Here is a 55,643-nt window from a genome sequence, read left to right on the forward strand (position 1 = left end):
GATTGACATATATACACTAATATGTATAAAATAGATAACTAATAAGAACCTGCTGTATAAAAAATAAATAAAATAAAACTCAAAAATTAAAAAAAAAAAGAATATCTGTATCTGGCATTTAGAAGATCTAAGCAGAGTCAGTCAAAAGACCCTTTCGCATTGCCCTATTGGTGATGGGCAGTTCAATGACTGGCTATATATTTATTGAGACCGTGTGTGTGCCAGGCACGGTTCCAGGTTCAGGGAAAACAGCAGTGAACAGGCTAGGTTCCTGTTCCTATAAAGCTACCTTCTATTGGATAGAAACAGATCAAACCAGATAAATAGATCATTTCAGATAGTGATAAATACCATGAATCAATATATCTGGGTAAAGAGACAATGAGCACTTTGGAGGAAAACTACTTGAGATACAGTGGTGAAAGAAGTCCTCTCTGAATATGTTACCTTTGAGTTGAGACCTGAATGAGAAAGTGGAGACAGCCATGGATATTGCTAGAGGAAGAAGGGCCCAAACAGAAGGAACATGAGTGCAAAGGCCTGGCAGTAATGTCAGTCTTGTTATGCTCAAGGAACAGAAAATATAAGGCACTGCAGGTAAAGCATAAGGAGAAAAATGGGGAGGGGAAGGTCCACCTGTAACCTCAACATGTAAGACAGGGGGTCCCCCCTTGGTTAAACATTGGAATCACCTGGAGAGCTTTTAAAACTCCTGATTCCTGGGACCCATCCCCAGAGATTCTGTTTAAATGATATGAGGTGTCTCCTGGGCATCAGGAGTTTAAAAGTTCCCCCAATGACTTTAATGTGCAACTAAGGATGTGAACCATCGACTAGGACTTGAAGGTCATAGAAAGGCTCTTGGATTGGTGACGATACAAGGTTCCTGATGAGACTCAGAGGCATTTCTCTGATATTCCAGGCCCAGATCCAGAAAGAACCCAATGTCCAAGAGGCCTTGGGGTGGGGATAGAGCCAAGAAAATGAAGCAGTCCAAAAAAAAAAAAAGGGAGAGAGAGACAGAGACAGAGAGACAGAAGAGGACAGACCAGAAGGCCCAGAGAGGCAGAGAAATCCAAAAAACGTGACAAACTGGAAGGGGCAAAAACAAGTGCATACAGTCCCAAAGGGCCAGAGACTGAGGGAGAAAGGGAAATCATGTGTATTAGTTTCCTATTTGCTGCTATAACAAATTATCACAAACTTTTGTTTGAAATCTGAGAAACAACACACATTTATTATCTTATAGTTCTGTAGTTCAGAAGTCTAAAATAGGATTTACAGGGCTAAAATCAAGCCCTGTTGGTGGGGCTGGATTCCATCTGTAATCCATCTCCTAGCTTTCTCCAGCTTCTAGTGGCCACCCACTTCCTTTACTCATGATCCCCCATCCTCAGTCTTCAAAGCCAGCAATGTCAGGCTGAGAGATAAACTTCTATCTCTCTGGTTGTCTTCTTCTGCTTCTGTCCTCCACTTTTTTCTTTTTTTTCTTTGGCTCACCGCGCGGCATGTAGGATCTTAGTTCCCCGACCAGGGATCCAACTAGCGACCCCTGCAGCGGAAGTGTGGAGTCTTAACTGCTGGACCGCCAGGAAAGTCCCTGTCCTCCACTTTTAAGGACGCTTGGATAATATAGAATAATCTCCCTACTTTAAACTCAACTGATTAGCAACCTTAATTCCATCTGCAAGCTTAATTCCCCTTTGTCATGTAAGGTAACATGTTCACAGGTTCCAGGAATTAGGACATAGACATCTCTGGGGGACCATTATTCTACCTATCATTACATGGACGTCCATTTTATAAAACAGACTTTGGTCATATCTGAAGTCTTTTTCTTGGATAGCTGTGCGTTTTATGAACATGGAGCTGGGAGGTTTGTTCCAAGATGAGTGTGTTTGTGTACTTTGTTTATCAGGGTGTCATGTTTGAGTGTCTCCCTGATAAGTAGGGGAGAGAAGGATGCCTGGAGGAGTTGCCTAATAACATGCTGCTGCTTCATAAGGACTTACTGTTGTATTGCTGTTCTTATTGACAATAAAACTAATGACAGGGTGTCTCTTTGCATGTGTTCTTTGAATACGTCTATCTGTCCCTAAATAATCCTGGATGTCCATCCCAGCGATATTCAGTGGGTATGAGACTATTTGGGCATATCTGTGATTTTGCATTATATGAAAGTATCTGCCTATTTGTGCATTTTGGGGCATTTAGACATTGCTGGATGCACACACATGTTTGTACAACAGTGTGTGTGATCATAGTTGTAGACATCTGAATGTTTACTTATTCACAGCCCCACAGGCGTACCAGACAGAAAGGCCTAGCATGAGAGAGGTGGAGGAACTAGGAAGAAGAGGGAGCAAGGAGGAAGGAAGGAAAGGAGGGAAGAGGAGAGGAAAGGAGGGAAGAGGAGAGGGAAGGAGGAAAGAGAGAGAGAGATGGAGGTGAGGGAAGAGGGCATGAGGAAAACTCTGGAAAAAAAAAAAATCAGAAAGTAGAAGGGAGTTCTAGGGATCTGAAATTAAAAAGCGGCAGGGTGGAGTCACAGCAAGGCCATGAATCAGAAGATCTGGGTATGGCTCCACTTCAGGTCATTCCCTTACTGTGTGACCTTGACAGTGCCAGGTCTCTGGGCCTCAGTTGACCAAAAGAGTGAATATAGACAACCTTTGGGTACATGCCAAAGAAGGAGAGAAAGAGAAAAGTGGAAATAAAAACATACACAGGGAAAAGAGAGAGAGACAACTAGAAAGAGAGACATAGGAAGAAACAAGAGAGGCCATGGGAGCCAGCCTGAGGTACAGCTGAGAGAGCCCTACACTGACTCCTTGAGGTGGGAGTGTGGGCGCCTGCTCCCCACCCCTTACCCCACAGCTTCAGTGTCCTTAAGCCCTTAACAGGTAAGGCAGAAGGATGGAGAGGAGAGAGGCCTCTGGAATGACAGCCACACACCAACACTCAGAGGCCTGCCAAAGCTGCACAAATCAGGATCCGTGCTTCCGGGCCCCAGGCCCCCAGATGTAGGTGTGCCAGCCACCTGGAATGACTCATACTCTGGCGATGTGGGCACACATGCCAAAAGCGAGCCGGGGCGCCCTGCCCACCTGTACACCGCAGGCCAAGGGAGAGGCGAGATTCGGGCAATTCGGGGGGGTGACGGGGGCTACCCACCCCACACCTTGCTACCTTGCCCCCAGAGCGCCCCCTAGCGACCACCTCCTCGGCTCGAGACCTAGATTTCCCTTCCACCCTCCTCCAAACCTCACGGGGAAGCGGGAGAACCAGATGGGGTGTTACGCAAGGCCTGATGTTTACCTCCCGCAGGGGCCTCCTCCCTCCCTATAAAGCCTGACGTGGTGGGGAGATTGGCGGAGACAGACTGGTTGAAGAGAGAGGCGATCCCAGGAGAGCGCCAGAAAGCGTCAGAAAGTTAATGAGGGAGGCGGAGAGAGGAGCAGCGACGCAACCAGCAGCAGAGGCGCTCAGCCATCTGCGTAGCCCGAAGGTGGTCGCGATGGTCGCGGAAGGGACGGCGCCCGGACGCTGGCTCCCCATGGAGGCATCCGAGCTGCTGGGCCGGGGGCTGGTGCAGCGCCTGGAGCAGCTAGCGACGTGCCCGCTGTGCGGGGGCCCCTTCGAGGACCCGGTGCTCCTGGCGTGTGAGCACAGCTTCTGCCGCGCATGCCTGGACCGCCGCTGGGGGACCCCGCCGGCCACCGGCCCCGAGGTGCCCCCCACCGCCTGCCCGTGCTGCGGCCGGCCGTGCCCCCGCCGCAGCCTGAGGTCTAACGTGCGGCTGGCGGTGGAAGCGCGGATCAGCCGCGGGCTGCGGGAGAAGCTGGCCGAGCCCGGGGCCCGAGCGGGGAAACGGCGAGGGGGCCGCATCCCCACCACGGGCTGCCTGGACCCGCACGGAGAGGTGAGGCAGGGGTGCGCTTCGCGAGTCCGCAACTGTCGGCCGAAGGGGCCATCCGCGGGCTCCCCGGGGAAGCGGGGAATGGCACCTCCCGAGCTGGGGCCCTTCTCGAAGTTTAGGCAAAAGATGGAGCTGGGGAGAGAAAAGCAGAGGACGAGGGGGCGGCAGCTGTCAAGTGAGAGATGCCGGGAAGGAGTTGACGCTTTGCCCAGAGCGAAGCTGGACGGATGCCTGAGTCTTGTGAGAGGGGCTGGAGGGAAGGGGTTGGGGCACTAGACAGAACACGAGGAGACCCCTAAGGCCCGGCGAAGAGCGCGGGAACTGGGAGGCTGGAGAAAGATGCCGCTAGGCGCCCCGGAGGCGGAGGCCTGGCGGAGGGGAGGGTGCTGGGTGCCTGGGAGGTTGGTGAGGGAGATCAGAACTAGCCCAGCGGAGGAGAAGCAGGAGGGAGGATGGACAAAAAGCTGGAGTGGAGGGGCGGGGAAGGAGGCGGCTGTCAAAAGTTGGGAAGAAGGGAGGGAGGCAGATCCAAACTCCCCTGTAGTGTCGTGGGTTGGTCCCCGGGCTCCGGCCTGGGCCTTGCTCTGTTGTTATTGTCGTCCTCCGCTGCTCCCAGGGCCCCAGGCAGAGGCGGCCACGGGTGGAGGCAAGGTCCGGGAAAACAGACGTTGGGACCTCTGGCTCCTCTCCACATCCCACCCCGATCACCCACCCACCTAGCCTCCCGCGTCCCTCCTGGGCCCTGACTCTTTGGCCGTCAACCAACCCCATTCCCTTGCCGACCCACAGGCGCCCCGCATTCCCGACTGGCTTCTCACCAGCAGCCGAGCCGGTCTCGAGTCTTGCTTCCACCCTTTGAAGTCTACATATACCTAATTAGTCTAGGTGTAATTGGCATAATTAGGCAAATTGCCTTTCCTCTCTCCTTCACCACCCTACTGGTCTGCCCCAGTCTTTCCCACTAGACTGCGAAGCGGGAAGAGGGAATCCTAGTATTTGGAGGGGGAGCGTCCAGCGCCCTCTCCTGGCTCTCATGGTACCCTGCAGATCTGCTGGGCCTTCTGGGACACATCCAAGTCCAGCTGCTTCCTTGGTCAGGGTAGAGAGACACAGAACAAAGGGCCCAATAAACGACACTGGGCTTTTATGGCAAAAGGGGAAGCAGCTTTATTATAAGGCTTTTATAAATGAACTCTTAGCTTAAGGACTCTAAGTATGTGTTTGGTCCGTGTGATGGAGGAGGCGGGGGATACACCCTCAGGAAGGTGGATAAGGATGGGGGCCACTGAGAAAGAGAAGGGGGGCGGGCTGGGAGGAAACAGGGAACGGTGAGGACTCTGGGGGCAAGAAAAAGGCCTGGATGAGGCGGGGGAAGGGGAACTGAGAGGCTTTGCGGCATGGCAAAGGGAGGAGGATGGTGGGGGTGGAGTTAGGAGGATGAGAAAGTGGTGACTGAGAGGAAGGAAAGGTCATGAAAGGGGAAGGGGGAGAATGAGAGGAAAAGGGAGCACAGGGGATAAAGAGGTGAGATCAGTCTGAGATGTGCGGAGGGACCTCACCAAATCATACCCAGCTACCTGAGGAGGCGGGGGGAGAGCTCCCCACAGTATGAAGCCCAGAGCTCACATCCGTTTTTTTTCTGCCCACCCCAGGATACGAAGAAGACATGGAGAAGGTGAGTTCCATTTTTACTGTTTCTTCTTTTCCACTATCAGCTGCCACATCCATCACCTTCTTACAGGAGCCACATCTTTGTCCCCACTCACAGACAGGTTTTCTGGGTGTGGCCTCACCCTTTTCTCCTCCAGAGATGTGAGTGGGTTGGGGGTGGGAACATCAGAGGGCAGAGGGTGTCTACTAATTTCCTGACCCTTCTCCCTCATCTATCCAGGTTTGATGCCCCAACTCCCAAGTCATCTAACTCAGAGGACGATCTCCCTGAAGAATACCCAGTGGTCAAAAAGATGCTTCACAGACTGACGGGTAAGGAGGGCAGAAGGGAGGGAACTAAATGAGAGGCTGTTTTCAGTTTGTTCCCTTTTCTCTCTCAAATATGATCAAGTCCTTTTTGATGTCTGTATTAGTTTCCTAGGGCTGCCATAGGAAAGCACTGCACACCGAGTGGCTTAAACAATAGAAATTTATTGTCTCATGGTTCTAGAGGCAGAAGTTAAATGATTCTAGAGGTAGAAGTCAAGGTGTCGACAGTTCCTTCTGGGGGCTGAGAGGGAGACTCTGTTCCAGGGCTCTGTCCTAGCTTCTCATAGCCTCAGGTGTTCCTTGGCCTGTGGATGGCATTCTCCCTGTCTTCACAGCATCTTCTCTCTATACACACTTGTCTTTGGGTCCAAGTTTCCCCTTTTTATAAGGACACCAGATATATTGGATTGGGGTCCACCCTAATGACCTCATTTTAACTTGATTACCTGTGTAAAGATTCTATTTCCAAATACAGTCAAATTCTGAGGTATTGGGGGGACTTCACAACTTTCTGGGGGGGGGAACACAATTCAACCTATAACAAGGTCTACCCTTCATTCCTCATATTCCAGCTATTCTCTCCTCTTACCTGTTCATACACTCACACAACAGACCCCTGGGGGTCAGCTGCTTCTGGGGAATCCCTGCTGCCACCACTTCTCATCACTCCCTTCCAGAAGTGTCCCAGGATTCCCGCGTCTCCTTGCCCCTGAGGCTCTGGGCCTTCTCTGCAGCTTCTGGGGAGTTCCTTCCATCACTTCCAAGGCTGCCCTCTGCCCTTCTTTAAACTGCCTAGAGAAGGTGCTCCTCCCTCTTGGTCACCCACCATCCCACCCAACCCAGATTGCTTCTAGCACCCCTAATCCAGAAATCTTTCCTCAAAGCACCCCATACACACAAGGCCAATGATTAGTTCTTTCTGGTCCCTTTGGCTATCACCACCTTCTCTCTCCTCTGCCCTGCCCTCCCTATAGAAATAGGCCTGTCTACTCCCACCTGTTCCTGCGGGTGGTGGGCTGGTTTCTCAGGATACTTTGGATTTCTCCCTCTGGCCCTCCCCTCTATCACGTGGGGTGCTGGTATCTGGTATCAGTCTTCCTCTTTAGCTCCATCTTCTCCACCCTGTTGACCCAGCTCCCCCCCCCCCCCCCCGCCCCAGATACTACAGATTGAGGTATCAGTCCACACCCTCCCTAGAAGTCAGACGAGCCTCACTCTTCCGCCAAGCCCACAAACCCGGGCAACCCCTCCTTCAGTCTCTGCGCTGTGCCCCCTGGCCTGGGCCAGCAGGGTCCTTCTCCAAGTCCAATTCTCCAGAAGGAAGTGGCCCATCAGCGCAAGTTGGGTCTTGCCCAAGCCTGCTCTTCATATGCCTTCACCCTCTTTGGTCCTACAGCCGCCTTTTGAGCTGCTGTGGGCCTCTTGTGTACTCTCCGCGCATCCTCTCCATCCTATCCCTCCTCTGACTCGGAAAGCCCGCTCACGCGGTCCTACCCCTGCTTTCTCCTCTCCAGCCGACCTGACCCTGGATCCTGGCACCGCTCACCGCCGCTTGCTGGTCTCCGCGGACCGCCGCAGCGTCCGACTGGCCCCACCGGGGACACCCGCACCCCGCGACGGCCCGGCGCGCTTCGATCAGCTCCCGGCGGTGCTGGGCGCGCAGGGCTTCGGGGCTGGCCGCCACTGCTGGGAGGTGGAGACCGCGGACACCGCCTCGCGCGGAGACTCTTCCGGGGAGGATGAGGACGACGGGGAGAGCCGCTATGCCCTGGGCGCGGCCGGGGAGTCGGTGCGACGCAAGGGCAAAGTAGGCCTATGTCCCGCGGGGGCTGTGTGGGCCGTGGAGGGTCGCGGCAGCCGCCTATGGGCGCTCACAGCCCCGGAGCCCACCCCGCTGGGCCGGGCCGGGCCCCAGCCGCGGCGCATCCGCGTGGACTTGGACTGCGAGCGGGGCCGCGTGGCCTTCTACGACGGCCGTTCCCTGGACTTGCTCTTCGCCTTCCAGGCGCCCGGTCCCATGGGTGAGCGCGTCTTCCCGCTGCTGTGCACCCGCGACCCCCGCGTCCCCCTCTGCCTCCTGCCAGCGGAAGGCTGAGAAGCTCACCCACAACTCCTATTCTGGCTTGGTCCGAAATAAGGCTGCTTCCTCTTGGGCACGGAAATCCTTACTCATTCCAGGCATCATGTCCACGCCCATTGCCGGTGTATTGATAAGCACCCCCCCAACTACATTGTCTGTTTTCTCCCAGATAGTTAGGACCTCAACCGGCCTCCAGTTTCCACATCCATGCCCGAGGCTTAATTCATTCCTGCCCCCCGCGCCGCCCCCCCCCCAAATCTTGGGATGCTTTTCTCCCTTGGTTACCCCAGTACTTCCCAAGGGATCTCTCCCCTTCTATCTTTCCCAGGCCTGAATTGGGGAACAGGTCCTGCCCCATCAGTACTGGTAATTGGCCCACGTTTAATACACAGAGGCCCTGCCGGTCAAACATTTACCTCCCACCGCTGCCTCTCCTCCTGGCAAAGAAGGGCCCAGTGCCCTCTCCACAGGTCTGAGGCTTGGGCTTCCCTGCCTCGTCCATTCTGAGGTTTCTCCTCAAGAGAAACAAAAGCCTCCTCCCCCAGAACAAGAGGCTTGACTCTGGCCTGGGCCTTAGGGCCCTCTTTCTGGGGGAGATGGGGGCAGGCCCGTTCTACTCCACCATGGCGGCTTGCTATGCTTACAGCCTTTTCCCATTAAGAATGTTCTTAAAACCTCCCCCCTGCACATACTCACAACAAGCAACCAATGGTGCTACCTCTCCTTTCCTCAACCTGGGAATGGCCCAGACACCCCAAATTCACCCTTGTATATAGCCTCACTTCTTTCCCCATTTGTATAAATGGGCCCGTATTTAACACATGTTGTGATGTTGGGTTATTTATTTTGTGCATCTGTGGCAATAAATGAGATCTCAGTGGTGGTATGGATTTGACTGATCTCTGCAACTGTGCATGGCAAGAGGCCTGGAAAATGATATCCAGATCCCAGTAAGGGGTGGGGAAGGCCAGGACATCTGGGCTGGCAGAGACATCAAAGCCTAGGAAGGAAGGGTTGAGAGTGCATCTCTTTGCTCCCTCCCTGTTCCTTCCTCTCCCAGGGACCCAGGCCCCTGGGACCGTGTTGGATCTGTCTCCTAAGCTGGAAGACCAAAGTCTGAGTAGATAGTTAGCTCTAAGTGACCAGTCTTGAAGCCAGCTTTGTCAGAAACCCTAGGTCACACGAGAAGAGAGAGGGGAGAGGACATGATTATTTCTTTTTCCATTTCCCATTCTCCCAAGGTGAGAATGACAAAGACCTCTCTCTCTCCTAACTCCTCTTAAGGGCATGATGGGAGTGGGCAGGAGAGGAGGGAAAGGGCTAGGAGCCCTGAGGTCTCACATAAGACCTCACATCCCACAGGCAAGGACTAAGAGTTAGGATGACATAAATACATTAGTGGAAAAGCTCTAAGCCAGGATTAACAAGCATAGCGGGGGCAAGATTGCCTGGAATCTGACTAGGACCCTGGCAGTGAAAGCTGGGGCTGTTGGAAACCCAATTTAACTGTTTGGAACTCAAGTAGAGAGTGCAAGGGGCCAAGATAATTAGATCACAGGACAGGTAGTTTGGCAGTGAGAACAAAGGGAAAAGACTGGGACCAAGATGCCTGGATCCCTGAAGAGAGGAGGCAGAAATGAGGGCTGGGGGAACCCAGATGCCTGGGTTCTGGAATAGCAGCAAGTCAGAATTCCAGGATCTCTGTCCACCCTCCTCCCCCTCTTCCCTCTATCAGGCAGAGGAGAGGGGAGGAGGGGGCTGGAGAAGGGATCAAACCATGGGTTTAGTCCCCGAGGAGCCACATGAATACATTCAGGGCCAGACAGACACAGGAATGGTGGGGGAGAGAGGAATTTAGTGCTGCATTGGCCCTGGAGGGGGCTGGGAGGGGTCAGGAGGCTGGGGAGGGGTGGTGGGGCTTGGTCCCGGGGTTGCATGACGCCGTCCTTTGCGGTGGCCCCGTACACAGTGTGTATGACCACAGCCCTCCTCTTCCTCCTCATCACTCTCCGTGGAGCTCTCGCCAAAGGCCCGAGGTTTCTCATAAATACAGCAGCCTGGATTTGGAGGGAGGAGCCCAGTTAAAAAGGAGGAAGAGATAAGATTGAGCATCAGTTCCATTCCCATTGGATCTCAGTAAAAATCCCTACTTTCACCATTTTCTCCTTCTACCTTCCAGGAACCAACTTCCCCAGGCCCACACTCTGGGACTCAGACACCCAACTCCCTCGTCCTTTCCAGCCAGGAATCCAAAGCTCCACTTCTCCCACCTCAGATACCTCTTGACTTCAGGCCTTGGCACATCCCAATTCAAGCCTCTCCTTACCTCTTTTCCTCTAACTTTAACCTTCTCTCCCTGATACTGGACCACCAGGACAGCCACAGGATTGTGAGTATCTGGGGGCTTCGGGAAGGTCAGCGAATGTGAGAAGGCAGCAGACATGCTGAGGGGAGCCAGGACTCCAGGGTTACCGTGGGCCGACAATTACTCACATTTTGATGAGCGGCGGCCCATGTGTTCGTTGTCCACAGTGTCACTCGTCCATTCCACCTTTTTCTCTGGCTTCCGTTTCCGAAGTTTGATGGTTAGGCTCCGGTTCTCCTGGAACGTTAAGAAGGATGGGCATACCTAGCTAGTCCCCTCCTATTAACCTTTCCCACTTCCTCCCGGGGGCCTCCTCTCTTCCCTTCCCCAACTCAATCAGGATCAGACATAGTGCCAGAGGAGCTGAGTGCTGGGAGAAGATAAAATAGAACAGATTTTTGGCCTCAGGGAGTCCCTTGAGGAATCATGAAGTATTATTTCCTGTTCTTGGTAACCACTAGTATACAGAGAAGATACAATTCCTAACCTAGGAAAGGTCCCAGCAAATCTTCAAAGGAAAATATAAACCTCGCTGTTTCTCCGTCTTCCTCCCCAAATCATCCTTGGTGGTATTAATACATGGAAATTATTTTCTCAGTCACCAATGCCTAATCTTTGATCTCCCTTTCTTTTTTCCAGACCCACTATTCTTTTTCCCATTAAAGAAAGGACTCTGTTCTCACCTCTCTCATCCTCAAGCCCAGCCCTCCCCACTTGTTATCCACCTATCCCCCAGCATTCTGGCATCTCTAGTAACTATTACTCTAAACTCCCTTAGTCCAAGGGTTATTAAACCCAACACAACCTTCTCCCTTTGAAGGAAACTTAAGTTGTTTTTGCAAAAATGCTACATTTTTCTCTATTTATATCTCCTCTGATTTTTCAGAATACTATCTTAATCTTCCTTTTCTTGTTCCCCCATTCCCTCTGCTTCCTTTTACAATCATCCCTTCAACAAATATTTACTGATAAGTATGCTTCCAGTCAAATTCCCCTGCAGCTGGCCTCCAACCATGCTTCCTCACACAGCCCTTCATTTCCCCCCAGCACATCCCTTGCTCCTTAATCTCCAAATTCCCGTTCTTTCATTACTTATACACACCACCACTCCAAGCAGCATCACCTATATCCTAACTCTATTGCATGTCTCTTGACCAGCCACCTGCACCAACTCTGACACACCCAAAATCTCCCAATACCTTGAGATTCTCCCAACCCCACTTCCTCCCATATCCCCAGGCCCAGCCCCTCCAGCAACTCTCCAAAGCCCTATCCCTTCCCTCCCGGTATCTCCCCAACCCGTAAACAGCACCGCCCCCCGCCTTTCTCACGGGCTCGGTTGTCACGGTAACCGTTGTCTCAGTGACGGTCTCACTCAGCCCGGCCCCTGCCTCCGCCATGGCTAAGGCTGAAGAGAGGGAGGAGGGGAGGAAGGGGGATGAGGCACCCTTCTGTCTTTTCTGTGTCTCTGAGGTCTAAGAGAATCGGTATCGGATTCAGATTAGTAGCCAGGATCCTCCACCTTCTTTTTTCCCCCTCCTCCTGGGCCTCCGCTGCCCCACCCCTGGGGATAACCTGTCCAACCCCACTTCCGGATCTCCGCTTCCGGGTGTGACGCATTCTGTGGTCCCCCTTTTCTCTTCCTGGCACTAAATGCGTCAAAGCTCAAGGTCGCCGGATTAGTTCCGCCGTAATGTGACAGTGCGCAGGCGCCGCAAGGAGGCTACGCAACTTTGGCGGAAGGGGCGTCACTGCGATATGGGAGCAGGGGCGGGGCGATCAAGGGCAGCACGCTCATGCACCACAGAGATTGAGCAGGAACCTGCGGTCAAGGAGGGTAGAGTCGGGCTTCGCGCTGCAGACTGGTTACCGCACGTGGTTCAGATGTCCAGTAGCTGAGTCCATCCCACCCCCATCCCTGGCTGTGTGGGAGCGCGGAGAAAACTAAGGGGCAATAGTAATGATCCTACCACGGCCTAGCTTCGTCTTCTTATTGTTTCGTCTGGGAATTAGAGAATCGAGACCTGGGAGCAGTTACAAACAAACTTGATTAAGAATCTGGGTTGAGCTTCCCTCGTGGCACAGTGGTTAAGAATCCGCCTGTCAATGCAGGAGACACGGGTTCGAGCCCTGGTCCGGGAAGATTCCACATGCCGCGGAGCAACGAAGCCCGTGCACCACAACTACTAAGCCTGCACGCCACAACTACTGAGCCTGCATGCCGAGAGCCCGTGCTGCGCAATGAGAAGCCCATGCACTGCAACGAAGAGTAGCCCCAGCTCGCTGCAACTAAAGAAAGCCCAAACGCAGCCAAAAAGAGAAAAACAAATACCGTATGCAGCCAAAAATAAAATTTAAAAAATAAACAAATTTATTAAAAAAAAAAAAAAAAGAATCTGGGTTTTAATCCTCGCCCTGTGCTTGTAGGTGTTCGAGCAGGGCACATGCGCCTTCAACTTGGATTTTTTCCTTTCACTGTGCTGTAACTTGAAGATGGAGGCGTATAAAACACTCAGACCCTGCGTTTTAGCTCCCAGTCTAATGGGAAAGACTGGCATAAATACTAACAGAAATATAAGACATTGGAATATTAACATAGATGTAAGTCTCATCTGTGAAACTGAATTTAGTTACATACTGCCTACCCTTGCTCTGGGGTGGAGATGAGTAAGATTAAGCACAGAAGTTGTCATAAATTACAATATAGGCCAGTTTATAAGATAAAAATATGTGTATGTTTCTCAGGGAGCACAAGAGTGGCAAAAAGAGAACAGGAAGGCAGGCAAATGGGCTTTTTAGGTAAAGAAAGCAGCTTACAAAGTCGTAGTTGTCCGCACTGAAGGAAATGCAGTTTCGTACTGAAGGGATGTAAGGGGAGTGCCAAATGGTGATTGACAGGTGGGCGTGGTTATATAAGACGCCCTGTATGCTTTGCTAAGAAACTTGCACTTTATCCAGTTGGTGAAAGGCTTAAAGCAGGGTAGAAACATGAACAGATTTGTTTTAGATTTCAGGAGTGAGGCAGGAAAGTCAATTACCAGAACTGTTCAAACATACAGTGGAGAAAACTGCCCTGCCCATCCCTCCAAGTTGCTGTGGGATCAAACAAGATAGTGTATGTTAGAGAGCTCACAATATATAAAGGGCCGCACAATTACAAGATAATCGTTACCATCACCTCTTGGTCGCCATTTAAACCAAGGAATGCAGGAATCAGCATTCCCAGACTGAAATTTGAATGTTTATTGTGCCTGGACTAAGCATTTGCTTCCCTTTTAAGTTTTTGTTTTGAACTGAAAAAAGCAAGATACAACTCAGCATGTATAGTAAATCCCATTTAAAAAAAAAAACAAATATCTCTGTGGAATGGGATTCCTTTTGATTTTTACTTTTTTCTTTCTACCTTTCTATATATGAATCTATTACAATGTAAAAAATATATATATATTACATTTATCTCAAGAGCAATAAAAAAATTTCCAAAATGTCCACCTGTATCTCAGAGTGTCAGACTTTTTATTGTCCAGACTTACATATCAACTGAATCTGGTTAAGTTTTCTGTTGAATCTCCCACTATCCAAACTCCCACTCTTTGTTTCCCTAAACTCAGGAACCAAATAGATTTAGATAATGAGGGAGTACTTATAATTGCCTTTTTTTTTTTTTTAATTTATTTATTTTATTTTTGGCTGTGTTGGGTCTTTGTTGCTGAGCGCAGGCTTTCTCTAGTTGCGGCGAGCGGGGGCTACTCTTCCTTGCGGTGCACGGGCTTCTCATTGTGGTGGCCTCTCCTGTTGCGGAGCATGGGCTCTAGGTGCGCGGGCTCAGTAGTTGTGGCTCGCGGGCTCTAGAGCACAGGCTCAGTAGTTGTGGCACACGGGCTTAGTTGCTCCGCAGCAGGTGGGATCTTCCCAGACCAGGGCTCGAACCCGTGTCCCCTGCATTGGCAGGCGGATTCTTAACCACTGCACCACCAGGGAAGCCCTAGAATTGCCTTTTTATATTAACCTCATTCCTGGCTCCATTTTTTTGTCCTTGTTTTTTGTTTTATTTATTTTTTCCCCTTTTTCTTTTTGTTGTACTAATTTATATTCTTTTTTTGTAGCTGATATATTTGTTGAAAGGACAAATATATCTCTCTAAGCTAATATAAATTTCTTTTGGAAGAAGACAGATTATAAATAACATACATACGTCTGGCTCTTATAGAAAACTATAACTTTAATAAAGGAAACTCAACTAGAGTAGGAGTACTCTGGGGACAATGGTAATCCCCACATGATGATCTGCTTTTCCTCTGGGAGCAAAACACTGCAATCAGGAGACGGACAAAGGATCTAAGAACCCAATATCTTTCACCTTCCAAGGAAGAGAAGGAGAGATTGTTGAGTCGCTCAGAAAAAAAATCAAGAGTCTTCCTTCTCCTGGAACCTATAGAGAAAGAAAGGACTTGTTATATTGACCAAAGGAAGAGGTTCTAGCAGTGTAAGATAAGACAATCAATTAAATAATCAAGAAAGACTTTCATTTATGACCGTGGAGGACTAGCTCCCCTAAACAACCCTCCACAAATTCAAGACAACTAAAAATGCTGGGATTAAAAATATATCTTGCAAATTATGAAGTATGCCAAGATTTCTTAGGAAAACAAAAAGCACTAGCCATAAAAGAAAAAAGGATAAAGTAGACCTCATAAAAATTAAAAACTTCTGGTCATTAAAAAAAATAAAAAGTTAAAAAAACAAATAGGTCAGACTGGGAAAAAAATATGTGCAAAAGGCACATCTAACTATAAATATTTTTAATCCATTGGTGAGAAGGCAAGAAAGTAAAGGCAACCTTCACACTGGCTCAAATGATATAAAACCAGGAATCTAGACAGGTAAGTTAAAGCTGAAGCCCCTGCTACCATGGTTCCCTTGCTGTTTTGATAGCCACATGGGTGAACTAGAGACAAACCTACAATGTCTGATAGGAGATACTCTGAATAAGTTTGAGACCCCCAAAGGGCTACCCCTTTGTATAAAAGTGAACAAGAAAAAAAAAAAAATCCAACTCTTCAGAAGAGGAATTTGACTGTCTCACTAGGTAGAGGGAGAAAAAAAAAATCTCCCCTGAGAATTTCTAACCAAAAGCTGGCCTTTACATTGGATTTGCAGTCCAAATTCATACTACCTATGTGCTCCAAAAAACATGAAGCTGAGAATTTATTTAAAGTGATTCTAGCTTGGTAGCACCTCAAGGCACCTGAACAGGAAACACAAATGCTAAGAGTACAGCTTTCACCCCAGGCCTCAAAGAATTCCGTAGTCCAAATTCTAAAAAATCTGAGCTTATCATCAAAAATCACAAAACAAAAAAAGCACCATGAGAGAGTTAGTAGAAATAAAAGATGGCAGCATCAGACCCAAAAAAACTGTGGGTATGAGAATTAGCAGATAGAATATAAATATCATGTTTAGTATATTTAAATGTAATATATATTTTAAGAATAAAAGGAACAATTTAAAATATGATTAAAGAAGTGTGAATTATTAAAAATGAGGAGGGGATTTGAAAAATAATCAAGTAGAACTCAAAAAAAATTTTTTTAAGTAACAATAATTGAAATAAACTGAAGACAGAATTAGTGAACCAGAAGAAAGACCAGAAGAATTTACCCAGAGGCAGAATAAAAAGAGATGGAAAATATAAAAGACAGGGTGAGAGAAATGGAGGATAGAAGATAAGGTCTAATAAACAACTAATTAATTAGAGCTCCAGAATGTGAGAATTGAGAACATAGGGGAATGGCAGTACTCAATGAGATACGGCTGATAATTTTCCAAGGTTGCTGGAAAAAAAAATCAATTCTTACTTTCAGAAAGCCCAACAAATCCCAAACACATAAATAAAAGAAAGCCACATCTTGATATATTGTAGTGAAACTGCAGAACACCAAAGAGAAAGAGGAGTTCTTAAAACTATTCCGTGTTCTTTAAATCACTCAAGAGTAATTCTCACCAAAGTAAAACTACCTTGAGTGCAGTGGAAGATTCCAACATAACACACTGATCACCAAGCAATACTTGCCTTCTGTATTTTTTTCTTTCCTTTTAAATATCTTAAAAGCTTTAATTCACTGGGTATAAAAAGGATAAGAAAAGTGTAATTAAAAAAAAAAGACCACAAATCTCCCTATTACTTAAACTGTACAGAAATGAGGGATGGAACCAAAGGAAACAACTGTTTATTCAGTACAAAAAGTAAATCGCTGGATTTGTTTAGGTAGCAAACAGACTGAGAAAGGGCAGAGGGGAGGGAAAGGATACGCACTTGCAGTTGGTACAGGTGTAGAAGACGGTCTGCCCTTCATCAGCGGAGCGCATCTGTCTGGTGTGGTATGCCATTCCCTCGTGCCCACATCGAGAGCAGCGCCTGTCAACCTGGGAAGCAACTGGTGGGTTAATAATTCCCCCTACTGATCACAGACATCAGGCTATCACACTCCTCAGACACTGCTGTTTTAAAGACCCCTCTTCCCTCTTAGAATTGGGTACAAAACACTCCAGATCTGTGCAATCCCCCCTCCATTTCTTTTCCACCCTCCTAACGGGGCCAGTCCTCCATGTCACTCACTTACCACGGGTCCCTGGAACTCAGGTCCTTCCTCCATCGACATGGGCATGGCTGTTCCCAGTTTGTGGAACACAACTGAGGTCTTCACAACCTTCGCCTCAAAGTCTGCGCAGGCAGTAAGAGTTGGTTGTGGAGAGGGCTGACACCCACAACTCCCTCTCGGTTAGGCCAGGAGGCCTTATATTCTTCCCTTCAGGTTTCGACCCAAGACCAAAAGTGCCTGATACCCTGCTTTAGGGTCCCCCTCTTCAATCCAACCGATCTTGAGGTCCTAAAGCCTCTGACCCTTCCACGCTGGGCCCTCTGCCGGGGCCGCTGCGTACGAGCCCCTCACCTCGCACGTTGATGGAGAAGCCACAGCGAGTACACGCGACCGTATCCTGAGCTCCGGGAAGAGGCAGGACCGAGCCGCAATCCGGACAGAAATCCAGGTCAGACTGAAAGCTGGAGCAGGTGCTGGCGAGGTCCATGATGGACAGGTGGTCGAGGGCTGGGAAGGGGACGAGAGTATTAATAAAAGAAAGAGAGTAACTCCCTCCCCACTGAAGCGTCCTTCATACTCTGTCCCTGGACCTAAGCATACAGAACCCGAGCCCTTCTCCCACGCACACCTTGGGCCTCTGCGACCAAGGAGCCCAAATATCCGGAATTCCAAGCCCGGGTCCGGTACTTCGACTTAGGGGCTTATCTGGGGCTGGCGTGAGGGACCAGCCAGCTCCGCGGGCTAGAGGGCCAGCTCTACGCTGCAGCGGAGCAGTGACAGCACGGCGGGCTAGAGCGTCGATGCGTCCCGCCTCACGATTGGCTGTGACGTCATAATTAATCGCAAACGTGGTCCCGAGAGCCTGGAGAGGGGGAGGAACCTCTCTGAAGGAAAGTTTTAGCGCCGCCTTCAGCCTGGTTCTGTGATGTCGGCTAAGGAAACAGGTGATTGAAGATGCGCCTCCGGTTATTTTTCCCCTCAGGACCCAGTACTGGGGTGTTTATTTTACTGGTCTCGAATTTTAAAGGGACGCAGTTGCGGGGAGCGTTTCTCCTGAAAAATCGTACTAACCTTACTGAATACTAATTTCTTTGGACTAGAGAACTACTACTTCCTCCGTTCCCGAGTTGATATTTTTCTTTAGCTGCCGGGCAGTGGTTAAAAACAAAGCGAAACATTCTGGGAGTTACAGTTCTAGCGCTCCTTGGACCTCGCGGTCTAAGCAAGGGCTCTCTGCAGAGCCCCTCCTGGCTCGCGTGCTTTCGGGACTGTTCTGGGCCGTTGGAAGGGGTGAGTCGACTTCTTACGGGGCAGGAAGTGGAGAGGGTGAAGGCGGAGGAGGAACATCTAGTCCTTAGGCACGATAGGAAACAGGGATGAAGTAGGACACTTGGGAAGGGGCTCAGGACTTTGGAGGTGGCGGAGCAGAAGAGGTTGGGACTCCTTCCTCTTTAGATGCCTGCCAGATGAGGGAAGTTAGCATTAGTCAAGGGAGCAACCTTGGGTAGGATTTCAGTAAGACTTGGTCGAGTTTGGCTTTCAGTTGCGGACCCCCTTCCACCTTGCCCCCGCCTCCCATGGACCAACTCTACTTCATCATCGTCATCCCTTAGGTGGACAGCTGACATTTCTCTGATCTTTTATAAAACATGAGGACAAGTATTTTTTAAATCTTGCTATTTTAATTCATCTGTAAGCTACCATCTAAAGTATAGAATCTGGGCTTCCCTGATGGCACAGTGGTTAAGAATCCGCCTGCCAATGCAGGGGACACGGGTTCGAGCCCTTGTGGGGGAAGATTCCCACATGCCGTGGAGCGACTAAGCCCGTGTGCCACAACTGCTGAGCCTGCGCTCTGGAGCCTGCGAACCACAACTACCGAGCCCGCGTGCCGCAACTACTGAAGTCTGCATGCATTAGAGCCCGTGCTCCGCAACAAGAGAAGCCACCGCAATGAGAAGCCCACGCACCACAACAGAGAGTAGCCCCCCGCTCGCCGCAACTAGAGAAAGCTCGCGTGCAGCAATGAAGACCCAATGCAGCCAAAAATCAATAAATAAAAAATAAAGTATAGAGTCTTTTTTTTAAAATAAATTTATTTATTTATTTATGGTTGAGTTGGGTCTTCGTTGCTGTGTGCGGGCTTTCTCTAGTTGCAGCAAGCAGGGGCTACTCTTCGTTGTGGTGCCTTCTCTTGTTGCAGAGCACGGGCTCTAGGTGCGCCGGCTTCAGTAGTTGTGGCGCTCGGGCATAGCTGCTCCGCGGCATGTGGGATCTTCCCAGACCAGGGATCCAATCCGTGTACCCTGCATTGTCAGGTGGATTCTTAACCACTGCGCCACCAGGGAAGTCCCTGAAGTATAGAATCTTGTTGTCCTGAAGGGACAGCTTCTAGATGAGTTTTCTAGTTCGCTTCCCGTCCCTCCAGCCCCGCTCAACCTGATAGTTGTGCTAAGCTCCTTACATATAAAAGTTGTGGAGCCATCACTGTTTTCTCCTTTGAAAGAGACAAGCTGTGATCTCTCCTAGAGAGAGGCTTTGATCTACTTCTCTCTGCAATAATGGAAACACTCACAGTAGTGAGGGGATTAAAACTCTGAGCAAGCTACTGGAGAGTGACAAGCCTCATAATAATTTGTCCTACAAGGAGAGGTCTGTTGCTGAGCCCGTGATGGTAGGCAAGTTTTTATTCTCTCTTCTCTGTGTGTCTTTCGCCTTTGAAAGTGGAAATTGAAATTAGCCGTCTTTTCTCCCCAACTTTCCTTTTAAAGTTTGACAAAATTCAGTGAAGATCCACCATGAGTTGAATACTGTCCTAATGCAGTAAAGGAACTAAGCATTATAAGGCATGGCCCTTTCCCAACAAAAGCTCACAATCTGTTCAGTTCGTATTTATTAAGCACTTATGTCAGTCTTCGAGCTGAAGTTGGGGCTGCAAAGCTGAAAACTACGGTCTCTGACCTTAAGGAGTACAAATGAGTAATTAGAATGCAATGAAAGTACACTTATAGGACAAAATGTGAGAGCCCAGGATAGGCATATAAAACAAATAGGCCTGTATACTACAAAGAGGACTGGTAAATGTTTTAATAAAAAGATACAGTGTTATGGGGAATGTAAGAGAGAAAGATACTCAGATATTATGTGATGAGGATAATCACCAATCAACAAATCATTAATTTTGAGAATTTGGGATTACAGACTCTAATGTTAAGTACTGTGCTAGATACTATGTACAGAGAAATAAAAGTAAGGTGGTCATATTTTTAAAATCTCAAAATAGGTATATGTAGTCAGGCAAATAAGAATATGCCCAAAAGGTCAGTGAGGTCCAGTATTTGTTATCAGATCCTTTCTGATATGATAGATAGATCATTGTATTTGTAGATTGAAAAATTATAGTTCCAACTCTTTATGAGTCTGAATTTCATTATCAAAATGTTAAAAGTGATATATGGATACAGATAGCACAGTGGAAACCATGATTTTCAAATGAGTTGTAGAAATAAAACATGTGTGTTCATATTCATAGTGTGGCAAAAATCACTGTTACATAGAGTAGACTGGAAAGACTTTATAGTCAGGGCTTGACCTGTGGAGGATGGATACCATTTACTTTTTAATTTTTTTAATTTTTATTTTATTTTATTTTTTTGGCTGCATTAGGTCTTTGTTGCTGCACGTGGGCTTTCTCTAGTTGTGGCGAGCGGGGGCTACTCTTTGTTGCAGTGCGCGGGCTTCTCATTGTGGTGGCCTCTCGTTGCGGAGCACAGGCTCTAGGCACATGGGCTTCAGTAGTTGTGGCAGTGGGCTCAGTATTTGTGGCTCATGGGCTCTAGAGCGCAGGCTCAGTAGTTGTGGCGCACGGGCTTAGTTGCTCTGTGGCATGTGGGATCTTCCCGGACCAGGGCTCAAACCCGTGTCGCCTGCATTGGCAGGCGGATTCTTAACCACCGTGCCGCCAGGGAAGCCCCAACTGCCGTTTATTGAGAACTTACCGTATATCAAGCATTTTGCCAGGCTCTTTAATCTAATTCTCATTTGTTCTTTGTAACTCCAAGAGGCAAATTTTGGTCTTATATCTCCATTTTGTAGATGAGGAAACTGATTTAGAGAGAGATTAAGTTACTTGCCCTGAGTCACACACTGGGAAGTGGTGGAATTAGGATTCAAGCATAGCCCTGTAAGGCTTCAAAGCCCATGCTCTAAACCATAAATGGTATAAATAAAGGCATAGAGATGAGATGCCAGGCATCCTCAGTGGCTTAAATACGACCTCACAGTGAGCTCAGATTAGACCAGGGATGACACACAAAAAGTTGGTAGTCTTCACTTGTGTTGCCATCAGCCTGTCCTATAAATAAACCCAGAGTAACCACAGAGTCTCATTCCAAGTGGATCAACAGGGAATGGTCTCATAATGGACTTAAGGTGAAGGATGATTGGCAGAATAAGGCAGGCAAGCAGAGGGGTGGGCAGTCAAATAAGAACAGAATTTCAGAACGAAAGATTATAGGGCAGAGATGCTGTATGTGGTGACAGAGGCAGAGAGGGCCCGGATCAAGAAACTGCACAAAGAGAATGAATTGATAACACTGAAGTCTAGAATTATCTCAGAAGACAAAGGAGGCAGCGGGACTGAGCAATCTGTCATAGATGTGCTTGGGCAAAGCTTCACCAAGGAGCCTGTCTCTTCCGTTGCCCAATCCCTGGTACAGGATTCAGAATGGTTCATGTTGAGTCCACAGGAGAAGTATGCTTTAAGTTTATATGAAAGGATTATGGTTGGTCCTTTATATCTGAGGGTTCCCCATCCGCAGATTCAACTAACTGTGGGTGGAAAATATTTGAAAAAAAAAAAACTCCCGAAAGTTCCCAAAAGCAAAACTTGAATTTGCCACTTACTGGCAACTATTTACATAGTGTTTACATTGTACTTACGACTATTTACATTGTATTTACAACTATTTACATAATATTTACATTGTAGTAGGTATTACAAGTAATCGAGAGATAATTTAAGGTGTACAGGAGAATGTGCTCAGGTTGTATGCAAATACTGTGCCATTTTATATAAGGGACTAGGTCATGGATTTTGGTATCTGGGGTGGGGGTGGTGAGTCCTGGAACCAAGGGACCTTGGTGGGGGTGTCCGTGGATACCGAGGGATGACTGTATGTACTCTTATTTATATGTTCTTATTAAAAGAGCATTCATTATTCGTTACCATAGGAATGTAGTGGTTTCCCATTGGGAAATGGCCCTGCTGTAGTCCTACCTATTACCAGGTTTTTTCTTTCTGAGGGAAATACCCTTGGCCATGACCAAAACAATTGGGTTTTTTGGTTCAGTCAGTATGAGAGCAGATTTGTTCTGACATCTCTCACATTCTAATCTACCTTTGCTTTTTTGTCTTACAGATTGGCCTGGGCTAAAGTATCTAAAGACCCTAGGATTGCTGCAGGTCAACAGTCCCCACTGGAGAAAAAAATCTTGGTAAATAAATTATCTTAACATCATACAGTTTGAAATGACTAGGAGAAGGAAAGTTAGGTTTAAAACCCTTCCGTCCAAGTGACACTTTCCAGTAGTGTGTCCACAGTGGCAAATGTTTTCCAGTTAAATCTTTACTTGCAAAACAAAGTATTATTTTTAAAACTCCCAACCCTATGTTTTTAAAAAACTAGTTACTGATTTTGGTGGTGAGAACTCCAACTTTCAGAGCTCACAGGCTCACCTAGGAATGATAGAAGTAAAATCACTATTACTCCGAAATTAATGAAAGACCATGGTCCTTTCTTGGTGTCAATAGTGAGCGTAAGCTCCTGTTTAAATATGTTCAAAGTAAAAAGATGGTCATATTTTAAAATTCTGTACCTCACTTTGACAGAATCTAGGTGGCGTGCATACAACAGCAGCAAGACAACTGATAATTCAAAAATATCAAGAGGAGTATGAAACACTCTGTAGGGAGCAAGGTCTTTCTCTTGACTACTGGCTTGCCAAAGCAGAGTCTTATTATAATAAAAGAATAATGGAAATGATGAAAGAACAAGAGACAGGCAATGAAATCAAGAAGAGATTGGAGGGGAAAACAACCCAAAGCATAGAAGGACAAAAACGATATTATTTGGTACCTGAGAGAGAAGTGAAACATGTAGAAATGCACATATATCGAGCAGGACAGGTCGGAGAGTTTAAGAATAAAACATTTAGACAATTACCACCACGCCCTACTGAAATAAAATTGCCCAAAATTGTGCCAGAAGTACACGGCATCCAGAACGCACAGAGAAGAAAGCAGGTAAATGAGAGGGAACAGATGCAAATTAAAGCTCACCAGGAACGCATGATTCGAGGGAGAGAACTTGTACAGCAAAAACTCAAGGAAGGAATCTTGAGAAAAGACCAGAGCCTGCCTCCTGTACGTGAGAAGCATGAGAGTGTAAAGAAAGAGATAAAAGAGTATGAAAGTGTTATTGCATATCCACTTTTCCAGCCATGCAGTAGCAGTCGGATTAAAGTGAATATTCTTATGGAAAAGTCTCAGAATAGAGAAAACAATACAATTATCAAGCCATATCAAAGAAGATTCTTAACTATCCCACCCTTTTTGAGAAGTCAAATAGGAAAAATAAAAGATTCAGTGATTTCATGACAAAGTCATGTCTCTTAAATGAACCTTTTTTTTTTTTTTTTTTTTTTAATGCTAGTTCTCTTCTACAGGGTTCAGTGACTATTTTCCCATTTATATCTGATACAGAAGTGTCAGATAGTTCTGGACTTTAAAACTAGCTTGGCTAGTTTTAGTTGCCTTGTGTTTGTTCAAGTTGCTTATCCTTTTTGATGTTCATTCCTAATCTGTAAAGTGGGAAAATAATAGTTCATAGCATTTATAGGAGAATTTCATTTTTGTGAAGCATTAGCATGTATTAGATGTTTCATAAATGCTGGGTTTCCCAGTTGGAAAGACCTGGGTTGGACAAAGATGGTGAATAAGGAATTGTTCTAATCTGCCTCTTCCAGTCCCCCTGCCCGCAACCTCAAAGGTTATCTTGATGAGATTGCTATAGGTCACTATGTGGTCTTTTATTTTCCATTCATACCTGTATCGGGGAACTGCTAACCAGGCCGTAAAAGTCTAACTTGTACCATACAATTTCTCTGTATGAGAAACTTAAGTTTGAGAACCTCCTATGTACCAGGCATTGTTAGTCACTGAGATGAATAAAGAGATATCCCTGCCCTTGGCTAGTTTACAACTAGTGGCATAGATCACTCTAAAAACAGATAATAAAATAGGGTTATGATAGAGGTATGCACAGGTATGTACAGAGGAGGGACATGTGTGTACAGAGGAGGGACATCTAACCTGGCCTAGGTGAGCAGGGTGAGGAGGAAGGAGGTCAGAGAATGGAGTGTAGTAATCTCTCATGTTTCTTCCAGCTCCATATTTTGTCACTTTCAGTCACCCACTTAAGCAAGACCTTCCCAATGTTTGGATTCGCTCATAGGTAACCAAACTCACCTTCTCTCAAATAGGTGTCCTCCAAAAGTTGGGAAATTTGGGGTTCAGAATTGGTGAGTAGAGAATCAGAGAAATGGAAACTGGATGGCCTAAGGAATATTATACTTAAGTTGTGATAATCCTATGCCCACCCTTTTGTATTAGCAGGACACCCTTTACCCAGGATATTGCTAGATCAGCACTGTCCCATAGACCTTTATGCGATAATATAACTGTTCTATAGGTTTGCTCTTCAATACAGTAGCCAGCCATTTCCCACATGTGGCTACTGAGCATTTGAAATGTGGCTGGTGCACCTGAGGAACTGAATTTTTAATTTTACTTAATTTGCATTAATTTAAAATTGCTACATGTGGCAAGTGACTGCTGTATGGTACAGCATGGCACTAGATAAATATAACTCCTGTGTTCTAGACTTCAATCCCACAATCCATTTTCTGTCTTTGACAATATTTGCAGGTATAATAGATCACTGCTTACTTACATTAGTATAAGTTTAGTTTCCTTTATATTTGAGATGCTCCTTAATCCCATGAAGAGATTCAAAAAGCACTGTAGGCAAATTCTGTGTGGAAATGAGGTGGCTGAAGTTGCTTAAATTGGGTTCAGAAACTAGCCCTCCCTTTGCTCCTTCTGGAATTTGACCAGGACACATACGAAAATCTCATTCCTACCCACCTGATTTGCCTCATGCAGACTTTTTTGTCCTATCTGTTCTCTGGTCTTCCATCATCATGTTGCAGCTTTAGATTTTATACCTTGCAAAGATGTGGTTCCTCAGGATGCAGAGGCAAAAGACTTAGAAATTCAAATCAATAGGGTAATGATACAGCCTTTGAGTTGAGGGGGATTGAAAAGTAACCTAATACATAACTGTTGGTAATTGTTTACCATGAAGATATTCACTGCTGGACCATCCTTTTGACCTTTAAATGTACTCAAATCTCTCCCATCTAAATAAGCTACTACTACGTGGGAATTCCCTGGTGGTCCAGTGGTTAAGACTCTGTGCTCTCACTGCCGAGGGCCCAGGTTCAATCCCTGGTCAGGGAAAAATCCCACAAACTGAGTGGTGCAGCCAAAAAAATTTTTAAAAAGAATAAATAAGCTACTATGCTATTTCTTTGCACTCCTTTAAAGCCAAGTCCCTTAGAAAGTCTATACCAGCTCCCTGCATTCTAGTTTCAGTGCCCATCAATCCACCAAATCCCTTTTTGGGGAGTCATCAGCAAAGAGCTCCGTGTGGCTAAATCCAATGGACAGTTAAGGGTGGAACGAGAAGGAGAAGGTGCCAACAACAGGCAGAAGACCTGATAGGCATTTGGCAACAAGAGGGATCAACAATTCAAGTGTAAGAATGCATGACACAGAAAACAAGAGGCCAAGGAAGAGCAACAGTCCTTAGAAGTTGGAGATCAGGCAGGAAACCAATGGAACCCATTTAAGGAACAGGAGTAGGGTACCAAAGGAATAAGATAAACAGTTATAAGACTCAGGATAAAACACACGAATAGGAATAGAAGCACTGACAAATCCAGGACATAGAACTATTGAATTGGGTTCCACTAGGGATGGGACAAGTCTGAGTCTTAGGCTGAGCTGAGCCAATAGTTGAGGGTTAAGAAAGTCCAAAATAGAAACAAAACTTATCAGGTCACAGGGGCAGGAGACAAAGCAGATAATTACTATAACCCTCATACTGACTCAGTTACATGAGATAAGAATTTGAACTCATTAAAGCATGCTTGATATTATCTTTAACCATGGAAGTCATAGTGGCTTGAAAATTGAGCCTCAGGATATAAGGTGTACAAGGTTGGCATGTTGTTTTAAATAGAACTAATTATAAAGTCTTTCATTGGAGTAGCACTACAAATTACAGTAAGGTTGAACAGGAGTACATTTTATCCTTCAAGGGGGATGGTAAGCAGATCAGCAAGGCCATTTAGCATAGGCAAATAAAAGGCAAACCATTGCTGCGTTTCCTGGGAGGCCAAAAACATGGCACAGATTAGTTTCAAGGGGCACAATGGTATGGATGGAGAAGGCTGGGCTAGAATAACAGCACTGTACCCTACAGTGTCAACAGTGGTGAGGCGCCGCTGATAGCCCTTGAGGGGGTCAAAGAGCCAATGAAGTCCATCTGCCAGGAGCAGATGAGGACAATGCCCCTTGCTATGTGGCCTCCCTCATCGTTAAGACAAGTCAACTTTTGGCAGTAATTGCAAGTCCAAATCAGAAACTGAGTCCTTCACTGTGTGCCCAGTCTATGATGGTGAATGTCTTGCCATGTCTGGTATGATGATGGACTCAGGCAGCAGTGGGGACTGTCTTCACAAAACATGTTTCCATCAGCAGCTTGATTCCAGTCAATTCCATCAGCAACGAGGCTCTTCTTGTGGGCATTCACCTGAGTCACCCAGATGGTTAGATAAGCAGTTATGGTTTATTTCCACAGTTTGCAGCTCCAAAGACAGATGTCTCACCAGTCTAGTTTTTCAAGTGGCATACCACATAGGTAGGCAACAGCACAAGAGTCAGTAAAATTATAGGAAGGTTGATCAAAGAGGTTATTGGCGAGAGCTATGAAATGGCCTTGTGTTCTACCCACCAAGAGGAGCGACAACATCCATTTTTGGCTCTGCATCAGTGGCAATGAGATTGAATGGCTGCATCAGCCAGGGACAGCATTGGGTTTCAGCCTAGCCGAACCGCAGTGAACCAGGGCCAGGCATTTAGGGGAATCTCTGTGAACTGAGAGCCCCATGGGACCAGCAGCTTTGCTTCAGTTGGCAGAGTAGGGGATAAAGTTTTTCCCAGAGGGATATCTGCCACTTTTCCATGTAAAGTAGAGATGTTGAAGCCAGGCCAGCCACATCCTTAAATATACCATTTCCAAATGAGGATTATTGGATCCTTCCCACTTTGTTAGAAGTTGAGTCCAAGTTGGCCTACCAACTTAATGTGAGCATTAAGCTAGAGTGTCAGAAGGCCTCCATGGGTCAGGGGTTTAGTTTTGATAGGAGCCCAGTAGCAAGCTGATGCTGCTTTTCAAGATGAGTGTACCCAGTAACCATGTTAGGAAGGTGGCAGGTCCAAAACCCTAAGGGGTGCCACTGAGCACAGGCTGCCTCCATCACCATCTCCACCAGCCTACTGTCTCCATTTGACTCTGTGGGAGCCTCCTCAGCCCACCCACATGAATGGTCTGTCCACAAGGGCAGATCACAGGGTCAGGTACCTTGGGAACACTAAGAGATTTAAAACCTGCATCTGCCAGCCATCCAGTACTAACCATGGATCCAAGACTCCAGTGTACAGACTTGAAAGCAGGGGGTCTGGTTTCCTGTCCCAGTACAACCAGATGTGCACTTTGACAAGGCTCAACATCTCTGAGCCTGTTTCCTCATCTGTGAAGACAGAATAACAAATTCCTACCTCACAAGATGTTTGTGAGGATTTAATGGAGGCTATGTTTACAAGTTTTTTTTTGTAAATTGCAAAACCCCACGCCAATGTGAAATATAAAATATGATCATGATACAAAATGGTATATGGTAAATGCTAATTAAGTGGAAAGGAAATAAATGTGATTTCCATTGAGCTGATTTAAAAAAAAAAAAAAAGGCATTACTGAGAAAGGTCAAACTGGGTTTGGGTAAGTGGCCAAGGTAAGTAGAACTTTACCTGAACATGTCCTCTCTGCTCCCCTACCTCTGTCTGCTGTCATCATTTAAGTCACAGCGGTTTGCCTTCACTTTTCTTTCTTTCTCTCTTTTTAAAATGAATTTATTTTATTTTATTTATTTATGGCTGCATTGGGTCTTCCTTGCTGCTTGCAGGCTTTCTCTAGTTGCAGCAAGCAGGGACTTCTCTTCCTTGAGGTGCCTTCTCTTGTTGCAGAGCACGGGCTCTAGGCGTGCGGGCTTCAGTAGTTGTGGCGCGCAGGCTCAGTAGCTGTGGCTCACGGGCTCAGTAGTTGTGGCTTGTGGGCTCTAGAGCGCAGGCTCAGTAGTTGTGGCGCCCGGGCTTAGTTGTTCCGTGGCATGTGGGATCTTCCTGGACCACAGCTCGAACCCCTGTGCCCTGCATTGGCAGGCGGATTCTTAACCACTGCGCCACCAGGGCAGTGCTGCCTTTGCTTTTTTAAGGTGCTGTGTGCCTCCAGGTCTCTTTCTGGGAGCGCGTAAAGGTCTCATTTTTCTCCTTTGGGCTCCAGGTGATGGTGGTTGGTGATTATGTGTTTTGATCAGAGGTGATTTAATCCTTTTTTCCCCCAAGACTAAATTAAGACTGGGAATGAGATCCGAGCGCTAGGTGGGACCAGCGGCTGCAATTGGTAGGAGGAATGGGCTAGTGGGGCGGGGCGGGTCCTCGTCCTTTTAAGCTTCCTAGACTGTGAACTCTTGACCTTGGCGGGCCCACAAGCTTAACCCGGCAGGGTGCATGGTGGCCTTTCGGAAACAGGCGAGGAGAGCGGGGCCGGTGCTGGGCCCTGGTGGGGCCGGGACGGGGTCGTGGGCAGCCGGTAAATGTGCGCTGGGGTGGAGCGGGCTCGCCGCTGGCCCCTCGGAAACCCTACGTCCCAAAGTCCCGGTCCTCGGCAGCGGCGGGTGAGTAGGACAGCGGGGAGTTGAGCTCGCGGTGGTGGAAGTTAGTGAAGGGTCTTTGTCCCGCAACCTTCCGCCCCTGACCTCGGCAGGCGAGGGGAGCTTCCAACCCCTGGGGCCCATGGGGAAACCTGGGTTAGGGTATGGCCCAGGGCGCCGACCACTCCGGCCGCGTGGGGGACTCGGCGAAGAGGACGGGCTCCTGGCACGTGCTGAAAAAGTCGGGATCGCAGCAACGAAGTTTCGGGGCAGACAGGCATCGGGCAGTGCCGTCCCAGTCAACGGGACCAGTTCAGGGCACAGAAACCCCAACCAGTGGGTATTAACGAGCGTGCCACGCAGTGGTGAGCGAAACTCTCCGTCCCTGCCCGCGGGAGGCCCCGAGACCGGAGTGTGGGGCTGCGCGCGCAGTGACGGGAGGTACGCCCTGTGGGCTCGCGATCTGGTCCGGCAGAGCTGGGCAGGAGCTGCAAAGGGTCCTTGAGGGACAGAGCAGAGACCCGAAGACCGGGTGAGAAGGGCAAATGCCCGAGGGTCGTTTTGCTTGGCTGAAGGGCAGAAAACAATAGTGGCTGGAACACCGGGGTGGGGGGCGGCGAGGGCGGACCCCACGAAGCCTGGCAGGTGTGGTGGGGATTTCAGTCGTCCTCAGAATTGCTATGGGAAACCATGGACGGGTTTGGGGTTAGAGAGAGATTGGGTGGACTCAGAGAACTGGAAAATGGCGACACATTTCCTCGAGGAATTTACATTCTGGAAGGGCAGGGACGGGCCGGCAACAGATAAACCGATCTGCGCGGAAAGTCTGTTGAGTTATATCCAGCCTCTTTCCATCGCGGCCCAGCCGGCTTGAGCTCTGGGGCGTGTGGATGTAGAAAGTACTATCGAGGTAAAAGTGCCAGAGGCAGGCAGCAGCTGCCAGAAATTTCAGTCTCCATAGTCATGCTCCCTTCCCAAACCGGAGAACCAGCTTAGAATCTGGACCGAGGGCCTCAGGCTACAACCCGCAGCAAATGCTTTTTGAGAACGACTGACAGGGGTGGGTCTTTCCTGCGGGAGAACAGGAAAGCCAGGACCTTGAGGATACTATTACTGAGACTGTTTTGAAGTGTTACTTTCATTGTGTTTGGCTGGAGAGTAGGAGAATAATCCAGACCTGCCCCTCTCATGCAATGATCGTGGATGGTCTTGAAAGGAAGGAAGGGAGGGAGGGAAGGAGGGACTCAACTTCACCTCCCAGGAATGCACCTTTCCTGTCAGCTTTCTTTTTAGCGATCCCACTAACTCCACTGTTGAATGCCCTTTTCCTTGCTGGCATTTTCAATTCTACCACCTTTCAGAAAAAGTGAAAGGAAGAAAGTCAACAGGTTTTTATGTCTTCATTCTTTTCATTCCATCTGGAGGGAGGAGAAGCCGGGTGAGTGGCTGTCAGTAGGAGGAGGTGGGAGTTCAGCCACGTGTGGGCAGAGCAGGAACTTCCTGGGCTAGGCAGGCAGCCCAGCGCTGGGCTCCTTGGGAGCCCTGCAGAAGCATTTGCTGTTGGGTTGTTACCATTATCATTCTTTTTTTTTTTTTTGGCCATGCCTCGAGGCATGTGGGATCTTAGTTCCTGGACCAGAGATCAAACCCATGCCCCCTGCAGTGAGAGCTAGGACTCTTAATCACTGGACCACCAGGGAAGTCCCTCTATTATCATTCTTTACAAGGATCTGTATGTATTAAAAATCCACAGAATCGTATATTTTTGGGTCCTGGATGGGATCTTAGAGAGTCTCCTTTAATCTCATTTTCCAGTGAAACCAGATCAGAATGAAGAAACTTGTACCAGGTGGTTTGTGACAGATCCAGGGCTGGTTACCTCAGGCACGTGCTTTCTTTCCAGAATACCGTACTGTTGCTCTAGAGAGGGCTTTGGGACAGCGGAAATCACGTCCTCAGTGGTAGAGTGAAGGCTTTGAACACAAACTCTGCTGTGGACCGGGAGTATCCTTGAGCACATTACTTAGCATCTCTGTACTTTAGGTTCCTTAAAATGGGGTCATTAATCATTACCTCATGGGGCAGTGCTGAGGGGTTTTAGGTACAAAGCAGGGGTTCAGTAACTCTTGGTGTTCCCTGACCAAATTAGGAAACTGCTGTTCCTCACTCCCCCTCTTGCTGATATGATTTCTCTCTGACCTCAGGTTCCTAGAGGTGGGCACCAGCCAACGGCTAGAAACAGGGTGAAGCAGAAGGCAGACGACGCCTTCAGAGCCCCAACCTGGTGTTACTGAACAGTGGGTGCTGAGCCAAGGGTGACCAGCTTCCTGAACTCTGCGGCCTAGGCTTGGAGGGAATCAGAGATGTTCTCAGCTGTGGAAGAGGAGAATTTGGACAGCAGGACAAAGAAGGAAGACAGCCCCCTGGAGCAGATACCTTTGCCACCAGAGGCCACATCAAACCCTGGGGCCTTTTCAAAGTCTCTCCATCTGCTCAGTCACTGGAAGGTAGACAGCCCCAGGAAGGAGCCCAGTCAGCCTTGGGGGCCAGGCCAGGAGTGGATAAAGCTAGAAAGAGACATCAGGGAAGAGAAGGTGTTTGACCTGCTGAAGCCAGTTGAACCTGTACAGAAGCTGCTCCCTCAGGTGGATGAGGAGGCCCTGCAGGAAGCCGTGAAGGGAGAATGCTGGTGGAAGGCGTGGGTGAAGGTGAGGAGACCAAGCGAGAGAGAGAGGGAGGGACGGGGTCCTGGACTCCAGGAGCTCTTTCATCCATTATCCTGTCTACAGAACAAATGGAATCTCAAGAGTGTTCCAAGCTGAACAGCACCCAGGAGAAGGGGTTTCAAGGACTTTTTTTCAGACTCCACACCACGCTGGCATCCTTGAAGGAGTACCTGCTGAAATTCATCAGAGTGGCAGCCTTTTTCCTTTGCGTTCTTCCTACTTATATTCAGTATATACCCCTCCTTTCTCCTCCCACATTGTTCTTCCCTCCTCTCCATCCTTCCTCTCCTGTCTGTACATTAAAGTTGCTGGCTTTGCACTTGTCTTTTCCTATTTCTCCCTTCCACGTTTTTCTTTTTCTCTTAGTTGTCTGAATCTTGAGACTGGATGTCTGTCTGTCTATATACAGACTCTCTGAATCTCTCCTGTTCTTCCAGAAGCCAGTCACCTCTGAGGATGTGGCAGTGAATTTCACCCAGGAAGAGTGGGAATGTCTAGATGCCAGTCAGAGGGTACTCTACCAGGACGTTATGTCAGAGACCTTCAGAAACCTGATGTCTGTGGGTAAGAGGCTGGGGTTCCTCACAAGCCCTCTGTCCCAGGCCTCTGGAACATCTTGTTTCCCTGGGCAGGTAGATCAGCTCACAGTTAGCTTCACTGATCCTTGGTTCTATACGTTCCAGGTATGCAAGATCTGGGTTACTAGGCTCAGGGTGAAAGAAGAAATGAAAGCTTGCATGAAGGCAAAGATAAGGCTTGTAACATGATGATAATGTTCTCAAAGTATGCAAATCTGCCTATTCATCCAGCTAGTATTTACTGAGTCACTCCTATTATGTACCAGGCACTTTGTTAAGAGCTGGCCTTTTGTGTCTCTCCTCCCTGCACGTAAGTGTCCCAGATTATGGCTCTTAAACCAAATATAACGGAAGAAGGTAGCCTGTTGTCCCCATCAGGTGTGAAGGGGCCGAGCCTGGGACCTCAACTCTTCCTCTCCTTCCCACTCCCCAGTCAGAATCTTTCTGTCTAATCCAGATCTGATCGCCAAGTTTGAACAAGAAGAGAAACAGTGGAGGGCAGATCTCCGTCCCCCAAACGGAGAAGGCCTTCATTCAGGTAAGAATTGCAAAGGAGAGAGGAGGGTGAAAAGGACCCAGGACATGCCTTGGGAGGATGGAAATGACTAAGAGGATCGGGGTCTGCATACCCACTCCTAGCCTGCATCCTTCCTGCCTGGTCAGACGTGGAGCTGGAAGAAACCTTGACATCATCTGCTCAAGTCCCCTGGCTTCAAGAAGATGAGTATCTAAGCCAGTCAGGACAAATGAATATCTTCAGTTTCTAGAGATGGAGAGATTCCATGTCAGTTGCTTATGTCAGTGATACCACCTTGATTAAAAAGTCCTTTCCGGGACTTCCCTGGTGGTCCAGTGGGTAAGACTCCATGCTCCCAATGCAGGGGGCCCGGGTTTGATCCCTGGTTGGGGAACTAGGTCCCACATGCTGCAACTAAGATCTGGCGCAGCCTAAGTAAATAAAAAAAAAATTTTTTTTTAAAGTCCTTTCCAAAAGAAAAGAAAGGGAAGGGAGACGAGCTTGATGCTGAGTTGGACCAGGGGAGACTTGTTCTTAAGAGTAGAATAAAGACTTGAGAGAAATTTAAGTCTGAGCTGACCTCGCTCCTGGTTTGCCAGGACAGTCCTGGTTTATGCTTCTCATCCTAGCTTGATTGTTAATAGCACCTTCCATCACTGAAGTGTCCCAATTTGCATGATGTATTATGAGGTCACCTGTGGGTATCTGGGGTGTCTGGGAGTATGAACAAAATTGAAAATGAGAGGAATTAACGCACATGGTAAATCAACTATACTTCAATTTAAAAACAAAAGAAAATGAAAGGAAATGGATTTCAAGAAATGTTAAAATTTTGATCTCTGATATTCTTGGAAGATTCCAGTTAAATTTTTATTTGCTTTTAATTGGAAAACCCAAAAGTTTATTCTTATCTCTGGCCTCTGAGGTCTAAGAGTGAGTGTGAATGTCAGGTGGGAGAGGGAGGGCAGAAAGAGGGGAAGTCGCTTGGACTGAACGGAGAGCTTGTGTTGGGGTTGTCGTGGTGAATCTCGCTATTCTTCCTCATTCCGTACAGGAGGCACGAGAGAGGAACTTCAAGAACAGAGTCAGAGTTTGGGAGATGAGGGAAATAGCGATGACAAGAAGGTCTCCCTTGCTCGCAGAAGGGCAGGCCCATCCTCTGCTCCAGCTGGGTCCCTGGACAGGACACCAGTGTTCCCAGCATCCTGGGCTGGGCCACCCTTTACCTGCCATACCTGTGGCAGGTGCTTCAGCAAGCGCTCCAGCCTCTACAACCACCAGTTTGTTCACAGCTGCGGCCAGTGTGGGAAGTCCTTCCTGAACCCCAAGGACCTCAGCTACCACCGGCGCAAGCACCTTGGGGAGAGGCCCTTCTGCTGCTCACTCTGTGACAAGACCTACTGTGATGCTTCTGGACTGAGCCGTCACCGCCGTGTCCATCTGGGTTACCGGCCCCATTCGTGTCCCTTCTGTGGGAAGTGCTTTCGGGACCAGTCTGAGCTCAAACGCCACCAGAAGATACACCAAGGCCAGGAGCTGGGGGCTGGAAACCAGAAGCATATCGTGAAGATTCCAGACAACACAGCTGGATTCCAGGGGCTGGCAACTGCGAACAATGCACCAGTGGCTGGGACCCAAGGACCCTCATTTAAAACCACGGGTCCCGAGGCTCAGACCCAGCCACCTATAGACAGGAGCCAGGCACCTGCGACCAAGAACCAGGTAATCACTGGGAAGCCTCAGCTCCCAGTCGTTACAACCCCAGAGCCTGTGACCAGGACCCAGGCAGCCAACAAGAGAGCCACCCGCCTGGATACCAAGTCCAGCTCTCACCCAGGAAAGCCTTCAAGACTCAAGGTCTTCTCTTGCCCTCATTGTCCCTTGACTTTTAGCAAGAAAATCTGTCTCTCCAGCCACCAGAAGGCCCACTTCACAGAGCAGTCCAACCGCTGCTTCCACTGCGGCAAGTCCTTCACTTTATTCTCTGGGCTGGTCAGGCACCAACAGACTCACTGGAAGCAGAAGCTCTACTGTTGCCCTATCTGCGACGTCTGCTTTGGGGAGAAAGAGGACCTTCTGGGTCACTGGGGGGGCTACAGGGGCAAGGGGCTCTGCCTGGGCAGTCCCCATAAATGCTGGGCGATCCTGGGTCAGTGGCTTGGCTTCTTTCCCGATGCCTCCACTGTGGCAGGGGAGGAGGTGGATCTTTCTCCTGGATCCATACCCTCAGGAGAGGGAAGGAAGGGAGGGGAGAAGGCAGCAGAGGAAAGAACGCAGATAAGGCAGTGAAGGTCTTGGAATGTAAATAAATGGCCTTTCCACCCGAGGTCTTTCTCTGTTTGGTTTTCCTGAGGGCTGACCTCCAGGGTAAGAAGACTGGGGTAGAGGAAGAGAGAGGTGAAGGAATAATGAAGGAAATACAGAAAGGAAAAGGGACAAGGGGTGGCACGTGGAAACTTGTAGTATTATTAATTAGCACCCAGCTTGTTTCTTTGTGTCTCATAGACCATCAAGTAGTAGTTGTTGAAGAAAACAGTGGACACTCCAATAGGTATGAAGATGGGAGAAAAAGGATGAGTGGGGGAGAGAGTCCGAGGGACCCATCTGGACCAGATGTAGAAGGGGAGGCGTTTTAAAGCAGGTGTGTGGCCCAGTTGTCATCCCTTGCTCCCCTGGCACCTCGGTAGGCTGCCCGGGGCAAGATGGAGCTCTGGCCAGTGTTCTGTGGGTTTCTCCCCATCTCCTGTTTTTGGTTAGGGCTCGCCATGTCCTCACTGTGCAGGTCACTCGGCGCTGTCTTGGATGTTTTGGGCTTTTCCTGCTCCTTCCCAGCAGGGCTGAGATCTTGGAAGAAACGACCACCATTGCAAAGTTGGTGTGCTATAATTTGCCGTGAGGAGGTTCCTGGTCTCCAGTTCATGGCGGAGACCCTCTTGTCTGTGTCACTCTGCAGCACAGGTGCCCTCTGCTGGAGAGGAGAGCGGCTGCCTGGTTGTAGCCAGAGAGGGTTTCCAGACGGAAGACAGACCAAGGAGCAGAAATATGTGGGCAGCGTAAAGGGGCAGAGGAAGGAAGGGGCTGGGGAAAGGGAGAGACTAAGTAGGTGACAGAAGAGAGGTTGATCCTGTTTGGAATTCAGAGCATCCCTGCAAGTGCAGATTGGAATGTCCCCACAGCGAAGAGGCCAGTGAGTGTGCAACTTGATGGATGCGACATCCCCGAGGACCAGTCTCTGGGCCAACCAGGCTCTTCTCCACCCTGCCAAGATGCGACATCATTCAGAAGGGGTTTCCTAGAAGGAGGAGAAAATAACTTGAAAAAGCTGTCAACAGTTTCTATCATGAAACTGTCACACCAGGGAGAAGAAAGGCCCTGTGGAGTCATCTAGTCTTGGAGGTGAGGCCCAGGGCAGCTGCTGTAGGGAACAATCGAGAAAGGAGGCCAGCTGGAGTGGGATTCTTGCTTTGGAGCACGAAGGTGGAGGAGGAGTCCTCCCTCCAGCCAGGCTCACCAGCCCTTCCTTTCCTTTGGGATTTTGATCCCTCAATAGCCCCCTATTCCCCTTGCTGCTTTCCTCGTTTTTGTTTTTGTTTGCTCTCAGCTTATAAGAAAGAGAAGAAAACTTACTTAGCTCTTCAAGAAATTGCCCTGAAAACAAAGAGAAATAGATGATGAGTGGAAGATGACTAACTCCTCCCACATCCTCCCTGTGGAATTCATAGTCACGCCCCCTCCCTTTCCACTAAGGGACCCCACAGAGCTCAGTAAGTGGTTCTCTTCATGGATTCTCTGAGGAGCCTGGAGTTGGCCATGTGGACAGAGCAGGAAGGAAATTCCAGCTCTGAATCTTGAGCCCTGGTTCCATCCACCCTCTTTATGTTTCCCACTCAGGGCTGGCTTGCTCCCCTGCTGCTCAGTGGTCCTGTTTGCTGCCCCAGCACTGCACCTGCCAGCCTTCGGTGTAGCCAGTTGTAGCAGATGATCAAGGCCACCAGGGGTCCGAGAACTGGCACGATTACAAACAAGGTTATCTTCCAGCAGGGCACCGTCAGGAAGTGGGGATCTGAATCGTTTGCCACAGAACAAACAGGATTAACATGTGTTCCCCCTTGTGTCCCACCCACCCCTCTCCATTTATTATTGGGTTTCTTTTGGGTGGTGGAGGGGGGAGGTTCTTAACCTGGGTTCCAAAATAGTTTGTGGATAGAGTCCAGGGAGTTCATGAATTTGGATGAGAAAAGCACTACATTTTTATTTTCACTAACTTCAAACTGAATTTAGCATTTTCTTACACTAAAAATGTAGCTAACAAACCAGTTATCAGCAGTGACTGTGACTTTATCACCAATGGAAACCACATTGCCTTCAGAGTTGTTGCAGAAATCTTAGAATACTGTTTATCAATATTTTGAAATCACCGAATTATTAGACCTGCTGCTACATTTTATTATTTAATGTATATTTTTGTTATTTAAAGAAACATTTGTTACTTTATCACACATTTGTTTATATTTCAAAAACTATTTCAAAACAATGGTTTGCTTTATAATCCTATGTGTTATATTTTATGTGTACAGTTCAAAACATTCTGGAAAGGGAGGGGTCCATGAGGCTTCACCAGATTGCCAAAGAGTACAAAAAGTTAAGACCTTTGTTATTTGAATCCTGTAAAACAAAGATCCTGTTCCTCCCCTTTGAGTTGCAGACTGTGTGTGTTGTTTTTTCTGCACACTGATTAAATGCTAGCGCGGAGCCAGGGGCACCTCCAGCCTCAGGAGGAGAGGCTGTTCAGGAGGGCTGCTCAGAGCAGGGACCATCTTATAATTTCTGCAACATCCATTCAACAAATATTTGGGTGCCCTTCTGTTGTAGGCATTGTCGTTAGGCACTGGACAATCTGCAGTGAACAAAAAGGACAGAGACCATGTCCTAGGGCCAACATTCTATTTTTTTTTTTTTTTTTTTTGCTGCACGGCATTCGGGATCTTAGTTCTCCCACCAGGGATTGAACCCTCACCCCCTGCAGCGGAAGTGCAGAGTCTTAACCAGTGGACCACCAGGAAGTCCAGGCCAACATTCTCGTGGGGTTTGATGTCTTCACTCTTCCCCCAAGACGCCTTCCCTGAGGAGTCACATGTAGCTACTCATTCTGTGCTGTGAAAACTCATTCCTCTGTGTGAGTTGTCGATGATGTATATGTACTTTGTTCTCCAGTTAATTTATGTATATGTATCACCTCCCCAACTAGACATCAAGTTGATGTGCAAAGGATCTGTTTACTTCCCCTTTGTAATTCCTGAAAAAAGAAGTAATGTACATAAAGTACTTGTAATTCCTAGAATGTTAACATTTGGGAAGCTGTTACAGTGCCAGGTACATGAAAGCATAATGTAAGTGTTTGCTATTATCTAACCCATCCTAGGTGCAGATGATGACATTCAAAGAAAGAACAAGAGAGGGAGGAAACCAACCAGAAGCCAGGGGTCCTTACGTCCCCAGGTAACAGGAGCCGAGTGAAGCACCAAGCTGACCTGCGGGGGCTGGGTACCCCAGGACTTACCAAAAGTCCGGTGGAGATTCTCTGAAAGAACAAATGGAAAGGGATTATTAGTATGGCACTCAAAACAATCTTTTCTCCTCTGAGCCTTTGTTATTTAGTCACTTGAAATTGTAAGTGACGCACATGGAGGAAAGGAAGCTGTAGGATTTTACTTCTCTGGCTGAAGGCAGGGAAGAGGAATGAGACTCTACGACTGGTTATAGGAGTTTTAAATAGTGAAGTTTCCGCCTGAAGGGAGCACAGGGTATTGGGACAGAGGCAGAGATGGTCTGAGAAAATGACCATTTCAGTTACGCCAGAAGACCTGGAGGGAGGCATGGGGAGGGAAGGTGCCTGGAACTCACCTATCTCTGCTGGAATTTTTCCTAAAATAGAAAAAGGCGACATTTTTAGTTCCAACTCAGGCACTAGATGGGGCCCCTCCACACCCATTGCCTTGGGCCTTTGTGCAGGGTGTTTCTCAGTAGCCCATGAACATCCTTAGAGTGAGAAGAGCACCAGATTTGAAAGCAGGAGTTCAGGCTCATTCCCTGGCTATTGCCTGGGTTAAATATTGGGTTAAAGAAAGCGGAGAAGCTCAGTAGACAGCGATGCTCACCAATGCCCCAAACCAATCTAAGGTTTTATTACCGCCCCCACTGCTCTCTGCTCCTTTTCTTGCTGGTTCTCAGTTCACAATGTCACTCCACCCCGCTGGGTTGTCACTGTAAATCTAAAGCTACTTCCCATCTGAATGAGGAAGGAAGGAACTAAACGTTTAGTTGAGCAGCTGCTTTGTGACCGGCTCTGTACTAGGCGCTTTACATAACACTATCCCCTTTAATCCTCCCATAACTTGTAGGAGGGAGGGTGTTATCTCTACTTGAATCAGACAAGGCAACTGAGGCTTGGAGGGTTCATGTCATTGTCTGAACTGGATCTAAACCCGGCTGCCCAACTCCACTGATCAGGTTCTTTCTGCTCAGCCATGTGGGCTGAAGACCTTTCTCATGTGGGAGAAGAGGTAACTGAGTATCTGGGACGAGGTCACGGGAAGAGAAGATCCCGCCAATATCCCCCCTCATATACTCCAAGCCCTCCTTGCTGCTTTATCCTCTTAGGAATGGGAGGGGGAGGAGAATTGGAGGCCCGGCGGGCTTTAGCTTTGAGAACGCTTGGTGGCGGGGAGAAGTCTCAAAATGAAAGCTCTTGGGCACAAGAGAGAAGCTTCAGATGGTTGAACCCGTGTCCTCAGTGTTGGATGGAAAAGGAGGAAACAACACCTACTATGTGGTAGGGACTTTTACTTACAGTGTCTTTATTTAAACCTAGTAGCACAGACTTGCCTGATTCTGAAGCTCACACTCCCCCAGTTGCATGAGCTACTGTGTGTGTTTCAGGGGCCAGAAGATAGGGGTTTAGGCCTGAGCTCTGCCACTTATAAGCTGTGCCAGCTTGAGTAAATCTCTGAACCACTCCAGGCCTCAGTTGCTTCCTCTGTAAAATGGGGCTATTATATATCAGCCCTACCTCATAGGGAAATGAAAGGTCCTATTATCTAAATGATATTTACATTCGGTAGGATGTAAAACTTGTCATTATGGAGTTCTGAACCCAGAAGTCCCTCAAAAATAAACGTTAGCTGACCAAGCTCCAAGAGACCAGGCACTTCAGGGAAGGATCCCCAGCCAGCCACCCTCCAGCCTGTACCTCTGAGTCTGCGCTGCAGGCAGAGGAAGACAAGGCCCACAGTGATCTGCAGGAGGAGCACAGGCAGAACCGCGATGAGCACCAGCACTCCAGGGTTGATCCAGTAGAAGGGATCTGAAAGGCAGAACCGGGGTGGCCCAGCACTGTATCATCAACGCCCAGCACAGTGCCCACGGCTCCATGAGTCAGGTTCAAAGAAGATGACTCAGAACTAACACCTAAGCTTAGGTTTAAAGGAAAAGTAAGTGGTTGTTTCTGGGAAGGACCAGTGGTTTAGAATGACAGGAGTCGAGGCTGTGTACTGGGCCAGTCTTGGAGAGTTTTGAGAACCACGAAAGGGACTTAGATCTGATCCTCAAGGTCACGGGGTACCCTGAAGCATTTCATGCGGAGGAGTGACAAGATCTGATTTACTGACTGCAGGACTGGAGGAGGGGGGCGAGGGCAGTCAATTAAGAGGCCATGGTAATGGTGAAAGTAAAAAACATGAGCCTAGGACAGTGGTGGCGGTGTAGGAAGTCAAGGTGAACTTAAATAGGAAAAAAAATACATATTTTCAGTAAACTTTAAACTGAAATTTAGTGTTTCTTTCAATTATGTTTGTAGGCAACACTCCACAACAATATGAACAGAACCTGAGACTTTGTCATCCCTAAAAATCACAAATATTTTCATATCACGGTACAGAAATCTCAAAATATCACTTATGTTTATTTTGAAATGACACTATTATCAGGGCCACCCTATATCTTACTTTAATATTTTGATAACTGTATTTCAGTACAAGTATGTTTTATGCGTTTCAAATATCCTTCTGAGAAGGGGTTCATCGACTTTACCAGTCCGACAAAAGGGTGCATGACACAAAGAAAAGTTAAGAACCTTTCTTCTGGAGCTTTTGAGAAAGTAGGGTCCGCCGGATTTGGTAACTGAGCAGACATGGAGTGGGAAAGATGAAGAGACAGGGGATGACCTTTGGCCCTCTGGCGCCATCTATTGCCGGGCCGGCCCTTTTCATCTTGTTCTCTGCGTTAGGGGGCTAGATAAAGATACTACCATCAGGGTAGGCATTAAGTCACAGCAAACAACGTCAAACTGGTTTCTTAGGTATAAGTACCATCCTTCAAGCTGCGGTTTCAGGCTCTTGTCTGTTACTGTGTTCCCCAGGAGAAAACACAGCCAGCTCTACTTTCAAAGTTCTCATTGGAAGTTACCTGGAGCAACGTGGTTTAGCAATTACATATTTTAGTTCCTTTTTTTGTACACCTTTTATATTTTAACAAAGGGTTAAGATCACAAAAAGAGAGAAAAGGAGACATTATGAGACTTCTGATGTAAAGTGATATGAACGAAGTATATAGATAGCATCACCTATGAAATATGCTTGACAAAATAAATCAAACCTCAATCTTATTGTTCATATGCTAATCTATAAGTTTACAGAAAATAAAGGGTAGGGAACACTGTATTAAACAACATGGGAATGAAATCAGCAAAATCTAGACTGTGAGAAACTCTACAGGGTGAATACCAGCCTGTGGATCTTGTTTGGATTGGATTCAAGCAAACCAACTGTAAAAATATATTTATAAAACAATCATAAAAATGTGAACACAGACTGGGTATTGTTAAGAATTTTTGTTAAATTTTAAAGATGTAATAATAGTATTTTGGTTATGATTTTGTTTTGGTTTTTTTTGTTTTTTGTGGGGTTTTTTTGAGTTTTTCTATTTGAGACATACAGTTTTGAGGATTTAGCAATGACACAATAATGCTGCCTAGGATTTGCTGGAGGAATTCATTTGGGGAGGATGGTGATGAGTGGGGCCTAGTGAAACAGGTGGCCTGTCCTTGGGTCATAACTGTTGCAGTCAGGTGATGGGAACTTGGAGGCTCAATATAATAATCTCTCTACTTCTGTATATGTTATAAAGTTTCATAATGAAGAGTTTAAGAAAGGATTAGAGACAACTAGTAATAAAATCACAAAACTGACAAGAAAAATACAAAGTTGGAAGGAGAGATTAGAAACTCTTTAGAGAAAGAGGGGAGGTAATTACACCTGAAACTTGGCAATCACATAGTCACTGCATTTCAGTCCTAAATTTGTCTCAGCTTCCTGGATCCTCATGCTAGGTGGGTGGTCCATCATAAAACTCTCTTTTTTAAAAGACTCTTAGGCATGCAGATTATGAGAAGGGAGGAAGAGGGTCGGAATGTGGAAATCCACCCAAAGGAAAACTTTCTCCCCAGGCAGTTCATTTGTTTGTTTGTTTGTTTGCTTGCTTGTTGGGGTGGGGTGGGGGATGTACTGGGGGAGGCAGTTATTGAGCTAGGAAGCTACTGAACAGGAATGAGGAAAATCAGAAAACTGGAGAGATCCTCACTATCAGACTTCCTTGCAGGTAAAAATCCCCCAGTGAAAACAGCTGTATGAAGAACATTCTGTGACACACAAAGCTGTTTTCACATCCCTGAGATCCCTCTCTAGAAATAGTGCTTTGTTATCCCGCATACAATGCCATCTTCTGGTCCCAGCACTGCAACAGTGGCCCTTGAGATACAAAAGTGATCGATTGTCTGATGTTTGCCCTGCAGGTGGGGAGGAGGGAAGGGAAATGAACTGAGGCTCAGGCCTCAGAATATTTTTGTTCCTCAATTAAATAGCAATTAACTTTCCAATCTCCCCCTCCTTGTCCCTGTCTTAACCCCTCGGGGATAAAACAAAAAAATAAATTTCAAAGTCATCCCTCACATAAAACATACCACAAACGAAATTCTGGAGAAAGGAAGCAGTGGAGGTAAAATCTATAGGTAACATCTCTTTCTATGATTATATTCAGACATTAGCTCTACTTGTTTAACTCCTTGCAACTATGCTTACCAGGAATATATTGTTTAATAATGTTCCTCATCTAATAAAACACCACAAACACATCAACTGAGGAATTCACTGTAATAGGATTTGATAAGTTTGACGTCTTAGGAATAAGGCCCTTGTTTATAACAAATAAATGAAAAGACAATCCAAAGCAAAACAAGAAAGGAAAAGGTCCACTTGGATACTTTGATTAACTTTCAGATAAGTCATTTTCCCCTCTAGTAGCACAAAATAATCACAAATTGATTATTTTGGATTTTGCTGCTTACATTTATCATTTTTTCTATTTAAAAATTTTTTTTAATTTCTCTGTACGTACCCACAAATGTGCATGTTATATACACACTTTTATATAAATGGATAAATATGATGATATGGATAAAATTATGGTCTTTTTTCTTTTTTAGTTGGATCACACCCCATCCTCCCTTGTCTCCCCCAAAGTGAACCATATTAACTTTCTTATGGATATCTTTATATATTTCTCTGATATATAAAACATAAGGTTTTGTTTTTGTTCCCTATATTCTGTAGCTTGCTTTTATCACTCAACAATACCTTGTAAAATGCCTCCAAGCTGTCTGGAATGGCCCTAAAACAATCTTTTAAATGGCTACATGATATTCACTGTATGGGTAACAGTGTTTACTCAGTCACTTCCCTACTCATAGGCACGGACTCTGATTCTGGCTTCCTTCCCATGCAGAATAATGATGTAACGGACAATGTGAGCATATGAGTTCCCAGAGATACTGATGTGCGTATCTCTATGGAGTTAATTCCCAGGAATGAGCTGTTTGGGTTGAAGGATCTCATCTCAATTGAGAGAATGACTGAAGGCTCAAAGGGAGGTCCTGGCCACGCAACAGACAATACCTACTATTATAGACACTACTCACCTTCCACTTTCAACTCCATTGCTGCCTCTTCTTGGTAAGAATGATCTCGGAAGAAGCAGGTGAAACCTCCTTCATCTGAGAACCTTACATTCCGGATCCTGAGGGTCACCTTCCCCTCCCCAATAGTCTCTTTCAGCAGCTCCGTGCGGCCCCGGTATTCAGGCGCCTGCTCTTCAGCTTGGTCCTTGCCATTTCGGTAGAGATGAACCACCCTGGAGAAGGGGGGTCGGTACCATCCCACCTCCATGCCTGTAGCGTTCTTTCCTGGAGATATGCGACAGGGCAATTCCGCTTCATCCCCCACCAGCGCCCGGATGGGCTGCCCTGGTCCCATTACTCTGAACTGTCCTATCCAAGACACAAAAGAAAAGAAACTGAGCATCAGAGGGAACCTTGACAAACAAGCCCTTCATGGGAAGGGCTTCTTCAAAACAGGGAAAGAAGAAGACACTTGATTTTTAAATAGAATTCTAGAGCCGGGGAGAAGCTCAATTTTTCTTAAAGGTCTCTGGTTATAGAGATACCGTGAGTTCCCTGGACAGAACATTCTAGCATGTGGTCATCCCAGCCTTTAGGTCCCACCTTGGAATGTGGTCCAGCATCTTGCAGTTTAATTGTCCCGTGGGCCTCCCTGTTCAGACTTGGCCAACTTGATCCTTCTTCTCCCCTTAGAGGTTTTGCTTTGGTCGTTCCTCCACCACCACCTCTCCATCACTTCTCAGCCCTCTGTACTTGTTCACACCCTGGTCCCAAATTCCTCTCCTCTGAGATCTTCCACCCTAGAGGTGGAGGATCTTCTTTCCTTCTTTCCTCCTTCTTCTTTTCCTCTGTATCTTCAGTCCTCTCTACAGCTCCTGGACCCTGCCCTGTACATGTTCCCAGTCTTTTTTCCTCTGTGGGATATATCTCCTTGTCAGACTTGGAGCTACTAGAAGATGAAGCTGGTTTCTCCATTAGACCTGCAGCCATTTCCCGAGGGAGTATATGTTCTGAGCCTTCTCTGTTAGGCGGCTCCCTGAGATTGGGAACCTGTCTTCGGAGAGCAGGGCTCCTCTGTAAAAACGTATTAGTGCCTGATAGTGTGAAACAGAACTCTCAAACATGATGAGACACTACAGCTCAACAAACATTTATCATGATTTACCATGGGACAAGCACAACTAAGCATATTATATATCTTATCTCATTGAAACCTGACAGCAACTCCAAGAGGCTGTTATTATGATATTCCCCATTTGATAGGTGAGAAAGCAAAGTTGGAAAGATAGGTAAGACCAAGTTCAAGGAGAGCCCTGAGTTAAGGTCGCATGATGGATCTGGGTCCCCTTCTGAAGGCTGTAGGGAGGCACTGGCGGTATCTGAGGGGAACCACGTCAGCACATTTATGTTTTGAAAAGATAACTTGCATTGCAACTTGAGGGTGAGTTGAAGGAGGTGAGCCCAGGGAACTAGCCTTTCTGTTCTCAGGGTCTCCCCAGGGCAGGAATAAAGATAAATCTTACCTGCAGAGCTGGAAGACAGCTGGAGGAGGAGGAGGAGGGAGGGGAGGCAGCTGGGCAGAGAGGAGCTCAAAAAACTGGCCATCTCCACTGTCAGTGGGGAAAGAGAGCCCCTGCAACAGGGTCAGGCCAAGCAGAGGCCCTCGGGATGCGTGTCCCCACGGCTGAAGAAGACCCAGGGGAGGATCGGGGAGGGCAGAGCTGCCCTGGCCCTGCTTCCTCCCCAGCAGAGTCGCAGCTGTGCTCCCAGGCACAGCCCCACATCACCCTTGCCAGGCACTTACACAAAAGGGCTACAGAGCCAGGACATGACCGGGGTTTGCCTTCCCCACCCCCTCAGAGTTACGGAGCAGAGGCTGCCTGGTACTGGGCCTTCCTCCCCCACTCTCTCCCCGCGGCCAGCCATTGAGGGGGCTTCTAGGATCTGACCTGTTGGGATGGATCACTCACTGGCCCTCAGGCTGAGGCTTGTCGGTGCAATCTGCAAGGTCCCTTCAATCCCTCTCCTCCAGGTATTAGCCAAAAGATAGGGATCTGTGTTGGATTTTTAAAAAAGAAGGAACATTTAGGCTTGGTTTCCTATTTCTACCGTCTCATAACTCATTACCAGGCCATTCTTTCCTCTTGATGTCTGACCTTCCTCTCTCCCACCGCAAATCCAAACACCCTTCCTTACGTTCAGATGTGTTGCTTGGACTTAGTTAGCTTCTCCCTCCCAAAGAATACATTTCAAAAAGTCACGAGTTGGGACTTGCCTGTTGGCGCAGTGGATGAGACTCCATGCTCCCAATGCAGGGGCCTGCGTTCGGTCCCTGGTCAGCAAACTAGATTCCACATGCATGCTGCAACTAAGAGTTCTCATGCCACAGCTAAGGAGCCTGCCTGCCGCAACTGGGACCTGGTGCGACCAGATAAATAAATAAATAAATAAATATTAAAAAAAAAAGAAAGTAATGCATTAAAAAAAAAAAAAAGTCACGAGTCAACTGTCAGGAGTTGATGGCCACCTGTGCTCCAAGAGGCAAGCATGAAGAAAGCAAGATCCGCAAAGTCAGCGGCTGTCAATCAATACAGGCACTGAGGACAGATCAGCAGTCAGGACACAGCCCCCAGCCTGGGCATCACTGTCCAATTTCCTTAGTGTCACAGGGGAAAGTGAGATCTGGGATGGGAATATGATCTTTCTCCTTATCCCCAGACTTGGCTGATCACTAAAGAGTGAGACCAGTATCAGCACCAAGTTTGAAAAATATATTTTCCAATCTTCAAACAAGGATGTCTCATCAAAAAAAAAAAAAAAAAAAGTCAGGATGGACAATTTAAAGCCATGCTGTCCAATACTGTAATCACTAGTCACAAGTGCCCATTTAAATTAAATAAAATTAAAAATTCAGTTCCTTGATTGCACTAGCCATGTTTCAAACGCTCAGTAGCACATATAGCTAGTGGTTACTGCATCGGACAGCACAAATAAAGACCAGATCCATCACCACAAAAAAATTATATTGGGCAGCACCGTCCAAGGGCTAGGAACAGAACAGGGACAGACATTTTCTGCTCTTGTCTGAGATGAGCATGAGGGGCTAGAAGGATGGACTCCAGTCAGCTGAGTCTGGGAGTGGTGTATTCTTTTTTTCTGCAAGGCGGCTGTAGTTTGGGCACAAGCAGGCTGGCTATTCTGAAGCCGTGAGGGTGAAAGTCAAGGTCTGGAGGGATGAATGAGGTGGGAAGAGGAGTCTCTGTGCTTGCCTGACTTCCTCTTATGTGGGGATTCTCTCCTTCTAGAACCTAACATATCCTGTGATGCTCTTCCTCCAAGATACGAGTTCAGGTTCAGGTAAGAAAGTTATGCACAAGATGCTTTCCTGGACAGGGTTTGGGGGTCGTAGGGTGCTTGAAATTGTCTGGCACTAGTCCATTTGTCAAAAGCTGGATAGGAGATCAGGGTGGAGGGTTAGAAGATCAGAGAGGGTCAGGAGCTAGCCAACCAAAACCACTTATAACGACTACACCCCCTACCTCTGAAGAGCTCACCTCACTCGCCTCCATGCCTTCGACTGCCTCACATCTTTGGAAAGGGGGTGGATTTCTGGAGCTGGGGCGAGCAGTCCCTTGGATGACATGGTCTCTGGACAAGGGAAACGGGCAGGGCCACCAGCAAAAACAAAGCCGGTGGAGTTGCCATTTACAGAAATCTGGGTATAGGAACATCTGGGTTTTGTTGGACATGGTGCATGGTGTGGACGTGTCTAACAACCCTGTGTTGCTGGTCAGGCTGGTCATTTCCTTCAGCACTTAAAAGTTACTTTAATTTTATGTGGCGTATGTTACATGATCTTGCAAATATTCTTGGGTTGTTTCTTACTCTCCTCAGTAATTTCCATTTGATCTACACCTCTCACCAGGTCTGATAACAGGCCGTGTACACAGTCATGTATGCAAAGTGACATACTATAAATATGTTAATGTGTACATTAACACACTATCCGTATGTGAAATAGTAAGCACTCAATAAATGGGAGCTTACCTAGATGTTACCCAAGAGCAGTACTGCGTAAGCTTTTACAGAGAATGTGTAAAATATATATCATGCACTATTCTTCCTCTTGTGTTCTTCTTCTTGTGGTGTTTACTTAGTAATGCATAATTCCACATTAATACATAATATAGCCCTCTTGAACTTTTGAAAATAGGTTCTTATTTATTTGTTTATTTGGTTGTTCATTTGCTTCTGTTTCCAAATCCAAAAGGTATAAAATGACATACTTGAAAATCGCCCAGCCATCCGGAGCCAACTTGTTTTCTCTGAATCCTTCCACATATGTGCCACTAGAGGGAGCCCCACAAGAAAGTTCCTGCATGTGAGAACTAATCTACCCTCCCTCCCTTTCTAACATAAATGGTAACAACAATTTATCTTGGAGACAATCTATATTAGTACCTAAAGAACATCCTTGTTATTTTACACAGCTACACAATATTTTATGGCATGAATGTATCATACTTATTTAACTAGTTTCCCAGGACATTTAGATTGTTTCAATTTTTAAAATATCCATTTTACTAGGTTAAATAAAAATGTATTCAATTAATTTAAATTAATAAATATTTAACAGAAACGATGTGCGTCAAGCTTTATATTAGGCTCTGATTGTAAAAGTTTCAGTAAGGTGAAGAAAAAAGAATTTTTTTTTGGCCGTCCTGTGCTGCAGCTTGTGGGATCTTAGTTTCCCGAACGCCGGCCCCCTGCAGTGGAAGCCCGGAGTCCATACCACTGGAAAGCCAGGGAATTCCCAAGGAGGTTCTTGCTTTCTTTGTGGTTTCACTCTTGACCTGTTATGGTGGCTTTGTTTTTGTTTTTGCTATTTAATATCACATTCCTTCAGGCACTGGGATACTTAGGGGGGTGAATGCAGGCCTTCCCATGTGCCTGGGGTCCTGCCTCTCAACTTGGCAAGACAGGTGTATATGTCTGACCCCACCTCTCCCCTGGGTCCAGGCTCCTGCTGGGAGAGGGCAGCACAGAGAGTGGCAACGGTTCCTGGGGGAAGTTGAAGGCAACTAAAAACCAGTCCTGGGGAGGCTGAGAAGTGAGATCAAGCTTGAACCTCGGCTCCAAGCCCTCAGCACATGTTCTATTACCCCATCAGACTTCACCTACAAAACACAAATTGAAAGAAAATTATTAAGAATTTCAAGGGCTTCCCTGGTGGCGCAGTGGTTGAGAATCTGCCTGCTAATTCAGGGAACACGGGTTCGAGCCCTGGTCTGGGAAGATCCCACATGCCACGGAGCAACTGGGCCCGTGAGCCACGATTACTGCGCCTGCGTGTCTGGAGCCTGTGCTCCGCAACAAGAGAGGCCGCGATGGTGAGAGGCCCACGCACCGCGATGAAGAGTGGCCCCCGCTTGCCACAACTAGGGAAAGCCCTTGCACAGAAACGAAGACCCAACACAGCCGTAAATAAATAAATAAATAAAAATTTAAAAAAAAAGGAATTTCAAGATAGTGACACAGAGCATCATGGCCCAAACATAGTGTCCCTTCCTAAGCATGGGTCCTGTGTGACTGCCCTGGTCAAATGCCCATGAAGTTCACTGCCTTCTACACAGGTGAAGTTGTTGGTTCAAAGAGCATGTGCAATTGCAGTTTTAATAAATGTTGATAAATTACCCAGCACAAAGTTGTATACTTTGTACAGGTGGACACACTATACCTCTCAGCTTTCTCCTCTGTAAATGGGGGATACTGACATCTACCTCATTAGGGCTGTGAACAGAATTACATGAATGAGCCCATGGGAACTGTGAATGGTACACAGTAAACATTCTGTAAGTGCCATTATTAGCTCTTACTTGCAGTGATTTTTCTTCTGGAACTCCCTCTAGTGGTATAAATCTCAGGAGGAAATCGATATTTTCTTTTCCACTTTTGTGGCCTTATTTTCATAGTATATGTGTGTTTAAACTGGTCTGCAAATTCCATGGAGACTCAATGACCGATAGACTGTAAAATGTCTAATGTATCTGTTTAGCTCAGTGTTTCATGGGTCTGCAGGAAAAATGAGAACACTGATCTGAATCAAGCTGATGCATGTACCCAGCAAGTGAGTTCTTGTACCCAAAGGTTTACATTTTATCTATTAACATTTTCCCCCATTTTTGTGTCTTTTTTGTTATTATTCTGAAAATTTGTCATTTTTCAAAAAGAAAAGCATTCAGCTTGTTATGAATCAGGTGAGTCAAACACTTAAGCTTACTTACCCCCGGCCCCCCAATAAATGGGAATGAATTTGTGCTGATTTTGAGCAAAATGTTATGAGTTGTCCTGTGGAAGAGGCATTAAACTGTTCTGCGGGTCCTCGTGGGGTAAAACAATTAGGTGCAAGTCCTCGAAGGTAGATTTCAGTTCAATACAAAGGAGAATCTTCTCTCCATCAGAATCGTCCAGCCCTGGCGGAGACTGACCTAGTGAGCTTCCCATCCCTGGACATCCAGCCAACATAGAATGGGAAGTTAGGCTAGGTAACTCTAACGTTTTTCCCTAGCTATAAGACCCTACGAGAATATACATTTTCCTTTCTCGTCTTTTTTTCCCGCTCCTCCTGCCTCCTTTCCATCTCCCCGACGCCTTCACTCTTCGGCAACATCCCCTAAGGATCTTGCAGGCGAAGGCCCAGGAGGCGCTCCCAGTCTGCCTCGCAACAGCTGACGTACTCGACTTCTCCGCCGAGAATTGGTTGCCAGGAGCCCTTGGGGGCGGTGACTACACATACGCAGGCAAAAGCGAGGCGCCCGCGGACCGTGCAGTGACATCCAGTTCCAAAGGGCAAAGCTTTTCTTGCCCTTTCACTTCAGACCTACCGCGCTTGGTTACCTGCCTGCCTCCACTGTCCTCTTCGTTCCTCTGCTTTTGTCTAGCCTGGATTATGGAGGCCTAAAATGTTGCGGGGCGAATAGCTCAGGAGAGGGAAGACCCAGGTGGCCATTTTGGCATCTGGCCCAGTTCCTGAGAGCACCCACCGGTGATGGCCCTTCAGTCGCTACACGATTGCTCCGATAGAACGAAAACACAGTGGTGGCCATTTTGGAGCTGGGCGACTGTCATTTTGGCTATCATCTTAAAGCCTGGCAACTACAGCACCCCCCCCCCGGCCCCCCAGCAGAGAAAACTATATGGAGAGAGAATTCTGTAGTATGGAAGTCTTACAGCTCTTTTAGGACTCCTTATATCCCTATTCCAGAATATGGCGGACCCTGCGTCTTCATATATATATAAAAATAAACCTGGATGCTCAGATGCAAATTCCAGCTCCATGCAGCTGATTGATAAACATGTCAGACTCCAGTTTACTGTCCTGTGGGAGGACTTGTTACCTTGGAAAGTAAAGAAACTTCCGTGTCTTTAACTGTAAAATGGGGATTATGCGGTTGATGTGAGGATTGAATATAAGGTACACAAAGTACTTAGGTCTGTGTCTGGCTCTCAAAAACCATATTAACACCTTTTGTGCAAGGCCTGGGTGGGCGTAGAAAGTCAGGGCATGAGGGCAGGACTTTACCTTGTTTTCCCTGTATCCTCCTTGGCTAGAAGAGTGAGGGATACATGATAGGATAAGTTTGTGGAAAGAATGAATGGCAAACTGGAATCTTCACCTTCTGATCTCCAGCCTTTGTATTCTCCTCACTTTGTAGTCTCCTCCCTTTCAGGCTGTGGGTTCCCCCTTCAGGCACCATCTTGTATTGTAATCCCTCTAGGTCAATATTTACACTCTTACTTGATCTAGATCACACCAACTTGTTAACTCAGAGGTTAGTTTTTTTTTTTTTTTTTTGGTTGCGCTGGGTCTTAGTTGCAACAGGCGGGCTCCTTAGTTCTGGCATGCGAACTCTTAGTTGTGGCATGTGTGTGGGATCTAGTTCCCTGACTAGGGATTGAACCCCGGGCCCCCTGCATTGGGAGCGCGGAGTCTTAACCACTGTACCACCAGGGAAGTCCCCAGAGGTTAGTATTTTTGACTTTTGACCTTGAATCCTGGATTAAGGGCTTTGTGTGATGAGGAACTTCAGGTGTCTGCTAGCCTGGAGGGAGCTATTTTGAGGGGTAGGGATGACCAATGATAAACGACTTTGGTTGATTTTCAGGGGCCAAAGGTGGTTTAGACGGAGCCAGCATCTCCTCTCCCTTCCCCCCTCACCTTTCCCTTCTCTTAATGTTATTCCCCACGGCCACTTCCACCGCTTCCAAGACTCTCACAGGCACAGGACAGAAGTCTTCCTCTCTGTGTCATCTTCCCTGCTGCTCCAGGAAAGGAAGACATTAGTTTTACCCACCAGCAGCAATCCCATTTCTGTGTGTATTTCAGGGGACGTTGAGGCTTCTGGAGCCACAGCACCCAGATGCTCAAGAATCCTTCAAGTGCCAGATGAGAAAACCGATGTCCAGATTTTTTAATCAATCAAGTTGACTCAAACTTAGTCTTTCTTGTTGAATGAGCTTTAGGACAGCCATTTTGACCAACTGGAGCAATTTGATTCCCATTTACCCTTGGTTCTCAGCAGCATTCCGAATGGTTGGTGTTGCCAAGTCATCTGATAAAGGAGGCATGTTAGGTATAGTTTTATCTCAGAAAAAAATATTATAGAGGAGGAAAAAAAACTATTATGTTGATATATTTGACTGTAGGATTTTTAATACGCTTCCTGAAACCGTTGATTCAGGTACTGACTTACTAACAAACCACAGAAGTTCAGCCAGCTCAGTTAGTCTGGTGATGCTATTCCCTCAAAGAAGGACAAGGATTTTGAAAGGAGATGGTAAACTATAAAGGGGACTGGGGCCTTAATATCAGTGAGAGTGGAGTTGAATGTGGAGACATGTGTGTCTGGGCCGGGGGTGGGGTGGGGGGGGAATAGTCCTGGGTACAGTGGTTTTGTGTTGGGTATGGCTATACTTCTGGTGTGGCCTTGGGATATTATGGTGATTTCTATTAGCCCAGCACAGCTTTCTGCCTAACTGGGGTTAATCAGGGCTACACACTATTGTATTCAAATCAAGGCTAGGAAACTGCCAGAATTGAGGCATTTCCTTTTTATTTCATACACTGTTTGATATAGTTTCACAGTGAGCATATGGCCTTTATAATAATGACTTTTTTTAAAGTTACAAAACAAACAAACCTGGAAAGTCTCCTTAGTTGGGAAAAATACTGTTTCTGGAGGGAATCTAAGGTTGCCTTGTAACTAGTGCCATCTAGTGGTCCAGTTAAGTTATTGCTCTGAGGTTGGACACAAAAGCAAGCGCTGAGAAGACACTGGGTGGAGTTCAGTCGGGATCTGCCCCAGTGAGAGTACTTAGTGGACGACATACCATAGTCGTTTGACAAAGTTGTACAGAGCTTATACTTACTGAAATATTAATGCGTCAATGAACTCACATTTACTCAGGAGTTAGAATCGAGAAAAATGGTTGTAGGTGCTCAGCCCATGCTAGTCGTGCTTCTATTTGGAGCCATTTCATCCTCTTCCCGACCACCATCCTGCTCTTCCCACTTTAACCTCCAGTTTACTTTGTGCTCTTCCATCATGGGTCCCTAGAGTTAGAAGCTACCTTGTTACCCTCAATCCCTTTAGTAACATGTTGGTAAGAAGCTAGAAACTTTAGGGATACTTGCTTGGTACATTCCTGCTATTTAAAAAGTTCCCCACAATAGCCTCAGTTGGGTTGGATTTAGGGAAGGAGACTTCAAAGGGCATTGGTTCTAGGATTTAGGACAGTGAGTACAGAAGGAAGATGAAAGAAGACACCCTGTCTTGCCTGCTGGCTGTTTGACAGCAACTAGGGACAAGAAGGTCACCTGTTCTTCTCCTAAGGTCTACTGGGTCTTGGTCTCCCTCTTCTTTTTATTTGTCCCCTTCTTCTGTCCTACTTGTAATTATCAAGACAGAATGAAAGTTTGCTCCAGATACAGTTGGAAATTCTCCACCTTTGTCCCTATTTCACAGCAGGATCTTGGAATAAGAGCAAGAAGGCTGATCTTTGGAAGGGCACTTCCTTAAGAGCAGCAGGAAGGGCAGCAGGACCATCTTCCTGGTGGCATCTTGCTGTACTAGTATAGTGGTCTGACTTGGGCCACCATTAGAGCTGCCATGTGGGTGTAAACTTGTGCAGGCACCAGAAATTATACCCGTAATGACATTAGAGGACTTGTGAGTGGTGGGAGATGAGCAGAGGTCCTGCCAGGCCTAATGCCGGTGAGGAGTCTTCAGTCTGCTAACCGTAAGGGCTACTGGGCTGTAAGGGAAGGGTACTGGGCAGAAAGGGAAGGGTACTGGGTATCCCAGCATTGTGGACAGCAAAACAACAGCACCTGCAAATAAGGCAAGTAAGTAGAGATATTGCTAAAAGGGAACATACAGAAAAACACTGGAGAAGTCATCCTGGAGAGGGACCCTGCCTGTGTCCCCGCCAAGCTCCCTGCTCTGTGGCGGGGCGAATCTACTCCTAACAGAAATCTTACCCACATAATGATGGCCCCATTGGTTTTATCCACAATAGCAATGCTGATATGCAGATAACTCTCAGGGAGACAGACCCCTAGGTGCCTTGGGGATGCTTCCCACAGCTGGTCACCAGGATGAGCAGGGTCTTTAAAGTCAGATAAATGTTCACATCTTGGCTTATTATGTGTGAGACATTGGGCAAATTATTAAATTTATTTGCGTTTCTTTTTCCCCATTTACAAAATGGAAATAAAGATATCTATGTCAGAGAATGTTATAAGGGGCAAGTGAGACAATCCAAGTAAAGTACCCAACCCAAAACTGTTTATAATAAATGCTATTATTATGACCCTGTAACTCACAGGGCGGAAAGACCTAAATGCGTGGAGGGTGTATCACCATTATGGCCTGTGGAATAAAGTACCCATTTCACCAATAACTAGAAGGTCTTTGACAAACAACAAAGACCACCAAGAGGGTAATAGGCTTGGAAAATGGTGTGATAATTCTGTACAGTGGAGTGAATACTGATCTTTGAGTCAGAAGATGTTTTTATTGATTGATCTTTTATCAAACTTCTAACCAAATAGCAGGCACTGTGCAGCTCTCGTAGGAGGGAAAAAATGGGCACCATAATCAGTGTCCCTGCCCTCATGGAGCTTAAGATCTGGTCAGGAAGGCAGATGTTAAGTAAATGATTCCACAATTAAGTTAATTACCAATGAGATAAGTGCTTTGAATGATGAATACAGTGTGCCAAGAGAGCACCTATCAGGGTGGGGTGGGGGTTTAGGTTAGTCTGAGGAATTCAGGGAAGGCTTCCTTGAGGGGGTGATATTTAAGCTGTTAATGAAGTGAAGATGGTATGGGGTGGGGAGGTGGAGGAGGAGGAGGGCATCTCCAGGCAGAGGAGCCTGGTGTCTCCTGAGTTGAAAGTACTGTATCTGAGCAGCTTAAAAAATGTAATCAGGCCAGCATGGCTGGAGCACCGTGAGTGAGGAGGGAGGACCTGAGACCTGGGTTTTTTGCCCAGCTCTGCTACTTATTGGCTGTGTGACCTTTGGCAGGTCATTTAAACTTTCTGAGCAGCAGTTTTCTCACGTGACAAATGGAGATATTACCACACTGAAGCAGTTGAAAGGATTAAGAGAGATGTGAGTTCTTTGTAAATTGTGCACTAATAAGGTATTATGTTTCTGTGCTGATCTAAGTGCAATGAATACTGAAA

At 47.0% G+C, this 55,643-nt stretch overlaps 5 protein-coding genes and 1 non-coding gene across 9 annotated transcripts; 3 read left to right on the forward strand and 3 right to left on the reverse strand.

Moving 5' to 3' along the window:
• Positions 1 to 3,498: 3,498 nt before the first annotated feature.
• RNF39 (ring finger protein 39) lies at positions 3,499 to 8,867 on the forward strand. Its single transcript, XM_068557838.1, has 4 exons — positions 3,499 to 3,922; positions 5,572 to 5,594; positions 5,811 to 5,902; positions 7,414 to 8,867. Exons 1-4 carry the CDS (start codon positions 3,518 to 3,520, stop codon positions 7,992 to 7,994), a joined length of 1,101 nt encoding a protein of 366 aa, XP_068413939.1. The 5' UTR covers positions 3,499 to 3,517; the 3' UTR covers positions 7,995 to 8,867.
• On the reverse strand, positions 8,804 to 12,036 carry PPP1R11 (protein phosphatase 1 regulatory inhibitor subunit 11). Of its 2 annotated transcripts, none has more exons than XM_068557840.1 (3): positions 11,920 to 12,036; positions 10,473 to 10,581; positions 8,804 to 10,036 (listed from the first exon to the last, which is right to left on the reverse strand). In XM_068557840.1, exons 1-3 carry the CDS (start codon positions 11,962 to 11,964, stop codon positions 9,834 to 9,836), a joined length of 357 nt encoding a protein of 118 aa, XP_068413941.1. In that variant the 5' UTR covers positions 11,965 to 12,036; the 3' UTR covers positions 8,804 to 9,833. The 2 variants fall into 2 exon arrangements, with proteins under 2 accessions (XP_068413941.1, XP_068413940.1); XM_068557839.1 differs by lacking the exon at positions 11,920 to 12,036 and adding an exon at positions 11,676 to 11,913.
• Positions 12,037 to 14,546: 2,510 nt separating this feature from the next.
• Positions 14,547 to 17,752, reverse strand: POLR1H (RNA polymerase I subunit H). Its single transcript, XM_068558136.1, has 5 exons — positions 17,575 to 17,752; positions 17,298 to 17,453; positions 16,968 to 17,068; positions 16,661 to 16,770; positions 14,547 to 14,776 (listed from the first exon to the last, which is right to left on the reverse strand). Exons 2-5 carry the CDS (start codon positions 17,431 to 17,433, stop codon positions 14,752 to 14,754), a joined length of 372 nt encoding a protein of 123 aa, XP_068414237.1. The 5' UTR covers positions 17,434 to 17,453; positions 17,575 to 17,752; the 3' UTR covers positions 14,547 to 14,751.
• A 50-nt stretch (positions 17,753 to 17,802) lies between these two features.
• Positions 17,803 to 35,462, forward strand: ZFP57 (ZFP57 zinc finger protein). Of its 3 annotated transcripts, none has more exons than XM_068557713.1 (6): positions 17,803 to 17,890; positions 22,367 to 22,442; positions 31,268 to 31,771; positions 32,227 to 32,353; positions 32,825 to 32,905; positions 33,939 to 35,462. In XM_068557713.1, exons 3-6 carry the CDS (start codon positions 31,427 to 31,429, stop codon positions 35,171 to 35,173), a joined length of 1,788 nt encoding a protein of 595 aa, XP_068413814.1. In that variant the 5' UTR covers positions 17,803 to 17,890; positions 22,367 to 22,442; positions 31,268 to 31,426; the 3' UTR covers positions 35,174 to 35,462. The 3 variants fall into 3 exon arrangements, 2 of the variants coding, with proteins under 2 accessions (XP_068413814.1, XP_068413813.1); XM_068557712.1 differs by having other exon boundaries at positions 17,864 to 18,236; XR_011075658.1 differs by lacking the exons at positions 31,268 to 31,771; positions 32,227 to 32,353; positions 32,825 to 32,905; positions 33,939 to 35,462 and adding an exon at positions 22,837 to 23,586 and having other exon boundaries at positions 17,864 to 18,236.
• Positions 25,455 to 25,527, forward strand: TRNAE-CUC (transfer RNA glutamic acid (anticodon CUC)). The gene has a single exon. It is a non-coding gene; the product is annotated as a tRNA-Glu (tRNA).
• A 965-nt stretch (positions 35,463 to 36,427) lies between the features above and the next one.
• MOG (myelin oligodendrocyte glycoprotein) lies at positions 36,428 to 45,497 on the reverse strand. The gene is given in 8 exon segments (XM_068557687.1): positions 36,428 to 36,467; positions 36,469 to 36,532; positions 36,831 to 36,947; positions 38,445 to 38,465; positions 38,789 to 38,809; positions 40,134 to 40,247; positions 43,914 to 44,261; positions 45,416 to 45,497. Coding segments are annotated over 8 exon segments (807 nt in total).
• Between the last annotated feature and the right edge of the window lie 10,146 nt (positions 45,498 to 55,643).

The sequence above is a fragment of the Eschrichtius robustus genome, chromosome 12 (genome assembly GCF_028021215.1).
Source record: "Eschrichtius robustus isolate mEscRob2 chromosome 12, mEscRob2.pri, whole genome shotgun sequence".
Classification (NCBI taxonomy): Eukaryota; Metazoa; Chordata; class Mammalia; order Artiodactyla; family Eschrichtiidae; genus Eschrichtius; species Eschrichtius robustus.

Coding starts and splice junctions, on each gene's coding strand:
- RNF39 (XM_068557838.1), top strand. CDS start 3,518: ATGGTCGCGGAAGGGACGGCGCCCGGACGCTGGCTCCCCATGGAGGCA. Junction 3,923..5,571: donor GCCTGGACCCGCACGGAGAG/GTGAGGCAGGGG, acceptor TGCCCACCCCAG/GATACGAAGAAGACATGGAG. Junction 5,595..5,810: donor ACGAAGAAGACATGGAGAAG/GTGAGTTCCATT, acceptor TCATCTATCCAG/GTTTGATGCCCCAACTCCCA.
- PPP1R11 (XM_068557839.1), bottom strand. CDS start 11,744: ATGGCGGAGGCAGGGGCCGGGCTGAGTGAGACCGTCACTGAGACAACG. Junction 10,582..11,675: donor TTACCGTGACAACCGAGCCC/GTGAGAAAGGCG, acceptor TTAACGTTCCAG/GAGAACCGGAGCCTAACCAT. Junction 10,037..10,472: donor GGGCCGCCGCTCATCAAAAT/GTGAGTAATTGT, acceptor CTCCAAATCCAG/GCTGCTGTATTTATGAGAAA.
- POLR1H (XM_068558136.1), bottom strand. CDS start 17,433: ATGGACCTCGCCAGCACCTGCTCCAGCTTTCAGTCTGACCTGGATTTC. Junction 17,069..17,297: donor CTTCTCCATCAACGTGCGAG/GTGAGGGGCTCG, acceptor CTGCCTGCGCAG/ACTTTGAGGCGAAGGTTGTG. Junction 14,777..16,660: donor TACACCTGTACCAACTGCAA/GTGCGTATCCTT, acceptor CTTTCTCTATAG/GTTCCAGGAGAAGGAAGACT.
- ZFP57 (XM_068557713.1), top strand. CDS start 31,427: ATGTTCTCAGCTGTGGAAGAGGAGAATTTGGACAGCAGGACAAAGAAG. Junction 31,772..32,226: donor GGTGGAAGGCGTGGGTGAAG/GTGAGGAGACCA, acceptor CTGTTCTTCCAG/AAGCCAGTCACCTCTGAGGA. Junction 32,354..32,824: donor CAGAAACCTGATGTCTGTGG/GTAAGAGGCTGG, acceptor TGTCTAATCCAG/ATCTGATCGCCAAGTTTGAA.